The sequence below is a fragment of the Rhineura floridana genome, chromosome 3 (assembly GCF_030035675.1).
Source record: "Rhineura floridana isolate rRhiFlo1 chromosome 3, rRhiFlo1.hap2, whole genome shotgun sequence".
In the NCBI taxonomy this organism is placed as follows: Eukaryota; Metazoa; Chordata; class Lepidosauria; order Squamata; family Rhineuridae; genus Rhineura; species Rhineura floridana.
In genome coordinates this window covers 29,594,458-29,655,405 of record NC_084482.1, presented here as the reverse complement: position 1 = coordinate 29,655,405, position 60,948 = coordinate 29,594,458, and the positions used below count along the sequence as shown (strand labels likewise).

The 60,948-nt window shown below is 44.1% G+C and overlaps 1 protein-coding gene and 1 pseudogene across 2 annotated transcripts; both read right to left on the bottom strand.

The window, feature by feature from the left end:
* Positions 1-812: 812 nt before the first annotated feature.
* MYL6 (myosin light chain 6) lies at positions 813-14,684 on the bottom strand. 2 transcript variants are annotated; one of them, XM_061615153.1, is made up of 7 exons: positions 14,371-14,684; positions 14,032-14,059; positions 7,520-7,663; positions 6,388-6,561; positions 5,365-5,442; positions 4,536-4,575; positions 813-1,128 (listed from the first exon to the last, which is right to left on the bottom strand). In XM_061615153.1, the coding sequence occupies exons 1-6, from the start codon at positions 14,371-14,373 to the stop codon at positions 4,547-4,549; spliced, it is 456 nt and encodes a 151-aa protein (XP_061471137.1). In that variant the 5' UTR covers positions 14,374-14,684; the 3' UTR covers positions 813-1,128; positions 4,536-4,546. The 2 variants fall into 2 exon arrangements, with proteins under 2 accessions (XP_061471137.1, XP_061471136.1); XM_061615152.1 differs by lacking the exon at positions 4,536-4,575 and having other exon boundaries at positions 14,371-14,681.
* A 5,045-nt stretch (positions 14,685-19,729) lies between these two features.
* Positions 19,730-38,546, bottom strand: LOC133382461 (inactive dipeptidyl peptidase 10-like; annotated as a pseudogene).
* Positions 38,547-60,948: the final 22,402 nt, after the last annotated feature.

The window sequence follows — 60,948 nt, the reverse complement described above, 5'->3', positions numbered from 1 at the left end:
AGACAGACAATGGCACTCTTTCAAAGCATGGTGAAGGAGGGACGGCTCTTGGACCACTCCATGGCAGGGCATGGTCCCCAAATGGGATAAGCACTGGTAGAACTGAAGCTATTTTCAAAGATTATTGGGCTTTCTTTAGCAATACCAAGATGTTAATGCAAGTTCAAATATGGTATGGCTGCTTTCAAAGAACCGGGAACAGCAAACTTGACAACAATTATATAGTTTCTCTAACTTAGAGACCACAGGATATAAGAAAAGACCATGGGCATTTTCCTAAGACAACTATTTCTCACTTATTTTGACACTTCAAGAAAAAACCCACAGCCATTAATCTCAGATTCCCTTCACTTTATAGCTAGTTATTCTATTCAAGTGATCCCACTAAGGTATGCTTCTATTCCTCCCAAATGAGCCCTATTAATCTTGGCACATTAATGTAAAAACACCAAGATTCCATCACTGAACAGTTAGTGTTAGATCAGGATTTACCTAGAGGTCATTTGTTTACATTCCCCTCCCACACCAAAATCCATTCCTACTTAACTCTCACCTACATAATTTTCCCACATCAGAGGACTCGTTTTGATCTCACCAAGTGTGGATTCTCATAGTCTTCTAGGAGGTTATGAAAATACTGTAATCAGAGCTATAGCTAAACCTTACTTCAGTGCCTGTAAAAGCGAGTCTTCTGGGAACACAATTCAAAATGGACCAGCTGATTACTGGTACTGGGATCACAATAAAGAGCCTGCTTGCAGCTATCTGAACGCCAGCAATTTCAGAAATAAAACTATGTGCTGCTAGTAAAAAACGTTTGGGAACAGTTTATTAAAGCAATCGAGAGGAAGAATAAGCTGAAAGCTTCTGGACATAAAGTGATGCAAGACAAGCCAGCAACACATTAACTTCCTTGCATTTCAGGAGCACCCCTCTTTAGACAATAGTTTTTTTCCTTCCTTAGTCCCTACCCCAAGGACTAAATCAAGAGGTCGGAGAAGAGGAAACCAAAAGTAGTTTCAGACACAGATAAAAAAGGCACAAACATTTTAAGGATAAATTGGAGAAGGAGGTTCACAGGAGAAGCTAGAGATGATCTTCAGCCGCTCAGAACCATCCGCACCAACTCTGTGGAAAGAAAATAAAAGCGTGTGTGAAACAGCCACATTCAGGAACAAAACACTTAGGGCCAGGCTAATCCTACTGGGGGAAAATGGGATGTGTCAGAACATGGGGATTCATGGTTAGCAATGAAAACTTTTGTCTGAATAGCTGGCAACATTTTTCCACTGGGTTAAGACTATTACCCAGAAGCAGCTTCCCTGTGTAAAGAGTCTCTACATAGCCACCTTTGCCAACCTGGTGCCCCCCATCCGTTTGAGGTCTACCACTCCTAGCAGCCCTGCTATATGATGGTGGGGGCTGATGGGAGTTGTAGTCCAGCACATTAGGAGGGCACCATGTTGACAAAGGCTGATCTACGGTTATACACTACACAGTACATGGGTGTTATGGAGGAATAGCACAAAAGCTAATGTCAGCTGACAAACACTATACAAGCTCTTGCTGTGTAGCTTCTTTGAATGCGGAGATGGCCTTTGGTCACATAATGAAAAGGGCAGCAAAAAAAACCCTAACAGGCACAGCTTCATTTCCTCCCTATTCCCTCCCAACAGAGTTCTGGTTAAAGCCATGTCCCGCCAGTGCTACAGGATCACCTAAGAAGTCCCCTCCCTCCTGCCCTAGTGTACTGGGGCTCTTGCCTATTACCCACCACAGCCCCACCCATATCTATTAACAAACAAAAAACCCTTCTAAGCAAAGAATTAAATTTAAAAAACTAAAAAGACAAGGAAACGAGAAGGCAATAAGGTCAGAAGGGATTACGGCTATTTCTACAACTATTTGCCAGGCATCAGAATTCTGGAGCTGAACCTATAAAGATGCTCTGCTTTCTGCAGAGAGGAAAAATGTAGATGGAGAGAGAGAGACTCAGCTACAGCAGAGAAGGGATTCAGCTCTCCGACTGAGCCTACCTAGGCAGAGAAAAGGGAGGGGAGGTAGGCAGGCAGCAGCCACAGCACAGGCCCTTAAAGGAAGACTGTCCTATTAACCTTCAGTTCAGGTGGAAATTCTTCCAGTGGATGGCAGTATGAGGGCTACAAGAGCCAGAGGGGGTGCCGCGAGAGCAGCTATGTGAAAGATTTTGCAGAGGAACTACTAGATCCTCCCCTTCAATTAAAATTTCACTGCAACTATTTGTGACATGCCAGAGAACCAATTCTACGTTCACATTTAACACAGAATAAGAGCGCACTTCTTCTCATTCAAGGTTGTGTGCATTCCGTACAGACTCAGCATCCTGAAAATCCCTGGAGTTTGTACATTTTTTAAAAAAGCAAAATTAGATTTTGCTGTTGCAAAAAAGGGGTGGGGGGAAGGTGGCATATGAAAGGTATTTTTTTAAAATGAGGTGCACAACAGCATCTTATCCACCCCCTCTGCTGCTCACCTGTAATTATCTCCCTTCCTCCAGTCCCTCTCCTTCTCCCCCTCTGGAATCTCAATCCTTGCAGATATATTGCCAAGTACTTTAAATGCACATGCTGAGGAAAGAGCTATACCACTGGATTGATATCAAGCAAATATCCTTGCCCCATTTGAGTTTTTAATAGAGGAATTTAGAGTTTTATAAATCATTTTTGTTGCTTTTTTATGCTGTATGCCATTTGGTGGGGTCCTAAAGATTTAGAAATAAACCTTCATTCAGTCTTGTATAGCTCTGCTATCTCAGAAAGGCAACTCCAACCACCACCTTCTCTTACAAACATACTGTAAACAAACACCAGATTAAATTGGGAGGGAGAGAAAAGTATCACAGTCTCTACTATCTGTAGCAGTGAATATAGCCAACTCTAGCAAAACGCTTCTGCAATTGAGACTACAGGTCAGTGCCCACACAGAGAACTGCAGTCAAAGAACCATCCCAGACTTACCTAGTGGCAAACCAACACAAATTTGATCTCTAGAAGTCCTAGACATGTTCATATTATATTCTGCGTCTATGCATAGGCAGTTCTTCCTGGGATCCCACATACACGGGGGGAGAGGGGAACCCTGCATCAATACAATGCAGCTGTGGTTCTAGCAACTGGATCTACAATGCCAATGCAGTCATGAGATTGGCCCAGTTTTTTTCTGTGGTTTGTCCAACGTCAAGAATACACACTTAAGGCTGCAGTTCTATTAATAATTTGCTTTGTTTTAGAAACACAGGCATCTACTGATGTCCGTGACGCAGCAGCCTCTCCACCCCGATTCTAGATCTCCCACATCAAGCAAGGGTGCTGGATAAACCAGGTGTGGGGAACCTTTGGCCCTCCAGATGTTGCTGAAGTACAACTCCCATCAGCCTAGGCAAGCATGGTCACTGACCAGGGATGATGGGAGTTGTAGTTCAATAACATCTGGAGGGCCAAAGGTTCCCCATACCTGGACAAGAATGTGGTTTACGAGGCCCCACCAACTCTTTTGTGCTCCACATTTTGAGTTGAAACCTGGAAGTCCTTGTACTTCCAATAAGTATTTGAACTGTGGAGATGATGGAGAAAGTGGTAATGTTTTTTTCTCCAACAGATGCCAATCTAGTACACCTTTCCATTTCTTAATGCAATTTTGGGCTGAGGAGGCCTTGGGAGTGACTGCATGGAGAACAGCTGACAGGAAAGTGCAAGTAGGGGCTGTTGCATTCACTAAATGAGGCAGGTGGTACTAAGAGTCTCCCTTCTCATCTTCAGCAGCATATAAAGCAATGGTGGGAAAGCTCTGGTCCACCAGGTCTCCCCAGTTGGCCACGCTCACCTGCCCTATACCTTATTGGTTGTGGGGCAGGTGAAAACGTGGCTGGCCCAGGAAGTGGTGGCTGGCACCTGAAAAGCCCTTGAGAAACTCCGCCAGTTGATTGACAGGACTTGGAAAGCATGTTGCCTTCACTTGTGTGGTTTGATTTTGACCTGCCTGAGGGAAAACTGGTTGCCTGATGCCATTGTGACATCAGGCAACAGAGGGTGGGCGGCCCCACGGTGGGCAAGGGAGATGAAGATCTGGCCCACCGGCTGAATCTAGTTCTCCACACCCAATGGAAAGGTATGCCCCAGTACACAACTGAAAAACACAGAGATCCAGGTTCTTAGCCCTCACCACTTCAGCTATCAAGCTGCTTCCCACCCTCCCCTCGTCACGTGGCCACCATCATCCCTCCCTGAACCACTGCGAGGTTGCAAAAGGCACAGTCTTGCTTTAACCAGTCAGAGCTGCCTCATTTCCCCAGCCACCCTTGCTTGGATTACATATAGAAGTCAGCGACATGCAGAGACATGCTGGAAGATGGGGAGATATGGAAGAAGATGCTGAACAAGGAGGATGGAAAAATAATAATACAGAGTGCCAACAAAAATCTTCCTTTTTTTTTTTTTAGATCAAGAAAAAAAAAAGGAGGCTGTTAAAAAAATAAGGTAGGTTTGGAGGAGGCGTACCCCATTCGAATTCACCCTGATAAGATGTGTCTCACAAATGCTGCAAAAAGGAAGAAACATCAAAATTGATCAAACAAATGGACAAAACAAAACCAGACACTTGGAACATAAGACAGCACACCAGCCCACATGAGTCTCATGTACATGTTACATTAGGATATCTTGCAGTCTTTGTAACACTTTAGCTGCACAACCTGCCTGAGTCAGCTGTGCTACCACACTTGCTCAGGGAGCCTTTGCTACAAAATAGGAAAACCACCCCCTCCCGCCCCCAAGAAGTTAAATGCCACACAATGCTCTTTCAGACTTGGCAAGTTATCTGTGGACTCCCCATGACAACACAAAGAAATGGAATGCAGGCATGGCAGAAGTGAATCCTCCCAAACTACAGCGCTGGTGCATATGTGTATCCCTGTATAGGCTTATAGAGAAATGAGTGACAAGAATGGATCACTAGAAGAATGAAAGGACAGACAGCAGTGCCTGCACAGGATGTCAGATCTTCAGCTCAGCACACCCAAGCCAACTGGCCTCTTCAACCACAAATCCACATACTGCTAGAGAGGGCAGTTTGGCACAGAACATGACGTTGCTTATAGCCAGGAGTTCTGTAGCGAGGCTCTCTTCATTTAGACACAAGAGTGAAATGCATATAACTCCTCTGTAAAGAAATACAAAAGCACCTCCAGTCCTGAGGCTATCTAGCTATTCCAACACTAGAGCTTTGCCTCCTCTATGTAGCACAAAGAAGGATGGCAGAGCCTTCACTGCAAGAACATTGTATTTAAAGCCCAGCAAACAAGAAGATACCAACATCCCTGGCCCTCACCTTCATAGTTAATGCAGCCATTGCTGTCTTCGTGGCCAGCCACAAGCATCTCTACTTCTTCCTCCGTCATCTTCTCCCCTGCAAGAAACAGACAGATTTAAGGTGGCTTTGAACAAGAGTAAAGATCCGGGCCATACTGCAAATACATGGCAGAAGCAGCAACACGCTTACAAAGTGGATCATGAGCACAAGATATTGCAATGAATGGGCAATGTTCAATGCACAACACATGTTCATGGAAGCTCCAGGATGACAGCTACCTCTGGAGTGGGATAAGAAATTAATCTATGAGACAGGCAGACCTCTTTGTTCACCAATCCCACTAAGAGAGCTGACATTAAGTGATAAGCTTATGATCAATTCTGACCAGACAGAACATTCATGGGCCAAGCAAGTACACTCAGGGACTGATGCATCTCAATACCCTGGCCTAAACAAGCAAGAGAGGCCCACATGATGATGTTCTGTTACTAATATGCTAAGAGTTTCCATTCCGAAACCAAAGGATACGGCAATTAAAATGGGAGGAAGATTAATTTAAAAAACAAAATCTTGTATCCTGCTCTCACATGAGGATCCCAACATTTCCCATCCAAGGGTCTGACCACCTCCATATATGCTTTGCCACAGCAATGCTGTAGCATCATATTCTCCCAGACCGCTCACTGGATGTGTACACACAGAAAAAAGGGGGAAGAGTTGACTGCAATCTGATACACACTTATTTGGAACTCAGATGGGACCTACTTCCAAGTAGGCATACATAGGATTGCCCTGTTAAGAATTCCAGTTACTCTATCCTATGTTCCGCAAAGAGAGTGACATCTAGCAATTAGAGAGGCAGGCCTTTTTTAAGGTTCTGTCACTGTTAAGAGTTGGAAAACCCCCCCCCATTTTGCATCACAGTACCCTTTTAAAAAACACCCGGGGACCAAAACAAGCAAAAAATTAATTACATCAGTTGCCAAGCTTAGAAACAGTCAGGAAGTCTCCTGAACGTCAGCAAACATTATCCAACCATACCTAGGGTGACAAGCACATGACGTATCTCTGCTCCCATGACAGTGCCATTCCCCTCCTTGTCAAAGACCCTCAGTCCCTCTACGTAATCCTCGAAGCAGCCCTGATCCTTGTTCTTAGCAATGGTTTGCATCATGGGTAAGAACTGCTCAAAGCTCAGCGTCTTCATATTCATTTCTGTGAAAAGGGCACAAGGACGCATGTGTGTGAGGAGACAAGGCATTACATACAGACTGATGATCGTCCCAGAAAACCAGGATTTAAGCAGCTTCCCTCTCTCAACAATTCCCGCTTCTGGGCTGGCCTCTGGCATTCAGAACACGTTCCGAGGTTCAGATTAATTGTATGAGATTATGCATGGTGTGCAGAAAGTGGATAAGGAGACTTCTTTTCTCTTTCTCTCTCTCATAATACTAAAACTTGGGGCCATCCAAATGAAGCTTAATACTGAAAGGTTCTGGATAAACAAAGTACTTCTTCACACAGCCCATAGTTAAACTCTAGAATTTGCTGCCACAAGAGGCAGTGGGCAATGTTAGAGCTGGTATATTTATGTATACCAGTTGCTGGGAATCACAAGTGTCTGGTTCGGCGGGAGCACTGTTGCATCCAGGGTCTGCTTGGGGGCATATATGGTTGGTCAATGCAACAAGATGCTGGACTAGGTGGCCTTTTGCCCCGATCCAGAAGGGCTCTTTTTGTATTCTTACTTTATTTGAGACCCTGCACCAAAGTAATTACACTATGGACAAAGAAAAGCTCCGTTTTGCACCCTGTAGAAGCTCATGAAGTTCTCTCATTTTGTTAGTGACGGGCAAAAGCCAAGAGCGGAGGGCACCAATGCCTCACTCCTTGAGCACTGAAAGACGTGCTCAGCACTTCCACTGGCTTTGTGGAGAAAGGCAAGTTTTTGCCTACACACTTGCAAGCCTAACAGATGGGGAATCTTTTTAAAATGGAAGCTGGGGTTTGTCAAGTTTGGCAGCCAAATGTGCATGGTTTTACTATAAATTCCAAAAAGCCCTGATTAAAACTGCTCTTCTTTGTTGCATAGTGGTCAGGAGCCTTCTCACTCAGAAGAAATGTTTAGCACCTTTATCCCCACTGCAACTGCTCCTGTGCAGGGGACACTCACCATCACTCTTGGGGTTCCCCAGAACTTTCATGACTTCAGCATTGGTAGGGTTCTGGCCCAGGGCTCTCATCACATCGCCACACTGGCTGTAGAGGATCTTGCCATCTCCAGTTCTGTCAAAGAGCTGGAAAGCCTCCTTGAACTCTGCAAGGAGTTATAGCAGGCAAAGACGTAAGACGCAAAGTAACAGGAGGAAAAAAACAAGACACTGACTCACATATTTCTTTCATTCCCTTTCCAAAGACCTTATGGAATGTATTTCCCTGTTTCGTAGAGCACAGGCCCAGTCCAGCATGGACTCTTTTTTTAAAAAAAACAATGCACTAATATAATTTGACAGCATATTTTAATGCTACAACACTATGCATACTACCCTAGGAGTGAGTGCCACTGAACACAATGAGACTGCTTTCCAAACAATCATGTATTTGATTGGTGCTGTAAATGTATAGAAGCAGGAGTGCATGCTCAGGATCTCTTAACATGAGTCACTGTTGCATAGTGGTTAGAGAGCATCGACATTAGGACTGGGGAAATCTAGGATTAAATTCCCACTTGGTCATGAAGCTCACTGGGCAATATTGTTCTTTAAAAAAAGGCTTTTTTTAAAAAAAGAGAAGCTTATTGCCCACTGGGTGTCCACCTAAGGCCTAGTTTATTTTCGCTTATACTCTCCGGTCCCATTGTGAACGTTAAAGCGGGGTATACCTGTAGTTATTTTTGTGATTGTGGCAAAAAAGCAGAAAACACCTTGCCCTTTTCTAACACCACAAGCAGGAATTAAATTTTTGGGGGGTGGGAGAAAGGGAAAAGCTACTAGCATGAAGAGTTCTTCCCTCCACACACCCTTCTTCTCAGGAGCTTAGATATCAACCTGCCTACTAGACCAGGCAGCTAGATTATCTGATATTTAGGACAAAGCCTATTTTTCCCCTCTCCAAGAAGGATTTAGTTTCTCCAGGGCACAGAGCTGAAGATACTGGAACCTTAAAAAGGAAACAAGATCTGCAAAGACAGACAAAAGCAGCCAAGAATGTCCAAGACATTTCAGAGAATTGCTAAAGGCCAAAGAGTTTCTGCAGGGAGGTCTTTGTACCAACAAGTTTATTGTATTATAGGAACATGAGCTTCCATAGCCTACAGTACACTTTGTCAGATGCTGAAAGAGACTGTACAAAAAGTAGTTTTTGGAAAATCAGAAGCACCTTCACCTTAAAAGCAATTCACTTGATTTCTTCCACTGAGTTGTGTAATTATGAGAGGAACCCATAGCCCCTGTTGAGACCATGCATTAACACAATTAACACCTTAAACAGGATCTCATCCTGCCAGCTTACACTCCATCTGCCCACCTGGACCAGTGTTTTGAGAGCAATGATGGAATAGCCAGGAAAGTTAGAAGTGTTCAGCTGCAAATTTGTTGGAATTACTATTCACCAGGATTGTGCCCATTGACTGCAACTGTTGCCAGGATCTCAAACAGAACATTAAGAATGACATGTATAAAGGCAGGGAAAGTTGAATAAATTTGAGAATATCTGGGTGGGCTTCTGGACCTTTATGAGGTCTCGATGCCATATGGACCATGCTAGATTAGAGCCTTTTAAATGATTTTTCAGTTTTAAGCCAGAAGAAAAGCATATAGAATCATAGAGTTGGAAGGGGCCTATAAGGCCATTGTTTCCAACCCCCTGCACAATGCAGAAATTCCAATTAAAACATACCCAACAGGTGGCTGTCCAGCTGCCTCCTGAATGCATCTGGTGTTGGGGAGCCCACCACCTCCCCAGGTAGCTGGTTCCATTGTTGTACCACTCTAATAGGAAGTTTTCCTTGATATTCAGTCAAAATCTGGCTTCCTACAACTTGAGCCCGTTATTCTGTGTCCTGCACTTTGGGATGATTGAGGAGAGATCCCAGCCCTCCTGTGTCAACCTTTCAAGTACTTGAAGAGTGCTGTCACATCTCCTCTCAGTCTTCCATTCTCCAGGCTAAACATGCCCAGTTCTTTCAGTTTCTCCTCATAGGTCCTTGTTTCCAGCCCCCTGATCACCTTTGTTGCCCTCCTCTGAACGCGTTCCAGATTGTCTGCATTCTTCTTAAAGTGTGGTGTCCAGAACTAGACACAGTACTCAAGATGAGACCTAAACATTGCCAGATAGAGGGAAACTAACACTTCACGCAATTTGGAAACTATACTTGTTAATGCAGCCTAAAATAGCATTTGCTTTTTTTGCAGCTGCATTGCACTGTTGGCTCATATTCAGCCATGATCAACAACATCTGTTATAAGCCCCCGCTTCTTTCTTAATATGCATAAGGGGTGGAGGAGAGAGGAAGAGATACATGTGCAGAGATCTGGACTGCATTCCAGGACTTCATTTCAGACTTCCCCAGCTTTATGCCCTTCAGATGTTTTGGACTGCAATTCTCATCATCCTTCATGACTGACAACGCTGGCCAAGGTTGATGGTAGTGGCAGTCCAAAACATCTGGAGGAAACCACGTTTGGGAAGGCTTTTCTAGTTTTAACACAGAAAATAGCATTTATGCCCTTTCATGGTTACAAGGTCTTGTCCCTTTATGTCTGTGACCCAAGATCATTTTGATATCATTAGTACGTTCCAGCTGAATGCCTGCCTGTAGGCTACTATGCGCCTCGCAGCTACTGCTTCTCTCAGGCTGGTACTACTCTCAAACATGGGGTAGAAGTCATTTACGATTCACTGCAACTGATGGGCAATGCCCCCCCGTCTCTCCAAACACTTGAGTCTTCAAGTGGTCAGCCTGAAGACTTCTCATGCATCCCTGTCACCTTGTACCCCAAAAACTTACCTTGGGGCAGACAGGGGAACTCTAACTTGGGCAGAATGCCTTTTCCCACTAGACTTAAAAGGACTTGTTGCTCCCGACCCAAAGCCATATTTCTGGGCCCTAGGGCAATGGAAGGTAGCAGCAGAGGGATTCAGGCAGAACTGAGAGAGCCGCAGACTCTAGAATTCAAACAGGGGTGTTGGCCTATGTGAGCAGAGGATTTTAACTTGGTACGCGTGTGCATGTGTCTGTACGTAAGATCTAGTTGTACACAGGGGTATACCAGTGGGGTTTCAGTGGCAGCTAATCAAGGGGTGGAGGAAAAAGCCATTTGGCATCAGCAATGAAGATGTCAACATACTGCAGCACCTTGTGTGCCCTTCCCAATGGCATGAATTGAAGGTCTGCTTTAGAAAGAATTATTTCCTTCAGTTTGCAGTGATGCTTTTATGTAGCCACAAATTCCACATCAGCTAATTGCTTTAGATGTCCAGCTAAAGATGCGTGCGTGTTTCATACCTCAAAGCCTCCTACCTAGCAGGAGGCACCAGGATTCATCCCTGCCTTTCAAATGCTGGCACAGCTATCAAGGCCGACCACACACCAATTCCAATTGCGGCAATGCCACCAAAGCCAACAGCAGGATCATATTTGTACCAGACAAAACATTACCCCAAGAGGAAATATGTGATCTAGCAGTTACAAGCATTGCCTTCTCTGACAAACATATCAGAAAATAGACTCTAGATAGGAGGCTGTAGCTCAGTGGCAGAGCATTTGCTTTGCAAGTAGAAAGTCCCAGGTTCAACGCCTAGCATCTGCAGGTACAGTGACAATACTGAGCAAGATGGACCAGTGATCTCCCACTCTGCCCGCGTTAAAGAGTTCCCCTGTCTGCCCCAAGTGTAAGGCAGCTTCCTGTGTTCCATAGACATCAAGAACTCTTTGAACCTCATGCCCTTATGTAGGCCTTATGTTCTGGCTTAATTCTGCTTCTGTAAAATCCCACTTATAACCTTATTTATGTCTCCACCAGTAGAAGATGTGTCAGCAGTACTGTGTTCAGAGGCGAGAGGTGGATGAAGCAGGCAAGATACATCCCCACTGCTGCATCATCTGAAGTAGAGAGGAATAGGGCCAAAATAAATAAAGAGATGGTGGCCAGGCTATATGCTTATTTATTCAGGGAAGCTAGTCTTGATAAGGACCACAAGACCCTATCACATTTCTAGATCGCCACCAACTTTAGCCTTTGCTGGTCTAACAGTTTAGATCTCCATTTCTTATTTTGTGCTGTGTTTTGCCAGATACATTCTTGCATCGGGTCAATTGTTTGGGGGTCAGGTAGGGGGAGAAAATATAAGCCAGATTCATTCACAGCAATCCACAGCCATCTTCCATGATTGATTTTTATTTCCAGGTTTGTTAGCCCCCCTCCCATCTCAGCTAGAAGATATCCATCCTCATGTATTGTGTGTGAGCCAGACTATTAGACCATCCCAGGATAGCCAAGATGACAGGCTGAGATGCTTCCCAGCACTGTTTCTCCAAGATCTAATTAACTGGAGATGTCAAGGACTGATCTGAGGACCTTTATGATGCAGACACCCATCACTGAGTTATGGCCGCTCCAAGATTCGGAATGCCTTTTCCAAGGCTGCAAAGTTACACACGCCTCAAACTAGCTCCAGATTAGACTACTGCAACATGTACCACATATAGCTGCCTTTGAAGGCTGTAGAGAAACATTATAGTAGGCACAAAATTTAACAGCCAGAATACAAACAACCAAAAGCTATATGAGTCACATTCACCAATCCACAGATATGCAATTTGTTTCCTAATCCAACAACTGGAAGTTCTAATTTTTGTCCTCACTGCAGTTAGCTTTGTTTGCTTTAAGAAGGAGTTGCTGGTTATTTCCTGGACTTCTTTGCATGTTTCTGTAATTTTTATATATTGTTGCATTTAGAAATAAACAAGTTGTTCCTGCTCTGTGTTCCACCACAAATGGAGATACAGCTTGTAACAGCACAAGATAGGCCTTCTTAAAGGATTTTAAGTGCATGTTAACCATTAGTTTTTATTTTCTTTAGTTTTACTGTTCTCAATTTATTGTACCAAGATTGTCTTTTTATTGTTGGGAAATGCCTTGAAGACTGCTGCAAAGTAAAATATTAAATGTTTCTATAAATAAAAATCAGTTTGTACAACCAATCCACTAGAATATTAAATATCCCAAAACAATAACCAATATGTAGATGCATCCAGGTCTGATCATTCAGGTATTATATTAAAAAAATAGTATTAAGTTCAAAGTTAAGAAAGCCACAGATCCACTTGACAGCAACACTCTCAAAAACACGCATGCACAAAACATGCAGGGATCTGTTATGACCTTTGGAGGAATCAAACTGACTCAAAAGATGCCACCCGTAAATTCCTCTCGAAATATAGCAGGCTCAGTGCACAACCATTAACACTAATGGGAGTCTCCCCGCTCGCTTACTTCGAACATGGATGTGAACTAAACTGGAGCCACACAGCTGCTGCCCTTAAGACCTTTTGAGCCGCTAGTCTCCCTTGCATCCCTTGCCAAGCAACCTCTTATCATTTGCTTCCAAACGCCAGGCATCCAGGCTGGAATGTACCAATGCGGCAGCTCCCAACCCTGCCTTCTCCGAAAGGAGTTTCTTGCCCATATAAGGAAACCAATAGCACGAAATCCGGAACACCCATCTTTGCTACTTTGCAGTCCACTTTCCTCCAGCGCGGCAGACGCTCGAGACCTCCTTCTGCCGTATCCCAACCGCTGTGACGCGCCGTGAGGAAAAGCCCTCGCCGTCCCCCAAGTCCAACTGAACCCTGGGCCTTTGAGCACCGCTGCTGGGCTAGAAAGAAGCCAAGCAGCCATTCCCATCCTCCCCTCCCGCCGCCGCCTTGTTCAACCATCCGCCCCATCTGGGGCCGGGCCCTTGTTGTGCTTTGTGAGAGACTTGAACAGGCTAATCCGCGCTCCGGTTTCTCTCGCACACACCAGCACTGCCCTGATCCAGCAAACACACAAAAACTGTACAGAGCGTTTGCCTGAGAAACCGCCAATAGCGGGATCTGGGTGGGTCCTTTTCAGGCGGCTTAAACCAGGAAATGCATCATGCATGAGCCACGGGGCGGGGAGAGAAGTCAAACGGCGGATTCCCGTGCAAGAGGAATGAGTCGGGGTGGGGACGACTTCTTTAAGGGGGTTGATAAAATCAGTAACAGCCAACTTAACACACACACATGTAGGCCTAGTTTAACACCACATAGTTAAATACAGAACTCCACGGGAGGGGAAAAAAACACGATGCGCGCATTAGCAGAGGCCGGGAAACGTGTTAGTTAACACGGGGGTAGTTTTTCCACACACTAACTCACCATTGAGGGGCTGTACTCAGGAGATGGGAAAGGGGAGTAGTTAGATAGAAGTGAGGTAGAGAGGCTAGAAAAAAAGGAGGGGAGGAAGAATCATAAACCCCGTCTCAGGCTCCTAAGAGGATTTGGGACTCCGATGATTAAAACCTTACAATCATTTAAAAACAAAACCCAGGAGGAATGACAGCATCGCCATGGTTCTTGGGGCCCCAGCCGGCTGTCATTCCCAGCTCCCCAACCGCTCTCCAAAGCGGGAGCGCGCAGAAAAAGAGACGAGTACCTACCAGCGGTCTGATCTTCCGAGAAGTCACACTGTAAAGCAAGGAGAACCAGAAAGAAGCCGATTACTACTTGCGGAGGAAGAAACAGCATCAACAAATCCAAGCGGCGCACGCACACACCAGCGCTTCTTTGCCCAAAGGACCTGATTCCAAATTCTAATGCATATTCTGTCTGGCTACTACCGCCTCCCCGCCATCCATCAAGGTGACCCAGGATCCTCGCTAACAAGCAACTGTCCCTAAATTCACGTCCTTCTCGCTTACTAGATCCTAGTGCGCCGCCATACAGCCTGAATTCCCCTCCTGGAGTTTGCAGGCCAAGCCGATTACCGAAGTACCCACCATTATTCCGGCTGCTCTAGTTACTTCCTCACAGCTTACGTTCTGACGATTCCCTCCTTCCGCCCTAAACGTGTGCAAGCTCTTTTTGCAGGCTGGACTCTGAGGTCACCACGCAGGCATTCGCCCCCGATTGGCTGATACAAAAAATTGATTGACGTTGTGATAAATATTGGCTGTATCACTCAGGAGGCAGGAGTGGGCGGAGCTTTCCTTACCCTCCGCTTCTGTGTAAAATTAGTCAGGAAATTAGTCGCTCTTTTTTTGCCTATAAATGGACTGCTGAAATGCCAATTCTTGAGGGAGGAGGCCTGCCAGCGTCGAAGCAGCTAAGACGGAGCTGTTCCATTGCATGCTGGGGAATGTAGTGATTTGATTGTTTTTAAAGGAGAAAATTCTGCGCCTGGCTGACTTGTAGTTCTGGGGCAGAGCTTGGAACAGTTACTTTTTTTGAACTACAACTCCCATCAGCCCCAGCCAGCATGGCCACTGGATTGGGCTGATGGGAGTTGTAGTTCAAAAAAGTAACCGTTCCAAGCTCTGTCAGGGGTCATGGTGATTAAAGGAGGCTGGCCAGATGCAAAAAGCTCCTGCAGCTTTGTAGAAAAGGGAATTTCAGCAGGGGTACTTTGCATGACAAGCCACACCCGCTGAAATATTTTCTTCTTGACAGCTATTAAAGGTGCAAGAGCCTTCTCCCCCCCCCCATTTAAGCACCCAAAATGCTTTACAATGTTTAGAATGCTGTGGCATGATTGCTGACATGAGTGAGACCCTATCAGAACATAATACCTCTGCCCTGAAATCTGCACTGGTTGCTGATTTGCTACCAGGCCAAGTTCAAGGTGTGATGCCACAAAGTACTTGTTCTGCTCTTGTAAGAAATCAGTCCTTTACTGTGGCTGCACCTCTGCTTTGGAACTCCCTGCCTATTGACATTAGGCAGCCACCTTCATTGTACTCTTTTCAGCACCTGCTAAAAACTTGTTTGTTTAGCCTACCCAGGCATGTAGAAGCTATTGTGTTTTTTATTTGTTTTTAACTCATTGTTGGTTTTATTATTTTGAACGTTTTTAAATACCTGTCTTTAACTGTTTTTGCTAATAATTTTATTGTTTTAATTCTTTCTGTAAACCACTTTGAGATTTTTTTACAATAAAGCGGTATATAAATCTTGTAAATAAAATACATAAATAAATTTTAGAGTCACTGTGGCCCTTGGGTCTCTCTCCATTTTAGGAACAAAGGAATCTGCCTTATACTGACGCAGGCCATTTGGTGCCATCCAACTGAGCACTGATTACATGGACTAGCATTGGCTTTCCAGGATTCCAAGCAATAATCTTTTCCAGAAATTGAATTTTGGACCTTTACACGCAAAGCATATTCCCTACCACTGAGCTACAACCCTTCCTGTTTAAAAAATATCTTTTAAAATTGTTCTTTTGAATTCACTAATGAATGCATATCATACCTAGTGCAGATCCACAGCATTTATTTAAAGCACATTCAACACATATTTGAAGTACAGAAACATGGGAACTGTAGTTTGTTAAGGGTGATGGGAACTATAACTGTGAGGGGGAAACTATACTTCCCAGGATTATTTAGGGGAAGTGGTGTGCTTAAATGCAAAGTGGATGTGCTTTAAACGTGTGGATCTACTTAATAAACTTTGCCTGCATGTAAATCGTTTTAATTAATTTTTTAAAATGGAAATGAGCTATAAAGTTTACTGGGTGACCATGGGCCACTCACCATCTCTCAGCCTAATCTGCCCCTCAGGATGAAAACATCAGAGGGTAACCATGACCACCCCAAGGAAGAAGGGCATACTTAAAATGTAGAGGAAATTACCATGTACAACCATAGTGTGAAATCAGATACTTATTGGGACATAGTATGAAGAAATATTTATATAAGCATGACTGTCAAAGATGTTTATTATTTACACAACCTGTAAAGATATGTATAATGCAATCCTACGTTTGTTTACTCAGAAGCAAGTCCCAATGTATTCAGTGGGGTTTACTCAAACAGGGATGCATGCACAGAACTGCAACCTCATGTGATAAGGAACTTCATTCACCCAACCCAAAATTGGGGGAGGGGAGAAGGTTTGATCATTTGCATGTTTATTGAATTCAGTGCGATTTACTCCCGTGCAATCATGCTTAGGATAGGTAAAACTGACCGGGGGAAGTGAGGGAGGGCTGGAGTGGGCAGGGGAGGAGGAAGAAGGAAGAGGGGGAGGAGGAAGGGAGAGGAGAGGGGGAGGAGGGGGAAAGCAGGTCTGATTATTTGCCTGCTTATTGAGTTCAATGGGATTTACTCCTATGCAATCAAGGTTAGAATAGGAAAAACTGACCATGGGGAAGGAGGGGGGGAAGGGGAAGGAGCATATTGTAGGGGGTCAAAGGAAGGGGGAGGGGAGGGCAGATTTGATCATTTGCATGCTTATAGAGTTCAATGGTATTTACTTCCTTGCAATCATGCTTAAGATAGGTAAAACTGACCATGGGGAGGAGGAAGGGGAGGGGGGAGGAGGAAAGGGAAGGAGGGGATTGGAAGGGGATGGGGAGGGAGGGGCAAAGGAAGGGGGAAGGAAGGGGCAAGAGGGAGGGGATAGGAGGGAGAAAGGAGGGTGGGTTTAATCTAGGGTTGCCAGGCTCAGGGCCTGAGAATGATTCTGTAATCTTTAAGAAAATTCAGCCAAGTGCAGGTTTTCTTGCAACACTGTAATGGGAAAAACCACGAGGTGAAATTCTCCCTTCCCTCTGCACAACTTTTAAAGTATAGAAGACCTCTTGGAGGCTGGGCCTGGCAACCCTAGTTTGATCATTTGCATACTTTTTGAGTTCAATGGGATTTATTTCTGGGCAATCATGTTTGAAAATGGAAATGGAGACCCTTTGAACTTTTCGTGGTAAATGGTATTCACAGGTGGTTTTACCTTTGCCTTCTTCTGAGGCTGAGAGGCAGTGACTAGCCCAAGGTCACTCAGTCAGCTTCATGGCTGTGTGGGGATTCGAACCCTGGTCTCCCAGGTCCTAGTCCAACACTGACCCGGGGGAGGGGAGAGATTGGGTGGGCGGGCACTGGGCAGAAGGGAAGCCCCTTTCCTTTCCAAAAGGAAAACATTGAGAACAGTATCATTGCTTTTCAGCGTTTCCCTCACCTTTTTATTCTATAGCAAGCACATGTAGCCTCCCACCCAAATTTAAACCAAAGCTGTCCCTGGCCACATCCACACCAGGCCTTTATTTCACTTTGGGCAGTCATGGCTTCTCTCAAAGAATCCTGGGAAGTGTAGTTAGTGAAGGGTGCTGAGAGTTGCTAGGAGACGCTCTGTTCCCCTCACAGACCTTCAATCAGAGTGGCTGACCATTAAACCACTCTGGCCACTGGAACTTTGGCAGTGGAATAGGAGTCTCCTCTCAACACCTTTCACAAACTACACTTCCCAGGATTCTCTGAGAGAAGCCATGACTGTCTCACATGAAATCAAAGTCTGGTGTGGGTGGGGTCCCCTGATTAGCTGTGAGGGTTTTAGAACACTGACAGTTGGTTCTTACTGAGCATGCCCGCCCTGATCATTGGCTTCCAGCCAAAATTTATTAAATTAATTAAAAATCAGCCAGGCTTTTTTTTAACTTTTAAACTACAGAAGATGAAGGTCAGAGTATGGGGCAAGGTCAGTATTAGGAGTACAGGTACTCTGTGAACATGGCTGATTTTTAATGAATTTCAACATTATGAGAACTCTCAGGGGCAAAAGTCCAAAAGGACTCTGGGGGTTTTCTCTCTCTTTTTAGACTTTGAACTCTTGATTTTCTCTGACTGTTTTATGTATTGCCATGAAAATTGAGAGCGTTGTTAAGCAAGCGTTTCTGAGTTCAGGCCTATAAGTTTTATAAGGTTTTGTTTTGAAATGAGCTTATGGGAAGCATCAGAATGGGAAGGGGGTGTATTTTCATTTTAATGTTGCGGAATGTGAAAAATCCACGCTGGCTATAGTATACAGCCACTCTCGTGGCTGTATAATACAGCAGCCACAACAGAAAAGGCGCAACTTCACATCCCAGACATTCTCTTCTCTGAAAGGGAGGGAATATGGAGCGAAACCTCTCCCTCTTATCTAAGATAGCGGAGAGCAATGTATGAGAGGAAATCTTCCCCAAGGAGAGTAGGGATGGGGGAGAAATTTGATTCTGCTCACATTTAAACTTATCAAATTTACATTTTTGGAAACAATATGCAAACCAAAACATAGCAACCCTTTGAAATTCGCACTTATCTGAATTTTGCAGTGCAGTTCTCCAGACAAGTAACGTATACAAAAATGCATCTGTAATGGTAAAGTGTGCTTATAAATGCATACAAATATACATGAATTATATTCTGGACAATTGCTTGCAAAAATGTGTAACATTAGGCAAAAATTGCATATGCAAGTGTATAGTTGGAGAAATTCATTAAAAAACGCTGACAATTTTTTTTAAAAAATTGAAAACTGATGTGGAAATGTGGAGAACTGAACTGAATATTGGAAAAATGAGAAACCAACATTAACATCCTTGATGAAGAATGCTATTGTACTCAGGTCCTGCTTATGGGCTTCCCATAGGCATCTAGTTGGCTACTGTGAGGACTGAAATGGACTAGATAGATCTTAGGTCTGACCCAGAAGGGTTCTTCTAATGTTCTTACACAAGCCATAAGGCTTCACCTGGAACTGGGCCTGAAGAGTGAGCCTTTGGAATTGGTCTCTTTCTTGACTAGAGAAGGTTTCTTGACATGGTTAGTGCATATACCTACCATCTCCTCTTGGAGACTGAAACAACAGAGGCAGAAGGGTACCCTCGTTGAATGCACCATGGCTTACGATAGGACTTTCTTCCAAGCTGTTGGAACAGAGCAGGGCAGGGGATAAGTGGGGAAGTGTGATGGAATTTGCTGTGTTGGTATATTTTATTTGTTAATAATTTGTATTAAGTATGAGTTTATTCGTATTATGGTTTCATTGTGTACTTTTTATAATACTTCTTGTGTTCTTTTTGTCTTGTACACCGCTTAGAGATATTTTTATATATTAAGCGGTATAGAAATAGCCTAAATAAATAAATTACAACCACCTACAAGGAGCTTTTTCAATCCCATTAAAGATTCATTCAACATCAGAAGGGAGCCACCATGGACTGAGTATAAAAAGCAGCAGAGTGGTTAACTGCCTACCCCTCCACTTCTGACAACTGCTGACCCAACGGTAGACATGCACTCAACACCTGGAACCACACCGGGGTGGACTGACATACATGCACCACATAAACAACACCTGAGGACACTCTAGGCTCAAGGGTACTTACTGCATGAGAGCTACATGGTCCTTGAAATCCAAGGAATCGAGCTGGTGGCTGACCTCATGCAACAGCTTGAGCCCTTGATTTCCAGAGCCACGGCCATCAAATTGGATGACCACAGCACCCAAAGAGCTGGAGAGGATGGTATCCCAATCAAGATGGAATTCCTCAGTGGCCAGCTGGCCTCCAGGGGCTTCTGGACTGGAAAAAGAAAAGTTGGGGGTTAGAACTAGGGCTGTGCACAACCCCCCATTCGCCCTGTGGCTCCAATCCAGAGGGGGGGCATTAGGCTGACCCACCCTGGGTTGACACGGGGACCACCCACCCAGGCTTGGAGCCACTCCGAAATAAGATTGGGGGTGGGGCTCATGTTTAATTAGGGTAAAAGCACACACATTACATCTCCTTCCCTCCCCCTCCCAACTGAGTGTGGAGTCAATTTATCCTGTGCAAAGAAAGTTGCAAAACAGCGCCTGAACTCCCAGAGGATCGCTGCCTCTGCTCATCAGGCAGAAAGAGGAGCCATGGATGCTTCTTCTTTCTGCTTGATACCCGGCCCCCTGACAGCCCTGGGTCACTCTGGGTCATCAAATCCAACCCAAAGCAATCCATAGCTGTCCAAAACATCAGAATGGGCTTGATTTGGCTCAGTCCTCACCCGAATCCAACACATACTCATAGTTAGAACAGGGTGAATGTCACATTACTAGCTAGTGGCCTAAGAGTGTGGTGCCACTTCAGGTGGAAAACTATGGCACTATGATACTATGAAACTCCGACTAGGTTGAAGCTCATTCTTAAAGATTTTCACAGAGAAGGCAGGAAAAAAAAGCAGATTTTAATGCCATCCTAAACTTCCCCCCCACCCAGCACATTGAGACTTTTGAATGTGACATTTGGTGAAGAAAATTAAAAGTGAGGCCTCCCAATTCCAGATGTATGAATCTTGTTGAGGTTACTCAGTAGTAGTGAAGGGCTGAGGACTGGCTGAAAATTCACTAAATTTTCAAACGTTGAAGTGTCTGATGAGGTAAAATTGATAGGTTAATGCTACACTCTGGTAGGAATGACATTTTCGTGGAGAGGAAAAAAAGAGTTTGACCTCTGGGACATCTTTTGGATGAGCAATTTGGCCCTATCCCATTTGAGTTTGGTCTTCTCTGACACAGAATCTCTTTTCCAGCTAACTAAAGATCTGTTACTGAGAGGTACCAGTTAAAATCATACCCTGGGCAAAGTAAACATGATGAGAGGTGGGTGGTCTTCCAGGAGATGGTGGTATTCAGATTCAAACCCACAACCCCACATTCACAAACAGAGTGACAATCCCACTGGGGTTATTAAAAAAACGCTCCCTGCAAAATCAATTAAATGATGGGCAGGGGAAGCCACATCCTTTGGTCCAGACCTGAACCACAGGCTATAGATTGTGTGTGCTTAGAGAACAGAGGTAGCCACAGCAGACTGATCTCCCCATGCCAGTTCAAATGTTGAGCCCGGTTCCTTCCTTCCTTCTCATTCCCCTTCTCCATCATAGTTGCGTTAGATGCAACAAACCAGAGATCATCTGGCTTGTTGCTCTCCCTGCTGATCACTTATGAACGCACAGCTGCAGGGATGGAATCAGAGCACAGGGGCAAAGCTAAGGGAGTCAGGGTGTCACTCACAGCATCAGTAGCAAAGGGCAGAAGGTACACCAGTGTGGTGGCGGCAGAGTCACACGCACAGGCAGGTCTGAGTTGTAGGGAAAACAGGAGAGAAATGTGAATACAGGAGAAGGATAACCCCGTGATCTTTTAACAACCATACTTATTCTCCCCACTCTCCTACATCTTTTGCAAACCTCACACATCCATGGTGCTGCAATCTTCAGGCCCTTGAACCCTTTGCCTCACAACTTGGGGACCCTCATAGCTCCCACTGTGTTCTTTCAACCCCAATCCACATGGTGGCGAACCTCCACACTATCCCATTTCCCGTTAAGCTCAATGATTTTTAAGTTACAACTTTGCCTTTCTGTGAATGGTCAACTCTATTCCACCCTTAGCTGGAGGTGCCCTACAACCAGAATTGCTAGCCCACTGCCATGATGCCACATTGCCACTTTCCCCCTATCAGGCAAGGTGGGGGTTTTCTTAGGGGGGGATTTCTATGGCTGCGATAGGAAGGGCACAGCTTTTGCATTCTCACCATAGCTGGCTAGCCGATAGGACTGGAATTCCACCAATGGCATCTCTTTATGCATAAGGCCATCTTGCAAAGGCCGGTTCTCTTCTAGGAGAAGAAAGTCTGGGAGTCCGGATGAGGAATGAGGCAGACACCAACATGGTTAGCAGCAGTTGGGCACCTCTGCATGCAAGTCAGTTGTGACTGGGTGCCAAACCTTTCAAACCAGTAGTTCTCCACAAATATAATAAAGCTGTAACTCATTGTCACGGGATATTGTGATAGCAAGGGGCAACAACTGCTTTTAAAAACATGACTTGAATTCACAGGGGATAGAGCTTAACTGAAGTTATTAGGCACACAAGCCTAAAAGTGCTGTCTCTATGTTATGTAACTTATGCGCACAGTAAAATGATACCCTTCCAGAGAGACCGAGGTGCACAATGTAGCATGTATGTTTTCAGGTAACACAGAACTCTTCCTTAGGGCTGGGATACAGAAGCAGATGAACAACTTCCTTTTGGACATACAAAAATTAGCCACGATCAGCTCATAACAAGACACCAGCCACAAACAGTACACACAGCCCACACTGATTCCACAAACTGGTTCGCATGTGGAATGAAGCACTTGTACACGTGAAGACTGAGGAGCACTGATATGCCAAACCAATGCACCCCCCAGTCACGAAATCAGAGCTCTATGGACATGCCCACAACACAAATATACTGTGTCTCAGGAAAGTACCCAGATAATCTTTATCACCACCCATCCTGACCGATACTGAACATTACCTGGAAAGTTCCTAATAGTTTTGGTTTTAAAGGCAAGCTCCTTCCCCTCAGATCTGATACTCACTGTGGGTAGGGTTGCCATATTCCAGTTATACAAATCCGGGCAGGTTAATTTGCATATTATGTAAAGTATTTGCATATTATACATATTATTTGCATATTATGCAAATATTTGCATATTAATGTTTGGATTGTCCAGTTTTTGTGCCTAGGAATTACCACCAAAAGCTGGGGAAAGATGTGAGAAATCTTTTTTTTAAAAACAACATTTTCAGCCTTAAATGCCTAGGGGAATATTTATTGATTGATGAAGAGAATTTATATCCTGCCCTTTTGCTGTTAAAAACAGAGCTCAGCACAGCTTACAAATATAATAAAAACAATAAAAATACACAATCAATATAAAAACATAATAAAAATACAAAATAGCAACAAACATAAAGTAAGTCAGGGCAGCAGTACGGTTAACCATATACAATATATTTCAAAGATGTGGTGGGTGGAGAAAAACAAGAAGCCAAAATGTTAGGAAAAGGAGTCTTTCACACCACATGCTCAGTTCTAAATACTGCTGCAGCAAGTTTTACAAGTTCCTCCAGTATTCCACTGGTGCAGGCACTCAGACATTCAAAGTATCTGTATGTTTCTTAGGTTTTATAAAAGCAGAGCTTTGCTTAACTCAAAATTTCTTCTCCCTTTGAGCAACCACATATACACAGGTTCCACCTCCATACTCAAAATGAAACTGGGCCTGGAAGTGTGCAACGACCCCACACATACCTTGCTAATTAGATTATCAATGCCAGGATGTCTGTCTTATCGACTACTCTCCTGCTCCCCCTCCCCCCCGGGCATCATGAAAGACCCAGTCCTGGGCTCAGAAACAAAATAAATATCTGGTCCTCTTCAAAGTATTGATAAGCCTCTTGTTTTAATTGAAACAATAATTATAAATTCTTGTTCTTATCACTAATGGGAGTTAATTATCTTGCATATGCTGCTGTTGCTTCTATGGCTGTAACGGAGTGAGGTTAAAGATAAGTGACATGTAAATAGGAAAAAAAAACACAGAAGGCAGTAACACTTTCCTAAACAACCAGTCAGGATTCCTAACCAAAAACCAAAAATATGATAAATGAAGAAATATTTATATAAGCATGACTATCAAATATATTTATTATTTACACAAACTGTAAAGATATTTATAGTGCAATCCTAGGTTTATTTATTCAGAAGCAAGTCCCAGTGTATTCAGTGGGGCTTACTCAAACAGGGACAGAACTGCAACCTCAAGTGATAAGCAACTTCATTCACACAACCCAAAATTCCGAATCATGCCACTTTACGCTGTTTTGCAACTGTTTATACTTGTTTTTATGGTTATTGGATTTTAAATGGCTTTATTTCTTGTTGTGAACTGCCTTGGTTTCCAACCCTACCTCACAGGGGTGTTGGAAAGACTCCATACACACACATGCACACACTGCAGATGTATAAATACATACAGCCCATATAATAGTTTATTGTCAAACCAGTTGGTCATTGCAGAAAAATCAGTATTAGTTTCAAAAAAATCAGTATTACTTTCCTACAGAATAAAAACTGTAATACCTAAGTAAGCCCTGCCTACTTGCTTTAAAATAGGACTGGAGAAGGGGGCAGAAAGAGTTAGAACACAAACACAATTCTTTTTTACATTCACTCCAAAGTCCCATTGATTTTCAGTGCATTCATAACCATGTCTACTCAAAAGTAAGTTCTATTGAATTCAATGGGATTTACTCTGGGCATATGGGATTAGCATTGCTTTTACAAAAAGCAAGCATTGGGAAGGTTTTCAAAACACTGCCCAAGATCTGACTCCTGCACACAAGAGGAAAAAAAACTAAAATGTATATACTTACCCAATTTATGAGATTTTCAGATAAACAGGGGGTGAAACCACCATTTTGTTTTCTAGACACTGCCTCAGGTCAATGAAACTGAAACACAATCCCTGATTGGCTGCAATTCTGAACTGGCGGGGTTAAATGCTCGGAAGTGCTGTAGTACTGTTTAAAGAAAGATTTAACAGTCAGGGGGGCAGCTGACGTTTTTATGCATATCTCGAGAACCGGGCCACCTAGAAACTTAATTTTTTTTTAAAATTAAAGCTGAGAATCCGGGCCACCTAAGGGGCTAGCCGGGCGCCGGGCGGCATGCATAGAATCCAGGTAAAACCCGGCTAACCGGGCAATATGGCAACCCTAACTGTGGGGATTAGTTGTGCAATGAACAGAAACTTGAGGGATTCCAGGCCCTACCGGGTGAAGAAAACTCAGGTCAGTAGTATACAAACCCTAGATCTGTCGCGCTGCGATAGTGCATGTGTGGTCCAATACAACACCAAAAGCAGGTTCAGGTATAGAAAAGATCCAGTCACAGGCAATGATTTCTTTTAAGAGTCTTTACTGAGACATTTAGAGTTACAACCAGCTTCTTCCACATAAACGCTACACCCCCATGTCCTTTCGGTTTCTCTCCAGCCTTATGTAGATAAGAGTGCCCTTGTGATGGCACAGCTGCCATCGACGGCCTTGGCACTCTTCCCAACCGACTTAACCCCATTAGAGCAGGTTTGTCCGTTGCTTTCCTCTCTGTGAGGAACACACACATAACCTGAGAGCCCAACAGCCCCCACCTGTTTCTCACAGACGTTTCAATTCCCTTTTACATAGATTACAGTTTTACATTACATCCTTTGTTTTTACATGTTTACATTTTCAGATTCTAGGCTTACTTTATTCATTACATCTTGGTTTTACACAAGTCATGTACAATGTATCTGCATCCACTTCTTGTTCAGTGTATGCCCCCTGGCCTGTGATAAGGCCTATTGTGAATCTATCAGGCGGCTTCCCTTTGTTCTCTCTCTCAGAGCGTCTTAAGGGCAATTGAGACTCAGTTTCCCTTGTGCCATCGTTGCCTGCACTAGTTCCTGGTAACTCCCACTCATGTAATGACACATCATCAGCTTTTCTTTTCTTAATGTTATGTTTCCCCCAAATGAGCTCATTTAACGCTTCCTTTAATGGCATTTGCAGTACTTCTTCCTTTGCGCTAGGACCTGGCTGTATGTCCTCCTCTTTTACTGCATGTGTATCGTGTGACCCATTTAGGTTTATGGTCTGACTTTGCTTCCATTCCTGATCTGAAACTTTGATGCTTCGACTAAGAACTACTTGTTGCAGCTCAGGAACCCAGACCCTGTAATAAGCGTTCTGAAAGCCCAGCACATGTCCCTCCTGGGCTCTCGGTGCTAACTTACAACGCCTTTTACTCTTGGGCACGTGAACCCAACATTTAGCCCCAAAACGCTCAATGTGCCTTATCCGTGGTTTCTTCCCTGTCAGTTTTTCATAGGGAGACATTCCAAGACTCCTGTGTAACAACCTATTCTGGATATAAACAGCATATAGGATACACTCCCTCCAAAATGTGTTTGCTAGGTTTGAATTTCCCAACGTGGCTCTCATGGATTCCTGAAGAGACCTGTTTTTTCTCTCTGCAACCCCATTAGAAAATGGAGAAAACGGAGCCGTGAAGTTTTGGGCTATTCCCTTGCTTTCCATGAATTCCTGCAAAGCTTGGCTCGTGAATTCACCCCCCTGATCTGAGCGTATGGTTTTATTGTGACCCCATGTTGTGTTTCCACTCTCTTTATGAACAAGCATAATTTTGTATCTGCCTCATCCTTTCTCTTCAGCAAGTACACATGACAATACCTTGTGAAATCATCTACCACAACCATGAAATACTTAGCACCCCCCTTTGAACACTGCAATGGTCCAGATAAGTCGACATGTATAATCTGATATGGTGCAGTGGTTGTGCATTCTGTCTTTTGATTTATGGGTGCCACTGTGGCTTTAGCCCTGTAACACGCATCACATTCATATACTTGCTCACACCCCTGTAATTTCATGTCCTCACTATGAGTAGGGGTTTTCTTAATTGTGTCATAATGAGCATGACCCAATCTTCTGTGCCACTGATGTACACAGTTTTCGTGCAACTGTCTATTGGCACTTAATACAGCACATTCCAGCTCAGCGTGAGTGCTTTGCAATGTGAACAGTGACTCTTGCAGACACCCCTGCATGCATATCTCATTGCCTCGTTTAACAACACATCTCCCTTGCTCAAATGTTACAGAATAACCTATATCTGTTAGTTTCTTTACAGACAAAATATTACTTGCCAATTGCGGGATTAACAATACATCTGTCAAAATGGTCTGGAGCTTACTCAGTTTCAAAGTTCCACGTGCCAGGACGTCACGTTTGGGTCCGTCAGCCAATAAAACAGTTTCCTGCACTGGTTTCGATGAGTGAAATAGGCTTGCATCTTTTATGAGGCAATGAGAAGCTCCAATATCAATTACCCAGTGAGAGTTAATTGTTTTATGCTGCTTTGTACTAACAAAGTTCACGCTAGATTGCTTCCAGCCTCTGTCTCTTTGCTTGGCTGCACAGTTTCGCTGTATATGTCCCCTTGCTCCACAAAAATAACAGGGTTTTAGTCCATGCTGCTCTTTGAAGGTAAACTGCTTAGTTTTGACTGCTTCTTTCGGCTCAGTCCTGTTAATCTCCTGTCTTCTTTGCCATTCTTGATTGAGTTTTTCTTCCACAAAATCCAGACTCAATCTTCCATTGGGCATCGCCTCCATAGACGTCATGAAATTGTTCCATTTCTCGTCAAGGGAAGACAAAATGATGTACACCTTTTGTAGATTGCCATGCTCGACCCCTCTGTCCTCCAACTCTGCAAACAGACGTCGACATTCCGTTAAGTGCTCAATCATGGTGGTCTCCTCAGTTAGATGCATCTGATATAACCTTCTCGCCAAACAAAGTTTGCTCCCTGTGGTCTGTTGCATGTGTACAGTATTCAAAACAGTCCACATATGTTTTGCTGTGGGTTCATCTCTCACATATAGCAGTTGAGAGTCGGACAGTGCTAATGTGATAAAAGCCTTCGCCTTTTCATCCTTACGTGTCCATGCCGCTTGAGGGGCCACCGGTGGGGTGGTGTCAATGACTTCAAACAGATCCTCTTTGATCAGAAAAGCCCTCATCCGTAGCTTCCAGCTGGCATAATTTGTTTCAGTGAGCCGTTCCATAGGCATTCCAGCAGACATATTTATTGCCATTCTCAGCGCTCTGCTTTCCGCTCACCTCTTTCTCACACGGCCTCCGACCAAGCTCGCGTCTCAGCTCCGAGGTTTCGGACCAGAACCGGCTCTAGCACTGTATAGCGGACCAGAATCCTGGGCCCATAACCCTTGTCGCGCTGCGATAGTGCGTGTGTGGTCCAATACAACACCAAAAGCAGGTTCAGGTATAGAAAAGATCCAGTCACAGGCAATGATTTCTTTTAAGAGTCTTTACTGAGACATTTAGAGTTACAACCAGCTTCTTCCACATAAACGCTACATCCCCACATCCTTTCGGTTTCTCTCCAGCCTTATGTAGATAAGAGTGCCCTTGTGATGGCACAGCTGCCATCGACGGCCTTGGCACTCTTCCCAACCGACTTAACCCCATAAGAGCAGGTTTGTCCGTTGCTTTCCTCTCTGTGAGGAACACACACATAACCTGAGAGCCCAACAAGATCATGCTGGACAATTCACAGCATAAGCACTAGACACTGTTACCACATATAGGGCTTGCTTCAGTGAATCAGTTTTGTTGCTTTAAGACCATCTCTCTTTTTTTATTGGACTGTGAGCCCAGTGGTAACGGGCATATTTCCCCCTCCCCCTTTTTTGACCATGAAATTGGCAATATCTTCAAAGCCTGCCTTGATCCATGGAGCAGAATATGAATTTAAATAAAATACATAGGTGTGTATATGTATTCTGGTATATGTATTAGGCAGGGTGTGGGTGTGCATCTAAATACACACATATCGGCACAAACACAGTTTAATAAAGGCAGCTTGTGTTCATATACATTCCTGTGTCCCACTAAAGATTCTATCTGTCCCAAATCTGAGGACTGTTTAAGCAAATAAAGAGTGAGTTCCTGTGCATGTATTATTTGTACCTTTTTGGGACTTTACTAATAATCAGAATGTACATGCATCAGCATTTCAGCTATCTATTTGTTGTAGAAGTACCTTAACCATTTTGATCCTCATGTCAGTGAAGCCCAAACATGGTAATAAAAAGAAATATATGTATTGGAGTGAATCCACAAGCTCTTATGTGCCTGTAAAATACTACTGTGTCTCCTCTTGCAGAAACCCACCTCTGCAGAACAGTATAAAATGCCCATCTTGGGACTGAAACTGACATCTACGAAGGAGCAGCCAGGGCGCAGGCCACAGGTCAAGCAGGTGTGGTTGAAGGAGCCGTCAAGGTCAGAGCTTGGAAGTAACTAGTTACAAGTAAGGAATTACTTGTAATTCATTACTTTTTTGAGTAACGAGTGGGTAATTCCTTCACATTTTTATTGTAATAGGAGTAATTTTACTACTTTTGTGGAGTAATTGTAATGTTTCCAGAATTACTTTGGTGCATTACTGGGGGGGGAGCAGGGGAAGTCTTCCGCTCCTCTGATTTGTGGATGAAAATCATGTGCCTCAAACTGGGCTTCTGTGCAGTGTCGCTCTTTCCTCATGCTCTGTGGATAGGTAGGAGGCGACGAGGGAGGAGGTGGAGAGTGAGACGAGGTGGAGTGGAGAAAACAAATATTAAAAAAAACATAATGGTGGTGAAGAATGGAGTGGAGGGGAAAAGGATTCGGAGGTGAAGAACATGGATAAAGGAGAAGGAGACAGCAGCAGAATGGAGATAAAAGAACTGTGGAGGTGAAAGATGACTCTGTGTGTGTGTGTGTGTGTGTGTGTGTGTGTGTGTGTGTGAATACTGTGTTTGCACTTGGCACACAAAGTGGCCTCCACCACCCTCTCTGGCTACTGTGCTGCACTTGCAGTATTTTAACTTTTTTGCATCTCAGGGGAAAATGTTTGCTTGAGTGAGTGTCCCTTAGCTGGGGGCAGGGCAGGGTCTGGGAGGTGGTTAAGTGAGAGAGATTATGCTGGCTGGCTGAGTGCGGGGGGGTTGCACTTTGTTTGACATGGAAAGATCTGAGTAGTGGCCTCTGCCTCCCTCCCCACCACCCTTACCAGCAGAGAGACCACCATTGCTATCTTATGAATAAAAATAATTACTCTACTACCTCTGTATGTGTTTGTTTATTTTTAATGTTGTTTTAGGCTACTTATATGTGCAGCAGCCAAGGCCAGCACCTTGTAGCCGTTTTTTTAAAGTAACTGAAATGTAATTGTAGTGATTACTCTGGAGGAAATGTAAAGTAATCAGTTACTTTCAGAGCAATTGTAATTGTAATGGTAATTACTACTTTTTTGGGCCATGTAACTGTAACTTATTACTTTTTAAAAGTAATCTTCCAAGCTTTGGTCAAGGTCAAGGCTGCTCGAGAAGAGAAGGATAAGTACATATTGAGAAGCCCTTTCCCTTCCTCAGAGACCCACCAGCCACCCAGACCCCCAAGATGGAGGAGGTGCCAGGGCCTTCCCAGTCCCAATGTCTTCATTACCCACAATAAACCAAAGTGCTGCAGTGCTAAAAAGTAGAGTTAGGATGTTGAAAAATCAGGTCCAAGTATTGCAGCTCACCATCGGTTAATGGAAACTCCATGGAGAACTGAACTAGGATGGTGTACTATATATGGATATACCCTGGACTGAACACTAATAATTTTAATATGCCGATAAAGATCCTCCATGGCTGTGTACACTAGATTCTCTTGTTGCTCTGTTTTCGTTTGATATGTTTATAAGACTAAATCAGTAAATATATATTTGTTTTTAAAAAGAAAGAAAAGAAAATCAGGTTCAAATGAAGCTGAACACCACCTGCATGATGATGGGCTTATCCACATGGAAGCCTAACTTCGTACTAAAGCTGCTTTTACCATTGCAATAGCTTTTCAACGTCCACACTTTTTTTTCAGTGTCATTGTTTCTTGTCAATTCCTGGCAGGGACAGCATTGGGGTGCAATTGACATGCAACTACATGAAACTGATTAGAGGGGGAAGTAAGTGAAAGGAAAAGTAGGCAGTGGCTGCCACAGCTTTTGCAGGTGGCAGAGAGAGAGGGAGCGGGCGATGGGGCATAAGAGAGCCCACCCACTAAAAAAAATCAAAGCAAAGCGCCTACAACAGCCTTTCCCAACTAGTGGGCCACCAGATGTTGTTGGACCACAACTCCCATCAGCCTCAGCCAGCATTGCCAATGGTCAGAAAAGATGGGAATTGTGGTCCAGCAACATCTGGTGCCCCACTAGTTGGGAAATGCTGGCCTACACAGAGGAGCACAGCGAAGCTGGGATGGTTTTTCCTTTCCACATTATAATTGGATTGGGTTGATACGGTTTTAAAGGGGGAAACTGCATTATAGCTTCTGCTTGTCTGCAACGTCATGTGAACCATGCAAATTACAAAGGGATGAAAGTAGCACCACACACTAAATCGCTGTGTGGATGAGCCCCATGTGAGATTAAGAATTTGGGGTGTAATTCTACCTGAATGCCTCTGGGTGACAGCAATTCACTATACACTTGCCCCAGAAGCATGAGGGTAGGCTGCTTTACCACGCAAGGCTCTAGATCAGGTTGAACATACTGCTTTGTCTGGTAACTTCGTGCTGAAATCCTGCAACTTTTATACCACACCAAATATTTTATTTGGGGTATTTTTGGTCCCACTTCTGTTGCACTATAGTGCACTGCAAGAGTGACTCTCCAAGTGGCAGTAATGTGGCTGCAACACTGGGAAAGCACTGCAGAACAACTAATACAGCAGAACAATGTGTGGACACGCCAGTATAAATCCACCACTAATGCACTATTATTGCATCAGTGGCAAGTTGCTGAATACACCTTTTAAAAAATGGTTATAGGGGCCACAGTATTCACATCTCACTTCAGCTCAGTCTAAATTCAGTAAGCAGCCTCAGGCAAGGCACTAGTTTCCACCCTCAACTTCCCATCTACAAAATGGGGATAATAATTCTGACTTATGTTACACACTGCAACATTTTGTTGAAGGTCCTATTTATATGCTATATACACTCCACGCACTATTTGTAGGACATGGGCCAGAATACTCACCTGTACAAATGTTTAGAGTTGGGCCTTTCTTCAGAACTCAGGAAATATCTAGGAAAAAGGGCATTGTCAGCCAGCCAGAGTTTGCTCCTCCTGCTAAAGTTTGGAGGACCAGCTCCAGGATAGGGGGAGGATCATGGCCTCTGATACTCACAGCTGTTTGCTATTCTCATCATATGCCAGGATCCTGGTGACGTCCCAGTTCCCAGAGGTCAGGAGGCACACGCTACTTTCCTTGCGACTGGGCTGATAGGAGAAGGAAAAGGGGAGGATGTGGCTGGCAAGACTCACACGTGTTCCCTAGTAGCATTGTCAGAACTCAGATGTTGCTGCTTGCTATATATACCCTGGTTATTTTTTTTTTTAAAAAAAGGACTCTACTCCTGTAGTCTGACATGCAAAACTCAAAACAATGCACCAGCTCAATTGCTGCTTATCAGGTTGGTTGCTATTCCATGCCTAGTTAAAGGGGGGGAAAGGCAGGGCTCCTTGACGGAAAATGCAGACTGTTCTTGCGGATGGGGTTTCATGGCATATTTAACAATTTGATTCAGATAGGGCTGAACCTCTTTTCCCTGGTTCACCATGAGGGGTACACACACACTGCCAAACAGGCAGCACCGCTTCCTACCATGCTTTTCTCTGGCATGTTTGCTAGGCAGGGTTGCCAGCCGACTAGATAAAAACTGCCTTGGTCTGCTGCTCTGTCTTTATCAGCAGCCTGATGTGCAGAAATCACAAGGTGACACTTTTCAGTGCATGGAGATAAAATCAGAAGTTGCCTTAGGCTGACAACGCATTATACATTTGACATACATGACTTCCCCCAAAGAAGCCTGGGAATTGTAGTATACCCCCCACAGGGCTACAATTCCCAGCACCCTGAACAAACAACAGCTCTGAGGGAAGCCATGTGCTTTAAATGTGCCTTAAATGCATAGTGTGGATGCAGTCTCAGACCGAGTCAGACCCCTGGCTCAGTGTTGTCTACAGTAACTGGCCGTGGCTTCCCAGATTTTCAGGCAGGAGCTTTTCCCACCCATACCTGGAGATGCCAAGGACTGAACCTGGGACCATCTGCATGCAAGACAGATGCTCTACTGCTGAGCTATGGTCCTCTGCTGCAAAAGTCTGCCCATTAAAGGCACACAAGCTGGCCTTTAATCCAGTGCCAGGATGCACCTGCCAAGTTCCCATACTGACCATTCCATCACTTTCCCAGCATCCCATTTCCCACAACAACCAGGAAAAGTTCGTCGCAAAGCTGCTAGCTAGCAAAGGGCCTCGTGAAAAAAAATGGGGGGTTCCTTCCAATGCAACCAACATTCCCCTGAATACCCACTACCAAGTAACCTTTTCCAAACTCTTCTTAAGCTCCCCATGTAAATGCTCTCGTGACACACACACATCTTTCTGCTTTATTATAAACTGCTCCCTTCACCTTTCCTTCTTGCCCCAAATGCTCAGTCTGTGGTTCCTCCCTTTCATGCCGCTCACTAGCATGCTGTGAACTACACAGAGCTACCAAGTTTTGTTTTGTTTGTCTTGCCAGGGCGTCTGTGCCTCAACACAGAGGCAGCCATTGTGGTACCCTCCAGATGTTTTGGGACTCCAACTCCCATCAGCCCGAGCTAGCATGGCCAATGGTCACAGGTGAAGCCTTTTCTAGTTCACATCTGGAGGGCCCCACGTTGACTACCTGAGCTGACACCTGCTTTAACAGTTGCAAGAGCCTTTCTGAAATTCAGCCACATGCAGCCCTAGTGCCACAGGCTGCCCAACCCTGCTTTAAAATGCCTCATGGCCATAGCACGAGATGTGAGGCTTGCAGGTGTATGGCTCATATGGGAGAATGAGCTGCAACATCTGTAGGAAGCAGTTCCTTCACTGAAAGTGGGGGAGTTTAAAATTACGTGCAGCCAGCAAGATGGCTAGATTTACCTGCGTGGAAAGCATGGTGATATGGTGGAATGCTCCTCGTGCACCCTGCTTCACAGGCGCTGGCAGAAAAAGGATCTCTGCATCTTCAGAAAAGATGGGCATTCCCTGCTGGGATACATAACAAAGGAGGACAGTGGCGTCACTAGGGTTGGTGTCACCTGGTGCGGTAACTCATGGTGTCACCCACATGGACCTCCTCCCGCACCAGACCATACAGAATCCTTAGTAATGTTTTTTGTACTAATGTTACTCGTAAATCGTAATTCCCGTATATCACTGAATGTAATGGCAATAGTAGTGACATAAACAACTAGCAAAATTAAAATTACACCTTTAAATTACAATATCATATGAACAGCCCAAATTCTTGCTCTTATCACTAATGGGAGTTAATTATCTTGCATATGCCCATAGTAAATTTTCAGATACTTTCAGACCCTCAGCTATTTTCAAGTGGTCTATGTAGAAGAAAAGTTTGGGAACCCCTGGAATAAGACATCTGCTTATGTCCCTATGCTGCTCTCACCCCTCATTTAGGTGCCTGGGATACATGCGTGTGGACATACCTCCTTACAGTTCTGGAAAGTGATTCTTAATAATAAGTCTCCAGACACAAAGTTACATAGGTATTTATCAGTTGTTTAGTAGAAAATTCAGAAGTGCAGAGTCCCTTCATGACAGTTGCAGCCACATACACCCTTTTTTACTTCTGGATTAAGAATGAGATCTTTGTTAATGCATTCTCTCACAACAACAAACATCTCTAGGAGCCAATCAGCATGTAAGTGGAGAGTGTTAGCAACTGAGAAGAGTCTTCTTAGTGGCTGACTCACCTCCTTTCACTCTGATTGGCTCCAATCAGCAGGAATGGCAAGGAAGCATATTAGAAGACTCTTCTCAGTGACTAACACACTCCCTTTTCATGCTGACTGTAGGATGCTTGGAGACATAGGGACCCTGCTCCCAAAACAGCAGAGGGACTAAGATCCCCTGGGCGACTACCCTCCTGGTGCTTATGGACATGACCGTAATATATTTTGTGATGTGCAAGTTTGATATTATTTATTAAGTGTGTTTAGGATTACACTGATGGCATTCCCAAATATGTACTTTCACACAGACTTTGGTTTTCCATAACACAATGTTTGTCCAAGCCTCCACACTTGGGGGGGCACTACTTGCACACCCCTTCCATAAGCACATCAGAGTTGGATACACACCTGAACCAAGACCCAGATAAAAGGGCACTCAAAACAAAAAGGTAATTACAGTGGCTGAGTAGATCTTGTACAGTGGTTATACTGACTGGGCAGCCACTGTCCTTCACATTTTACAAAATACTTTTTCCTATACCTTATAACATGCCTCAAACATGGTCTCTTGTTCTACCAGCATGCCTTCACACCATCACTTTGCCAAAACAGAAGGATAGGTAAATTGCTTTTAGGGAGGTTCACAATTATGATTTCCTATTTATTTAATCTAAAAATATTTAAAATACATAAAAACAGCCAGGGGAAGATATTGGAGAAATATAAAATAAATACAAATTAAAAAGGGGGGGAGGTGAAGAGACCTTAAATGTGCTACTCACCATCTCTCAGCCTATCCTCCCCTCAGGATGAAAACAATGGAGAACCATGACCACCCCCAGGAAGAAGGGCACACTTAAAATGTAGAGGAAAAAATCATCTACAACCATAGTGTGAAATCAAATACTTATTGGGACACAGTATGAAGAAATATTTATATAAACATGACTCTCAAATATGTTTATGAATTACACAATCTGTAAATATATATTTTAGTGCAATCCGATGTTTGTTTACTCAGAAGCAAGTCCCAATGTATTCAATGGGGCTTACTCAAACTGGGAAGTGTGCAGAGAACTACAGCCTCAAGTGATAAGGAACTTGTTCTTTCAACTTGTTCTTTTAAGTTGAGACCTTATCCCAGTCTGAGTCTGTGTTGGAATTGCTATTTAATATGTTTTTAAGCCTTTTTGTTTTTTTAAAATTTTTTTAAAGCTTTAAAAAAATATTTTCAAAGATATTTTAATATATTTTAAAGTCTGTTTTTATGATGTTTTAAAGTGCTTTTAGTGCTTTTGTTTGCCACCCTGGGCTCCTACTGGGAGGAAGGGCGGGATATAAATCAAATAATAAATAAATAAACTTCATTCACCCAACCCAAAATTCAGAATCATGCCTCTTTAGGCTGTTTTCCAACTGTTTATTCTTGCTTTATGGTTATTGGATTTTAAATGGCTTTATTTCTTGTTGTGAGCTGCCTTGGTTTCCAACCCTACCTCACAGGGTTGTTGGAAAGACTACACACACACTGCAGATGTATAAATACATACAGCCCATATAATAGTTTATTGTCAAACCAGTTGGTCATTGCAGAAAAATCAGTATTAGTTTTAAAAAAATCAGTATTAAGTTTCCTACAGAATAAAAACTGTAATACCTAAGTAAGCCCTGCCTACTTGCTTTAAAATAGGACTGGAGAGGGAGGGGGACAGAAAGAGAACACAAACACAAGTTTTTACATTCACTCCAAAGTCCCATTGATTTTCAGCACATTCATAACCATGTCTACTACTCAAAAGTAAATCCTATTGAATTCAATGGGATTTACTCTGGAGATATGGGATTAGCAATGCTTTTACCCCCACAAAAGCAAGTATTGGGAAGGTTTTCAAAACACTGCCCAGGATCCAGAGCTTGGAAAAGTTACTTTTTAAAACTACAACTCCCATCAGCCCCAGTCAGCATGGCCACTGGAGTGGGCTGATGGGAGTTGTAGTTGAAAAAAGTAACTTTTCCAAGCTCTGCCAGGATCTGACTCCTACACACAAGAGGGGGAAAAACTGAAATGTATATACTTACCCAATTTATGAGATTTTCAGATAAACGGGGGGGGGGAACAACATTTTCTGGCCTTGCAATGAGGTTTACTAGACACTGCCACGGGTCAAACAAACACTTCACTGATTGGCTGCAATCCTAAATGGGCGGGGTTAAAGCTACGAAGTGCTATACAGTAGTTTAAAAAAAGATTTAACGGGTGGGCTGACGTTTTTATGTATATCTCGAGAACCGGACCACCTAGAAACTTAATTTTTCTTTTAAATTAAAGCTGCGAATCGCTCCCCTCTGATGGTGTCACCTGGTGCAGTCCACACACCCTGCACCCCCCTAGTGATGCCACTGACTCCAGCTCCTATCAGACGCGAGTGTGGCACTGGCCATGCTGGCTGGGGCTGATGGGAACTGGAGTCCTGCAGCCCCGCCCCTTTAATCTGCCAATAGTATGAGTTGCCAAACTTAAAATAATTTCTACACATAGCTATTGCTGCCAATACTCAGAGAAAATGTGTGGGAGGATGTCTGACAGTGCGCTTGTCCAAAGTGTGCCGAATAATATCTAGGGCTTGTTCTTGGGGAATGTTGGTGTAGAGAGATCTAACATCCATAGTGACCAGGATATCCAAAGGTTCTATAGAGATGTACTGTATCTTGTTCATGAAATCTGTGGAGTATCTTATAAAGGATGGAATGGTAGGTATAAAAGGTTTCAAGAAATGTTCGACAAACTGCGACAAAAGTTCTGGAATGGAATTGCAACCTGAAAAGATGGGATGACTGGGGGGAGGTATAACAGCTTTATGTAACTTAGGTAGGGTGTAAAAAATTGGAACTCTAGGATTCTTATTAAACAGGAATTTATGCTGATCATTAGTGATGTATCCCAGGTTAACACCTTCCTCCAGAACAATACTGATTTCATGAGCAATACTGGAAGTGGGATTGTCAGAGCATATCTTATATGCTGCTCTGTCTGACAATTGGAAGAGAATCTCTTCCTTATATTGTTGGATATCCTGGATCACTATGGCACCTCCCTTGTCAGCTTGTTTGATTACCATGGAGGGATCCCTTGATAACTCCCTGAGAATACGTTGTTCTTTGATGTTCAAATTATGCCACACCTGCTGAGATGTAGCCTCTATCCTCTCTAAATCTTGAGATACAAGTCTTTCAAATGTTTGTATAGAGGGATCCATAGGTCCAGGAGGCATTGACTTCAATAGGCTGAAACGCATTGGGTTTAAACATACAATAAATTCCTACTTTTCTAGCATCTTGGTTTTTGCCCCCCCTTTGATCTTGGTGGTGGGCCATTTAGTAGTTTTCCTGCTTCTTGTAGCAACTGTAATGCACTGTGATAGACGCTGTATGGTTTTTTATTGTAATTTTATTGCTTCGTTTATTTCTTATATTGTAGTTTATTGTATTACAATTTGCGTTCCCTAGAATTCAAATGGAAACACAATACAAGAAGCAATAAAATACAATTTTAATAAAATACACCCTCTGGAATTCTCTCCCTTATGATCTTCGGCATGCCGCCTCCCTGATGACTTTCCGCCGAGCGTTAAAGACCTGGCTATTCAGGCAGGCCTACAGAGTCTTTGGGGTGGATTAGATTAGTTTTTTGGTTAATTAATTGATGTATTGATGTTATTAATTGATGAGTTTGTTTTGGACTGTATATTGTATTTTATCATGCTGTTGTAAGTCGCCTAGAGTGTCCGTGAATTCGGACAGATAGGCGACTAACAAATAAAATTTTATTATTATTATAATTAAAAAATCAATATGAATATTTAACATAGACTTGCCGTGGACACCTGAGTGACGCTCACAGACCACTGGCGGTCCACGGACCACTGCATGGGAACCTCTGCTCTTCTGGCTCGTAAGGTCACAGAAACGTCCGTATGACCATCTCCCTTCCTTCCACCCCTTGCGTGGGAAAATGGAAGGAAGTGGTAGGACTTAACTTGGGATAGGGATAGTGCTGGCTGGCAGGGTAGTTTCCTCCTAGGAACTGGGGCAGCTCCATCTTGGGCGCCAGAGAATTGTTGATGGTAAGGTAGGCTAGCCACATGCTATCAGGTGAACACCAGTGTGCACTAGCTGTCTGCAGGATTTCCTCTTGGAAGCAAGGGACATTGTCATCATACCAGGTGTAAGTACCAAGTACTAAACCTGTGTCTGCTCAGCCCCAACCACTTTTCCTTGAGACAAGCAGAATGCTCCCAGACTGTAGAAAGGAACCCACCACAGGCTCATTTTCTCTGAAAACATCCATATCTCTCTGAGACGTTGACTTAGATTACAAAGCATGCCCAGAACACTGTCTAGCCCTCCTTCATTTACCCATAACTTTCAGGCCTCTATAGGCAGATGACTCCTAACAGTTCTGCCAATGTCATTCCTGAATCAGAGCACTTATTTTTTTATTTTTGGAAGGTGAAACAAAAAAAAAACAGCCCCACCTGCTGACCATGAAAGACATAACTGACCAATACACTTCAACACAGGCCAGACTTCTTTATTTAACTTTAATTAAACTGAACTAAGCCTAGGTTGATGTGTTGCTGAGTTCTTTAAAGCCTGGAGAAAGTATAGATTGGTCCTAAATGTGCAGTGATAACCACTGCATCAATTCAAAGGGGGATTGAGAGGGACTGAAGTAAGACTGTTTAAATCACAGGTGTGAGAGCATTTCACTGTATTTCTTTACCACAAAGGGGGTGGGTGAGATGATGTCATTCCTTAGAAGGCTACTGCAGTTGCTGCTGACGGCCCTGCCCTCCTCCTACTGGGAGGAAGGGCGGGATATAAATCTAATGAATGAACGAATGAATGAATGAATGAATACTACCCCAGGACCCCTGGCAACATTCCTAGGGCCCTGCCCTGTTCAACTTTCTTCGCCTTCATATAGCCAATCAGCAATCCCGTTGTAGACAACTACTTGGTGTCCGGATGAGGTGATATGCTTGGCCCTGCTGGAGACTCCAGGCTGAACACCTGGGAATGGAAGAAGTCAGTAAGATGAATGGATCAGCTCATCTGGAACTGCTAATTTCCCCCAATGATAATACAATCACCAGGGACGCAATTAGGTAATTTTAGATTCTAGATTAAATGGTGGAAAGGGGGCCTCCCTCTTCAGATAGTAATATGTGGTGCCAAAGTAGCTAAAGTATTGGACTAGGGCCTGGGAGACCAGGGTTCAAATCTCTACTCAGCCATAAAGTTCACTGGGGTGATTTTGGCCAGTCACCATCTCTCAGCCTAACCTACTTCACAGGGTTGTTGTGAGGATAAAATGGGGCAGGGAAGAAGAACCATGCACACCATTTTGAGCTCTTTAGAAGAAAGGTGGGCTATAAATATAATAATACATTCACTAATAGGCAAAAAACCTTGCGGTTTAAGGACGTACCTATAGCCCACAGCTATTTCTATCAAGCTTTTAAAAAACAGGGAAATTGGGCAGCTATAGTGAATGCACCAGGGGAGCAGGAGACCTGAACTCCTCTCTGAGATATTGTACTGCCCTACAAACTGGTCAACATGCAAACACCATTTGGGTTGGTCTTTCACAGTCCAATCCACTGGCTGTGTAGCTTGGAAGAATTTGGTAACATGTGCCTCTGAGCATATGGTGAGTGGTGGCAACACCTGCTATCTCCAAAGATAGAGAATGATATTTTTGTATGTTTGTTGGTGTTCTTCTTACTTTGCTTCTTTTCTGTGTTACTACTGTTTCTACAGAGAATCTAAACTAGAACATTTTATTTTCCTCATTATTCATCCCAGAAATCTGTGTCAAATTTATTTTTATTAATTTCAAAGCCTTTTTATTGGTCAGTGTCATATGATGGTGAAGACAGCCTTTTGTGTTTCAAATTGGAGGTTATGGTCTATTTCTATTTTGGGTGCATTAACAGTTGGACCTGAAACTGCAGTGTAATGTAAAATCAGACGGATTACAATATGCTGCTACTTTAGCAATGACTCTAGCTGTTGGGAGAAAGAGGATGCATGTTTTCATCCTGCTATGTTTAAACCACTTTATTTAAGGCAAGGTGGGCAGTGGCATCACTAGCGTTGGTGTCATCTGGTGTGGTAACTCATGGTGTCACCCCCATGGACCTCCTCCCATACCAGACCATAAAGAGTGCAGCTCAGCATACAAAAAAAGGCAAAAAATGTGACCCAGGGGTCAGGATTTCCAAAAAATATGAAAAGTGTTCAAAGTGTCTCAAACTCCCGTCAAATGATGCCCAAGATCCAAAAGGGCAGAAAAAGTGGGCGGAACCCGTCTCGCTGCTCTAGATTCTGAACAATCTGGAGAAACTTGAGTGCAGCTGAGGAGACAAAAAGAGGCAAAAAAGTGACAAAAAAAGGCAAAAAATGTGACACAAAAAGCAAAAAAAAGTGTCTCAAACTCCCGTCAAATGATGCCCGAGATCCGAAAGGGCAGAAAAAGTGGGTGGAACACATCTCCCTGTGCTTGATTCTGAACAATCTGGAGAAACCTGAGTGCAGCTCAGCAGACAAAAAAAGGCCAAAAATGTGACCCGCGGGTCAGGGTTTCCAAAAAATATGAAAAATGTTCAGTGTCTGAAACTCCTGTGAAATGATGCCTGAGATCCAACAGGGCAAAAATAGTGGGCGGAACCCGTCTCCCTGCTCTAGATTCTCAACAATCTGGAGAAAGCTGAGTGCAGCTGAGGAGACAAAAAAAAGCAAAAAACATGAGAAAAAAAGGCAAAAAATGTTACCCGCGGGTCAGGATTTCCAAAAAATATGAAAAGAGTTCAAAGTGTCTCAAATGCCCATCAAATGATGCATGAGATCTGAAAGGGCAGAAAAAGTGGATGGAACACATCTCCCTGCTCTAGATTCTGAACAATCTTGAGAAACCTAAGTGCAGCTCAGGAGACAGAAAAGGCAAACAACATGACAAAAAAAGGCCAAAAATATAATCCGCCGGACAGGGTTTCAAAAAAAAATGAAAACTGTTCTAAAGTGTCTCAAACTCCCGTCAAATGATGCCCGAGATATGAAAGGGCAGAAAAAGTGGGCGGAACCCATCTCCCTGCTCTAGATTCTGAACAATCTGGAGAAATCTGAGTGGAGCTCAGGAGAGAAAAAAAGGCAAAAATGTGACCCACGCCTCATGATTTCCAAAAAATGTGAATAGTGTTCAGAGTGTTTCAAACTCCCGTCAAATGATGCCCGAGATCCAAAAGGGCAGAAGAAGTGGGCGGAACCCGTTTCCCTGCTCTTGATTCTGAACAGTCTGGAGAAACCTGAGTGCAGCTCAGCATACAAAAAAAGGGAAAAATGTGACCCGTGGGTCAGGATTTAAAAAAATATGAAAAGTGTTCAAAGTGTCTCAAACTCCCGTCAAATGATGCCCGAGATCCGAAAGGGCAGAAAAAGTGGTCAGAACACATCTCCTGCTCTTGATTCTGAACAATCTGGAGAAAACTGAGTGCAGCTCAGCATACAAAAAAAGGGAAAAAATGTGACCCGCGGGTCAGGATTTAAAAAAAAAATGAAAAGTATTCTAAATGTCTCAAACTCCCGTCAAACGATGCCCGAGATCGGAAAGGGCAGAAAAAGTGGGTGGAACGCAGCTCCCTGCTCTAGATTCTGAACAAGCTGCAGAAACCTGAGTGCAGCTCAGGAGAGAAAAAAGGCAAGAAACGTGACAAAAAGATCCCCCAAAAATGTGACCCACGGGTCAGGGTTTCCAAAAAATATGAAGAGTGTTCAAAGTGTCTCAAACTCCCATCAAATGATGCCCAAGATCCGAAAGGGCAGAAGAAGTGGGCGGAACCCATCTTCTTGCTCTAGATTCTGAACAATCTGGAGAAACCTGAGTGCAGCTGAGGAGAAAAAAAAAGGCAAAAACGTGACAAAAAAAGGCATAAAACGTGACAAAAAAGGCAAGAAACGACAAAAAAAGGCAAAAAACATGACAAAAAAACAAAAAAATTTGACTGGCGGGTCAGGATTTTCAAAAAATATGAAAAGTGTTCAAAGTGTTTCAAACTCCTGTCAAACAATCCCCGAGATCTGAAAGGGCAGAAGAAGTGGGTGGAACCCATCTTGCTGCTCTAGGTTCTGAACAATCTGGAGAAAGCTGAGTGCAGCTCAGAAGAGAAAAAAAGGCAAAAAATGTGACCCATGGGTCACGATTTCCAAAAAATATGAAAAGTGTTGAAAGTGTCTCAAACTCCCATCAAATTATGCCCGAGATCCGAAAGGGCAGAAGAAGTTGGCGGAACCCGTCTCCCTGCTCTAGATTCTCAACAATCTGGAGAAAGCTGAGTGCAGCTCACCAGAGAAAAAAGGCAAAAAACATGACAAAAAAGGCAAAAAATGTGACCCGCGGGGCAGGATTTCCAAAAAATATGAAAAGCGTTCAAAGTGTCTCAAACTCACGTCAAATGATGCCTGAGATCCGAAATGGCAGAAGAAGCGGGTGGAACCCATCTCCCTGCTCTAGATTCTGAACAATCTGGAGAAACCTGAGTGCAGCTCAGGCGACAAAACGCCGGCAAAAAATGTGACCTTATCATCAGAATTTCCAAAAAACTTGAAAAGTGTTCAAAGTGTTTCAAAATCCTGACAAATGATGTCCAAGATCTGAAAGGGGAGAAAAAGTGGGCGGAACCCGTCTCTCTGCTCTAGATTCTGAACAATCTGGAGAAACCAAAGGGTAGCTTAGGTGACAAAAAAGGCAAAAAACGTGAAAAAAAGGCCAAAAATGTGACCCGTGGGTCAGGGTTTCCAAAAAATATGAAAAGAGTTCAAACTATCTCAAACTCCCATCAAATGATGCCCGAGATCCGAAAGGGCAGAAAAAGTGGGTGGAACCCATCTCCCTGCTCCAGATTCTGAACAATCTGGAGAAACCTGAGTGCAGCTCAGCAAAGAAACAAAGGCAAAAAACGTGACAAAAAAAGGCAAAAAACGTGACAAAAAAAGGCAAAAAACGTGACAAAAAAGGCAAAAAACGTGACAAAAAAAGTCAAAAAACGTGACAAAAAAGGCAAAAAACGTGAAAAAAATCCCAGAAAATGTGACCCACGGGTCAGGGTTTCAAAAAAATATGAAAAGTGCTTTAAAGTGTCTCAAACTCCCGTCAAATGATGCCTGAGATCTGAAAGGACAGAAAAAGTGGGTGGAACCCGTCTCCCTGCTCTAGATTCTGAACAATCTGGAGAAATCTGAGTGCAGCTCAGGAGAGAAAAAGAAGGCAAAAACTGTGACCCGTGGGTCAGGATTTTTTCAAAAAAATGAAAAGTATCCAAAGCGTCTCAAACTCGCGTCATATGATGCCTGAGATCCGGAAGGGCAGAAAAAGCTTGTGGAACCTGTTTCCCTGCTCTAGATTCTGAACAAGCTGCAGAAACCTGAGTGCAGCTCAGGAGAGAAAAAGAAGGGTAGCTTAGGTGACAAAAAAAGGCAAAAAACGTCACAAACAAAGGCAAAAAACGTGACAAAAAAGGCAAAAAACATGTCAAAAAAGGCAAAAAATGTGACAAAACAAAAAAATGTGACCAGCGGGTCAGGGTTTCCAAAAAATATGAAAGGTGCTTTAAAGTGTCTCAAACTCCCGTCAAATGATGCCTGAGATCTGAAAGGACAGAAAAAGTGGGCGGAACCCATCTCCCTGCTCTAGATTCTGAACAATCTGGGGAAACCTGAGTGCAGCTCAGCAAAGAAACAAAGGGAAAAAAGTGACAAAAAAAGGCAAAAAAGTGACAAAAAAAGGCAAAAAACGTGACAAAAAAAGGCAAAAAACGTGACAAAAAAGGCAAAAAATGTGACAAAACAACAAAAAAATGTGACCGGCAGGTCAGGATTTTCAAAAAATATGAAAAGTGTTCAAAGTGTCTGAAACTCCAGTCAAAAGATGCCCGACATCCAAAAGGGCAGAAGAAGTGGGCGGAACCAGTCTTCCTGCTCTAGATTCTGAACAATCTGGAGAAACCTGAGTGCAGCTCAGGAGAGAAAAAAAGGCAAAGATGTGACCCGTGCGTCAGGATTTCCAAAAAATGTGAAAAGTGTTCAAAGTGTTTCAAACTCCCATCAAATGATGCCCAAGATCCGAAAGGGCAGAAGAAGTGTGCGGAACCCATCTCCCTGCTCTAGGTTCTGAAGAATCTGGAGAAAGCTGAGTGCAGCTCAGCAGAGAAAAAAAGGCAAAAAATAAGTCCTGCGTGTCAGGATTTTCAAAAAATATGAAATATGTTCAAAGTGTCTGAAACTCCCGAGAAATGATGCCCATGATCCGAAAGGGCAGAAAATCTAGGGCAGGGAGACAGGTTCTGCAAACTTTTTCTGCCGTTTCGGATGTCGTGCATCATTTGACGCGAGTTTGAGACACTTTGGACACTTTTCATTTTTTTGAAAAAATCCTGATGCGCGGGTCACAGTTTTTGCCTTCTTTTTCTCTCCTGAGGTGCACTCAGGTTTCTGCAGATTGTTAAGAATCTAATAATAATAATAATAATAAATTTTATTTGTTGGTCGCCTATCTGTCCAGGTTAGTGGACACTCTAGGCGACTTACAATAATAAAAGCAGTACATAATATACAACATAATAAACCAGCAAACATAATCATAAACAATTTAAAAACAATTCCAGTTAAAACCTCATAAAATTAATCCTCCCCAATTCCATAGGCCCGCCTGAATAGCCAGGTTTTTAAGGCTTGGCGAAAACAAATCAGGGAGGGAGCATGTCGGAGATCAAAAGGAAGGGAATTCCAGAGGGTGGGGGCCACAATCGAAAATGCCCTCTCTCTGGTCCGCACCAGTCTAGCTGTTTTAACCGGTGGGACCGAGAGAAGGTTTTGTGAGGCTGATCTTGTCAGGCGGCATAATTGGTGATTCTGGAGGCGCTCCTTCAGATAAACTGGGCCGAAACCGTATAGGATTTTAAAGGTCAACACCAACACCTTGAATTGGGCCCGGTAGACAACTGGTAACCAGTGAAGATCTATTAACACTGGCGTGACATGGTCACGGCGACGGCTGTGCTTGATCAAGCGCGCCGCCGCATTCTGTACCAGCTGTAACTTCCGGACCTTTTTCAGGGGTAACCCCACGTAGAGCGCATTACAGTAGTCTAAGCGAGAGGAGACCAAGGCATGTATCACCTCTGGGAGCAGATGAACAGGAAGGTAGGGTTGCAGCCTTCGTATCAGATGTAATTGATCCCAAGCTGCCTGACTCACTGCGAGACCTGAGCCTCCATGGACAACCTGGAGTCAAGAATGACCCCGAGGCAGCGGACCTGGTCCTGCAGGGGCAATCTCACCCCAGAATCTAGAGCAGGGAGATAGGTTCCGCAAGCTTTTTCTACCCTTTTGGATCTCAGGCATCATTTGATGCAAGTTTGAGACACTCTGGACACTCTTCATTGTTTTGAAAACATCCTGACCCGCGGGTCACAGTTTTTGCCTTCTTTTTCTCTCCTGAGCTGTACTCTGGTTTCTGCAGCTTGTTCAGAATCTAGAGCAGGGAAACAGGTTCCGCAAACTTTTTCTGCCCTTTCGGATCTCAGGCATCATATGATGCGAGTTTCAGACGCTTTGGATACTTTTCATTTTTTGGAAAAAATCCTGACCCGCAGTTCACAGTTTTTGCCTTCTTTTTCTCTCCTGAGCTGCACTCAGGTTTCTGCAGCTTGTTCAGAATCTAGAGCAGGGAAACAGGTTCCGCAAACTTTTTCTGCCCTTTCAGATCTCGGGCATCATATGACGTGAGTTTGAGACGCTTTGGATACTTTTCATTTTTTGGAAAAAATCCTGACCCGCGGATCACAGTTTTTGCCTTCTTTTTCTCTTCTGAGCTGTACTCAGGTTTCTGCAGCTTGTTCAGAATCTAGAGCAGGGAAACAGGTTCTGCAAGCTTTTTCTGCCCTTTCGGATCTCAGGCATCATATGACACGAGTCTGAGACGCTCTGGATACTTTTCATTTTTTTGAAAAAATCCTGACCCGTGGGTCACAGTTTTTCCCTACTTTTTCTCTGCTGAGCTGCACTCAGGTTTCTGCAGCTTGTTCAGAATCTAGAGCAGGGAAACAGGTTCTGCAAGCTTTTTCTGCCTTTTGGATCTCAGGCATCATATGACGCGAGTTTGAGACGCTTTGGATACTTTTCATTTTTTGGAAAAAATCCTGACCCGTGGGTCACAGTTTTTGCCTTCTATTTCTCTCCTGAGCTGCACTCAGGTTTCTGCAGCTTGTTCAGAATCTAGAGCAGGGAAACAGGTTCCGCAAACTTTTTCTGCCCTTTCGGATCTCGGGCATCATATGACGCGAGTTTGAGACGCTTTGGATACTTTTCATTTTTTGGAAATAATCCTGACCCGCGGGTCACAGTTTTTGCCTTCTTTTTCTCTCCTGAGCTGCACTCAGGTTTCTGCAGCTTGTTCAGAATCTAGAGCAGGGAAACAGGTTCCGCAAGCTTTTTCTGCCCTTTCGGATCTCAGGCATCATATGACGCGCTTTTGAGACGCTTTGGATACTTTTCATTTTTTGGAAAAAATCCTGACCCGTGGGTCACAGTTTTTGCCTTCTTTTTCTCTCCTGAGCTGCACTCAGGTTTCTGCAGCTTGTTCAGAATCTAGAGCAGGGAAACAGGTTCCGCAAACTTTTTCTGCCCTTTCGGATCTCAGGCATCATATGACGCGAGTTTGAGACGCTTTGGATACTTTTCATTTTTTGGAAAAAATCCTGACCCGCAGTTCACAGTTGTTGCCTTCTTTTTCTCTCCTGAGCTGCACTCAGGTTTCTGCAGCTTGTTCAGAATCTAGAGCAGGGAAACAGGTTCCGCAAACTTTTTCTGCCCTTTCGGATCTCGGGCATCATATGACGCGAGTTTGAGACGCTTTGGATACTTTTTATTTTTTGGAAAAAATCCTGACCTGCGGGTCACAGTTTTCCCTACTTTTTCTCTGCTGAGCTGCACTCAGGTTTCTGCAGGTTGTTCAGAATCTAGAGCAGGGAAACAGGTTCGGCAAACTTTTTCTGCCCTTTCGGATCTCGGGCATCATATGACGTGAGTTTGAGATGCTTTGGATATTTTTCATTTTTTTGAACAAATCCTGACCCGCGTTTGCCTTCTTTTTCTCTCCTGAGCTGCACTCAGGTTTCTGCAGCTTGTTCAGAATCTAGAGCAGGGAAACAGGTTCGGCAAACTTTTTCTGCCCTTTCGGATCTCGGGCATCATATGACGCGAGTTTGAGACGCTTTGGATACTTTTCATTTTTTTGAAAAAAATCCTGACCCGCGACACCTTTTGCCTTCTTTTTCTCTCCTGAGCTGCACTCAGGTTTCTGCAGCTTGTTCAGAATCTAGAGCAGGGAAACAGGTTCCACAAAGTTTTTCTGCCCTTTTGCATATCGGGCATCATATGACACGCCTTTGAAACGCTTTGGATACTTTTCATTTTTTGGAAAAAATCCTGACCCGCGGGTCACAGTTTTTGCCTTCTTTTTCTCTCCTGAGCTGCACTCAGGTTTCTGTAGCTTTTTCAGAATCTAGAGCAGGGAAACAGGTTCCGCAAACTTTTTCTGCCCTTTCGGATCTCGGGCATCATATGACGCGAGTTTGAGACGCTTTGGATACTTTTCATTTTTTTGAAAAAATCCTGACCCGTGGGTCACAGTTTTTGCCTTCTTTTTCTCTGCTGAGCTGCACTCAGGTTTCTGCAGCTTGTTCAGAATCTAGAGCAGGGAAACAGGTTCCGCAAACTTTTTCTGCCCTTTCGTATCTCGGGCATCATATGACGCGAGTTTGAGACGCTTTGGATACTTTTCATTTTTTGGAAAAAATCCTGACCCGTGGGTCACAGTTTTTGCCTTCTATTTCTCTCCTGAGCTGCACTCAGGTTTCTGCAGCTTGTTCAGAATCTAGAGCAGGGAAACAGGTTCCGCAAACTTTTTCTGCCCTTTCGGATCTCGGGCATCATATGACGCGAGTTTGAGACGCTTTGGATACTTTTCATTTTTTGAAAATAATCCTGACCCGAGGGTCACAGTTCTTGCCTTCTTTTTCTCTCCTGAGCTGCACTCAGGTTTCTGCAGCTTGTTCAGAATCTAGAGCAGGGAAACAGGTTCCGCAAGCTTTTTCTGCCCTTTCGGATCTCAGGCATCATATGACGCGAGTTTGAGACGCTTTGGATAGTTTTCATTTTTTGGAAAAAATCCTGACCCACGGGTCACAGTTTTTGCCTTCTTTTTCTCTCCTGAGCTGCACTCAGGTTTCTGCAGCTTGTTCAGAATCTAGAGCAGGGAAACAGCTTCTGCAAACTTTTTCTTCCCTTTCGGATCTCGGGCATCATATGACACGAGTTTGAGACACTTTGGATACTTTTCATTTTTTTGAAAAAATCCTGACCCGCGGGTCACAGTTTTTGCCTTCTTTTTCTCTCCTGAGCTGCACTCAGGTTTCTGCAGCTTGTTCAGAATCTAGAGCAGGGAAACAGGTTCCGCAAACTTTTTCTGCCCTTTCGGATCTCGGGCATCATATGACGCGAGTTTGAGACGCTTTGGATACTTTTCATTTTTTTGAAAAAATCCTGACCCGTGGGTCACAGTTTTTGCCTTCTTTTTCTCTCCTGAGCTGCACTCAGGTTTCTGCAGCTTGTTCAGAATCTAGAGCAAGGAAACAGGTTCCGCAAAATTTTTCTGCCCTTTCGGATCTCAGGCATCATATGACGCGAGTTTGAGACGCTTTGGATACTTTTCATTTTTTGGAAAAAATCCTGACCCGGGTCACAGTTTTTGCCTTCTTTTTCTCTCCTGAGCTGCACTCAGGTTTCTGCAGCTTGTTCAGAATCTAGAGCAGGGAAACAGGTTCCGCAAACTTTTTCTGGCCTTTCGGATCTCAGGCATCATATGACGCGAGTTTCAGACGCTTTGGATACTTTCCATTTTTTGGAAAAAATCCTGACCCGCGGGTCACAGTTTTTGCCTTCTTTTTCTCTCCTGAGCTGCACTCAGGTTTCTGCAGCTTGTTCAGAATCTAGAGCAGGGAAACAGGTTCGGCAAACTTTTTCTGCCCTTTCGGATCTCGGGCGTCATATGACGCGAGTTTGAGACGCTTTGGATACTTTTCATTTTTTGGAAAAAATCCTGACCCGCGACACCTTTTGCCTTCTTTTTCTCTCCTGAGCTGCACTCAGGTTTCTGCAGCTTGTTCAGAATCTAGAGCAGGGAAACAGGTTCGGCAAACTTTTTCTGCCCTTTCGGATCTCGGGCATCATATGACGCGAGTTTGAGACGCTTTGGATACTTTTCATTTTTTTGAAAAAATCCTGACAAGTGGGTCACAGTTTTTGCCTTCTTTTTCTCTCCTGAGCTGCACTCAGGTTTCTGCAGCTTGTTCAGAATCTAGAGCAAGGAAACAGGTTCCGCAAAATTTTTCTGCCCTTTCGGATCTCAGGCACAATATGACGCGAGTTTGAGACGCTTTGGATACTTTTCATTTTTTGGAAAAAATCCTGACCCGGGTCACAGTTTTTGCCTTCTTTTTCTCTCCTGAGCTGCACTCAGGTTTCTGCAGCTTGTTCAGAATCTAGAGCAGGGAAACAGGTTCCGCAAACTTTTTCTGCCCTTTCGGATCTCGGGCATCATATGACGCGAGTTTCAGACGCTTTGGATACTTTCCATTTTTTTGAAAAAATCCTGACCCGCGGGTCACAGTTTTTGCCTTCTTTTTCTCTCCTGAGCTGCACTCAGGTTTCTGCAGCTTGTTCAGAATCTAGAGCAGGGAAACAGGTTCGGCAAACTTTTTCTGCCCTTTCGGATCTCGGGCATCATATGACGCGAGTTTGAGACGCTTTGGATACTTTTCATTTTTTGGAAAAAATCCTGACCCGCGACACCTTTTGCCTTCTTTTTCTCTCCTGAGCTGCACTCAGGTTTCTGCAGCTTGTTCAGAATCTAGAGCAGGGAAACAGGTTCCGCAAACTTTTTCTGCCCTTTCAGATCTCGGGCATCATATGATGCGCGTTTGAGACACTTTGGATACTTTTCATTTTTTGGAAAAAATCCTGACCCGCGGGTCACAGTTTTTGCCTTCTTTTTCTCTCCTGAGCTGCACTCAGGTTTCTGCAGCTTGTTCAGAATCTAGAGCAGGGAAACAGGTTCGGCAAACTTTTTCTGCCCTTTCGGATCTCGGGCATCATATGACGCGAGTTTGAGACGCTTTGAATACTTTTCATTTTTTTGAAAAAAATCCTGACCCGCGACACCTTTGGCCTTCTTTTTCTCTCCTGAGCTGCACTCAGGTTTCTGCAGCTTGTTCAGAATCTAGAGCAGGGAAACAGGTTCCGCAAACTTTTTCTGCCCTTTCGGATCTCGGGCATCATATGACGCGCGTTTGAGACGCTTTGGATACTTTTCATTTTTTGGAAAAAATCCTGACCCGCGGGTCACAGTTTTTGCCTTCTTTTTCTCTCCTGAGCTGCACTCAGGTTTCTGCAGCTTGTTCAGAATCTAGAGCAAGGAAACAGGTTCCGCAAAATTTTTCTGCCCTTTCGGATCTCAGGCATCATATGACGCGAGTTTGAGACGCTTTGGATACTTTTCATTTTTTGGAAAAAATCCTGACCCGGGTCACAGTTTTTGCCTTCTTTTTCTCTCCTGAGCTGCACTCAGGTTTCTGCAGCTTGTTCAGAATCTAGAGCAGGGAAACAGGTTCCGCAAACTTTTTCTGGCCTTTCGGATCTCAGGCATCATATGACGCGAGTTTCAGACGCTTTGGATACTTTCCATTTTTTGGAAAAAATCCTGACCCGCGGGTCACAGTTTTTGCCTTCTTTTTCTCTCCTGAGCTGCACTCAGGTTTCTGCAGCTTGTTCAGAATCTAGAGCAGGGAAACAGGTTCGGCAAACTTTTTCTGCCCTTTCGGATCTCGGGCGTCATATGACGCGAGTTTGAGACGCTTTGGATACTTTTCATTTTTTGGAAAAAATCCTGACCCGCGACACCTTTTGCCTTCTTTTTCTCTCCTGAGCTGCACTCAGGTTTCTGCAGCTTGTTCAGAATCTAGAGCAGGGAAACAGGTTCGGCAAACTTTTTCTGCCCTTTCGGATCTCGGGCATCATATGACGCGAGTTTGAGACGCTTTGGATACTTTTCATTTTTTTGAAAAAATCCTGACAAGTGGGTCACAGTTTTTGCCTTCTTTTTCTCTCCTGAGCTGCACTCAGGTTTCTGCAGCTTGTTCAGAATCTAGAGCAAGGAAACAGGTTCCGCAAAATTTTTCTGCCCTTTCGGATCTCAGGCACAATATGACGCGAGTTTGAGACGCTTTGGATACTTTTCATTTTTTGGAAAAAATCCTGACCCGGGTCACAGTTTTTGCCTTCTTTTTCTCTCCTGAGCTGCACTCAGGTTTCTGCAGCTTGTTCAGAATCTAGAGCAGGGAAACAGGTTCCGCAAACTTTTTCTGCCCTTTCGGATCTCGGGCATCATATGACGCGAGTTTCAGACGCTTTGGATACTTTCCATTTTTTTGAAAAAATCCTGACCCGCGGGTCACAGTTTTTGCCTTCTTTTTCTCTCCTGAGCTGCACTCAGGTTTCTGCAGCTTGTTCAGAATCTAGAGCAGGGAAACAGGTTCGGCAAACTTTTTCTGCCCTTTCGGATCTCGGGCATCATATGACGCGAGTTTGAGACGCTTTGGATACTTTTCATTTTTTGGAAAAAATCCTGACCCGCGACACCTTTTGCCTTCTTTTTCTCTCCTGAGCTGCACTCAGGTTTCTGCAGCTTGTTCAGAATCTAGAGCAGGGAAACAGGTTCCGCAAACTTTTTCTGCCCTTTCAGATCTCGGGCATCATATGATGCGCGTTTGAGACACTTTGGATACTTTTCATTTTTTGGAAAAAATCCTGACCCGCGGGTCACAGTTTTTGCCTTCTTTTTCTCTCCTGAGCTGCACTCAGGTTTCTGCAGCTTGTTCAGAATCTAGAGCAGGGAAACAGGTTCGGCAAACTTTTTCTGCCCTTTCGGATCTCGGGCATCATATGACGCGAGTTTGAGACGCTTTGAATACTTTTCATTTTTTTGAAAAAAATCCTGACCCGCGACACCTTTGGCCTTCTTTTTCTCTCCTGAGCTGCACTCAGGTTTCTGCAGCTTGTTCAGAATCTAGAGCAGGGAAACAGGTTCCGCAAACTTTTTCTGCCCTTTCGGATCTCGGGCATCATATGACGCGCGTTTGAGACGCTTTGGATACTTTTCATTTTTTGGAAAAAATCCTGACCCGCGGGTCACAGTTTTTGCCTTCTTTTTCTCTCCTGAGCTGCACTCAGGTTTCTGCAGCTTGTTCAGAATCTAGAGCATGGAAACAGGTTCCGCAAACTTTTTCTGCCCTTTCGGATATCGGGCATAATATGACGCGCGTTTGAGACGCTTTGGATACTTTTCATTTTTTGGAAAAAATCCTGACCCGGGTCACAGTTTTTGCCTTCTTTTTCTCTCCTGAGCTGCACTCAGGTTTCTGCAGCTTGTTCAGAATCTAGAGCAGGGAAACAGGTTCGGCAAACTTTTTCTGCCCTTTCGGATCTCGGGCATCATATGACGCGAGTTTCAGACGCTTTGGATACTTTCCATTTTTTTGAAAAAATCCTGACCCGCGGGTCACAGTTTTTGCCTTCTTTTTCTCTCCTGAGCTGCACTCAGGTTTCTGCAGCTTGTTCAGAATCTAGAGCAGGGAAACAGGTTCGGCAAACTTTTTCTGCCCTTTCGGATCTCGGGCATCATATGACGCGAGTTTGAGACGCTTTGGATACTTTTCATTTTTTGGAAAAAATCCTGACCCGCGACACCTTTTGCCTTCTTTTTCTCTGCTGAGCTGCACTCAGGTTTCTGCAGCTTGTTCAGAATCTAGAGCAGGGAAACAGGTTCCGCAAACTTTTTCTGCCCTTTCGGATCTCGGGCATCATATGATGCGAGTTTGAGACACTTTGGATACTTTTCATTTTTTGGAAAAAATCCTGACCCGCGACACCTTTTGCCTTCTTTTTCTCTGCTGAGCTGCACTCAGGTTTCTGCAGCTTGTTCAGAATCTAGAGCATGGAAACAGGTTCCGCAAACTTTTTCTGCCCTTTCGGACATCGGGCATCATATGACGCGCGTTTGAGACGCTTTGGATACTTTTCATTTTTTGGAAAAAATCCTGACCCGCGGGTCACAGTTTTTGCCTTCTTTTTCTCTCCTGAGCTGCACTCAGGTTTCTGCAGCTTGTTCAGAATCTAGAGCAGGGAAACAGGTTCCGCAAACTTTTTCTGCCCGTTCGGATCTCGGGCATCATATGACGCGAGATGCTTTGGATACTTTTCATTTTTTGGAAAAAATCCTGACCCGCGACACCTTTTGCCTTCTTTTTCTCTCCTGAGCTGCACTCAGGTTTCTGCAGCTTGTTCAGAATCTAGAGCAGGGAAACAGGTTCGGCAAACTTTTTCTGCCCTTTCGGATCTCGGGCATCATATGACGCGAGTTTGAGACGCTTTGGATACTTTTCATTTTTTGGAAAAAATCCTGACCCGCGGGTCACAGTTTTTGCCTTCTTTTTCTCTCCTGAGCTGCACTCAGGTTTCTGCAGCTTGTTCAGAATCTAGAGCAGGGAAACAGGTTCCGCAAACTTTCTCTGCCCTTTCGGATCTCGGGCATCATATGACGCGAGTTTCAGACGCTTTGGATACTTTCCATTTTTTTGAAAAAATCCTGACCCACGGGTCACAGTTTTTGCCTTCTTTTTCTCTCCTGAGCTGCACTCAGGTTTCTGCAGCTTGTTCAGAATCTAGAGCAGGGAAACAGGTTCGGCAAACTTTTTCTGCCCTTTCGGATCTCGGGCATCATATGACGCGAGTTTGAGACGCTTTGAATACTTTTCATTTTTTTGAAAAAAATCCTGACCCGCGACACCTTTTGCCTTCTTTTTCTCTCCTGAGCTGCACTCAGGTTTCTGCAGCTTGTTCAGAATCTAGAGCAGGGAAACAGGTTCCGCAAACTTTTTCTGCCCTTTCGGATATCAGGCATCATATGACGCGCGTTTGAGACGCTTTGGATACTTTTCATTTTTTGGAAAAAATCCTGACCCACGGGTCACAGTTTTTGCCTTCTTTTTCTCTCCTGAGCTGCACTCAGGTTTCTGCAGCTTGTTCAGAATCTAGAGCATGGAAACAGGTTCCGCAAACTTTTTCTGCCCTTTCGGATCTCGGGCATCATATGACGCGAGTTTGAGACACTTTGGATACTTTTCATTTTTTGGAAAAAATCCTGACCCGCGGGTCACAGTTTTTGCCTTCTTTTTCTCTCCTGAGCTGCACTCTGGTTTCTGCAGCTTGTTCAGAATCTAGAGCAGGGAAACAGGTTCCGCAAACTTTTTCTGCCCTTTCGGATATCCGGCATCATATGACGCGCATTTGAGACGCTTTGGATACTTTTCATTTTGTTGAAAAAATCTTTTGCCTTCTTTTTCTCTCCTGAGCTGCACTCAGGTTTCTGCAGCTTGTTCAGAATCTAGAGCAGGGAAACAGGTTCGGCAAACTTTTTCTGCCCTTTCGGATCTCGGGCATCATATGACGCGAGTTTGAGACGCTTTGAATACTTTTCATTTTTTTGAAAAAAATCCTGACCCGCGACACCTTTGGCCTTCTTTTTCTCTCCTGAGCTGCACTCAGGTTTCTGCAGCTTGTTCAGAATCTAGAGCAGGGAAACAGGTTCCGCAAACTTTTTCTGCCCTTTCGGATCTCGGGCATCATATGATGCGAGTTTGAGACACTTTGGATACTTTTCATTTTTTGGAAAAAATCCTGACCCGCGACACCTTTTGCCTTCTTTTTCTCTGCTGAGCTGCACTCAGGTTTCTGCAGCTTGTTCAGAATCTAGAGCATGGAAACAGGTTCCGCAAACTTTTTCTGCCCTTTCGGACATCGGGCATCATATGACGCGCGTTTGAGACGCTTTGGATACTTTTCATTTTTTGGAAAAAATCCTGACCCGCGGGTCACAGTTTTTGCCTTCTTTTTCTCTCCTGAGCTGCACTCAGGTTTCTGCAGCTTGTTCAGAATCTAGAGCAGGGAAACAGGTTCCGCAAACTTTTTCTGCCCGTTCGGATCTCGGGCATCATATGACGCGAGATGCTTTGGATACTTTTCATTTTTTGGAAAAAATCCTGACCCGCGACACCTTTTGCCTTCTTTTTCTCTCCTGAGCTGCACTCAGGTTTCTGCAGCTTGTTCAGAATCTAGAGCAGGGAAACAGGTTCGGCAAACTTTTTCTGCCCTTTCGGATCTCGGGCATCATATGACGCGAGTTTGAGACGCTTTGGATACTTTTCATTTTTTGGAAAAAATCCTGACCCGCGGGTCACAGTTTTTGCCTTCTTTTTCTCTCCTGAGCTGCACTCAGGTTTCTGCAGCTTGTTCAGAATCTAGAGCAGGGAAACAGGTTCCGCAAACTTTCTCTGCCCTTTCGGATCTCGGGCATCATATGACGCGAGTTTCAGACGCTTTGGATACTTTCCATTTTTTTGAAAAAATCCTGACCCACGGGTCACAGTTTTTGCCTTCTTTTTCTCTCCTGAGCTGCACTCAGGTTTCTGCAGCTTGTTCAGAATCTAGAGCAGGGAAACAGGTTCGGCAAACTTTTTCTGCCCTTTCGGATCTCGGGCATCATATGACGCGAGTTTGAGACGCTTTGAATACTTTTCATTTTTTTGAAAAAAATCCTGACCCGCGACACCTTTTGCCTTCTTTTTCTCTCCTGAGCTGCACTCAGGTTTCTGCAGCTTGTTCAGAATCTAGAGCAGGGAAACAGGTTCCGCAAACTTTTTCTGCCCTTTCGGATATCAGGCATCATATGACGCGCGTTTGAGACGCTTTGGATACTTTTCATTTTTTGGAAAAAATCCTGACCCACGGGTCACAGTTTTTGCCTTCTTTTTCTCTCCTGAGCTGCACTCAGGTTTCTGCAGCTTGTTCAGAATCTAGAGCATGGAAACAGGTTCCGCAAACTTTTTCTGCCCTTTCGGATCTCGGGCATCATATGACGCGAGTTTGAGACACTTTGGATACTTTTCATTTTTTGGAAAAAATCCTGACCCGCGGGTCACAGTTTTTGCCTTCTTTTTCTCTCCTGAGCTGCACTCTGGTTTCTGCAGCTTGTTCAGAATCTAGAGCAGGGAAACAGGTTCCGCAAACTTTTTCTGCCCTTTCGGATATCCGGCATCATATGACGCGCATTTGAGACGCTTTGGATACTTTTCATTTTGTTGAAAAAATCTTTTGCCTTCTTTTTCTCTCCTGAGCTGCACTCAGGTTTCTGCAGCTTGTTCAGAATCTAGAGCAGGGAAACAGGTTCGGCAAACTTTTTCTGCCCTTTCGGATCTCGGGCATCATATGACGCGAGTTTGAGACGCTTTGAATACTTTTCATTTTTTTGAAAAAAATCCTGACCCGCGACACCTTTGGCCTTCTTTTTCTCTCCTGAGCTGCACTCAGGTTTCTGCAGCTTGTTCAGAATCTAGAGCATGGAAACAGGTTCCGCAAACTTTTTCTGCCCTTTCGGATCTCGGGCATCATATGACGCGAGTTTGAGACGCTTTGGATACTTTTCATTTTTTTGAAAAAATCCTGACCCGTGGGTCACAGTTTTTGCCTTCTTTTTCTCTCCTGAGCTGCACTCAGGTTTCTGCAGCTTGTTCAGAATCTAGAGCAGGGAAACAGGTTCCGCAAACTTTTTCTGCCCGTTTGGATCTCGGGCATCATATGACGCGAGTTTGAGACGCTTTGGATACTTTTCATTTTTTGGAAAAAATCCTGACCCGCGGGTCACAGTTTTTGCCTTCTTTTTCTCTCCTGAGCTGCACTCAGGTTTCTGCAGCTTTTTCAGAATCTAGAGCAGGGAAACAGGTTCCGCAAACTTTTTCTGCCCTTTCGGATCTCGGGCATCATATGACGCGAGTTTGAGACGCTTTGGATACTTTTCATTTTTTTGAAAAAATCCTGACCCGTGGGTCACAGTTTTTGCCTTCTTTTTCTCTCCTGAGCTGCACTCAGGTTTCTGCAGCTTGTTCAGAATCTAGAGCAGGGAAACAGGTTCCGCAAACTTTTTCTGCCTTTTCGGATATCGGGCATCATATGACGCGCGTTTGAGACGCTTTGGATACTTTTCATTTTTTGGAAAAAATCCTGACCCGCGGGTCACAGTTTTTGCCTTCTTTTTCTCTCCTGAGCTGCACTCAGGTTTCTGCAGCTTGTTCAGAATCTAGAGCATGGAAACAGGTTCCGCAAACTTTTTCTGCCCTTTCGGACATCGGGCATCATATGACGCGCGTTTGAGACGCTTTGGATACTTTTCATTTTTTGGAAAAAATCCTGACCCGCGGGTCACAGTTTTTGCCTTCTTTTTCTCTCCTGAGCTGCACTCAGGTTTCTGCAGCTTGTTCAGAATCTAGAGCAGGGAAACAGGTTCCGCAAACTTTTTCTGCCCGTTCGGATCTCGGGCATCATATGACGCGAGATGCTTTGGATACTTTTCATTTTTTGTAAAAAATCCTGACCCGCGACACCTTTTGCCTTCTTTTTCTCTCCTGAGCTGCACTCAGGTTTCTGCAGCTTGTTCAGAATCTAGAGCAGGGAAACAGGTTCGGCAAACTTTTTCTGCCCTTTCGGATCTCGGGCATCATATGACGCGAGTTTGAGACGCTTTGGATACTTTTCATTTTTTGGAAAAAATCCTGACCCGCGGGTCACAGTTTTTGCCTTCTTTTTCTCTCCTGAGCTGCACTCAGGTTTCTGCAGCTTGTTCAGAATCTAGAGCAGGGAAACAGGTTCCGCAAACTTTCTCTGCCCTTTCGGATCTCGGGCATCATATGACGCGAGTTTCAGACGCTTTGGATACTTTCCATTTTTTTGAAAAAATCCTGACCCACGGGTCACAGTTTTTGCCTTCTTTTTCTCTCCTGAGCTGCACTCAGGTTTCTGCAGCTTGTTCAGAATCTAGAGCAGGGAAACAGGTTCGGCAAACTTTTTCTGCCCTTTCGGATCTCGGGCATCATATGACGCGAGTTTGAGACGCTTTGAATACTTTTCATTTTTTTGAAAAAAATCCTGACCCGCGACACCTTTTGCCTTCTTTTTCTCTCCTGAGCTGCACTCAGGTTTCTGCAGCTTGTTCAGAATCTAGAGCAGGGAAACAGGTTCCGCAAACTTTTTCTGCCCTTTCGGATATCAGGCATCATATGACGCGCGTTTGAGACGCTTTGGATACTTTTCATTTTTTGGAAAAAATCCTGACCCACGGGTCACAGTTTTTGCCTTCTTTTTCTCTCCTGAGCTGCACTCAGGTTTCTGCAGCTTGTTCAGAATCTAGAGCATGGAAACAGGTTCCGCAAACTTTTTCTGCCCTTTCGGATCTCGGGCATCATATGACGCGAGTTTGAGACACTTTGGATACTTTTCATTTTTTGGAAAAAATCCTGACCCGCGGGTCACAGTTTTTGCCTTCTTTTTCTCTCCTGAGCTGCACTCTGGTTTCTGCAGCTTGTTCAGAATCTAGAGCAGGGAAACAGGTTCCGCAAACTTTTTCTGCCCTTTCGGATATCCGGCATCATATGACGCGCATTTGAGACGCTTTGGATACTTTTCATTTTGTTGAAAAAATCTTTTGCCTTCTTTTTCTCTCCTGAGCTGCACTCAGGTTTCTGCAGCTTGTTCAGAATCTAGAGCAGGGAAACAGGTTCGGCAAACTTTTTCTGCCCTTTCGGATCTCGGGCATCATATGACGCGAGTTTGAGACGCTTTGAATACTTTTCATTTTTTTGAAAAAAATCCTGACCCGCGACACCTTTGGCCTTCTTTTTCTCTCCTGAGCTGCACTCAGGTTTCTGCAGCTTGTTCAGAATCTAGAGCAGGGAAACAGGTTCCGCAAACTTTTTCTGCCCTTTCGGATATCGGGCATCATATGACGCGCGTTTGAGACGCTTTGGATACTTTTCATTTTTTGGAAAAAATCCTGACCCGCGGGTCACAGTTTTTGCCTTCTTTTTCTCTCCTGAGCTGCACTCAGGTTTCTGCAGCTTGTTCAGAATCTAGAGCATGGAAACAGGTTCCGCAAACTTTTTCTGCCCTTTCGGATCTCGGGCATCATATGACGCGAGTTTGAGACACTTTGGATACTTTTCATTTTTTGGAAAAAATCCTGACCCGCGGGTCACAGTTTTTGCCTTCTTTTTCTCTCCTGAGCTGCACTCAGGTTTCTGCAGCTTGTTCAGAATCTAGAGCAGGGAAACAGGTTCCGCAAACTTTTTCTGCCCTTTCGGATATCGGGCATCATATTACGCGCGTTTGAGACGCTTTGGATACTTTTCATTTTTTTGAAAAAATCTTTTGCCTTCTTTTTCTCTCCTGAGCTGCACTCAGGTTTCTGCAGCTTGTTCAGAATCTAGAGCAGGGAAACAGGTTCGGCAAACTTTTTCTGCCCTTTCGGATCTCGGGCATCATATGACGCGAGTTTGAGACGCTTTGGATACTTTTCATTTTTTTGAAAAAATCCTGACCCGTGGGTCACAGTTTTTGCCTTCTTTTTCTCTCCTGAGCTGCACTCAGGTTTCTGCAGCTTGTTCAGAATCTAGAGCAGGGAAACAGGTTCTGCAAGCTTTTTCTGCCCTTTTGGATATCAGGCATCATATGACGCGAGTTTGAGACACTTTGGATACTTTTCATTTTTTTGAAAAAATCCTGACCCGCGGGTCACAGTTTTTGCCTTCTTTTTCTCTCCTGAGCTGCACTCAGATTTCTGCAGCTTGTTCAGAATCTAGAGCAGGGAAACAGGTTCCGCAAACTTTTTCTGCCCGTTTGGATCTCGGGCATCATATGACGCGAGTTTGAGACGCTTTGGATACTTTTCATTTTTTGGAAAAAATCCTGACCCGCGGGTCACTGTTTTTGCCTTCTTTTTCTCTGCTGAGCTGCACTCAGGTTTCTGCAGCTTGTTCAGAATCTAGAGCAGGGAAACAGGTTCGGCAAACTTTTTCTGCCCTTTCGGATCTCGGGCATCATATGACGCGAGTTTGAGACGCTTTGGATACTTTTCATTTTTTTGAAAAAATCCTGACCCGTGGGTCACAGTTTTTGCCTTCTTTTTCTCTCCTGAGCTGCACTCAGGTTTCTGCAGCTTGTTCAGAATCTAGAGCAGGGAAACAGGTTCCGCAAATTTTTTCTGCCCGTTTG

What these genes read in the sequence shown, in the direction of transcription:
- MYL6 (XM_061615153.1), bottom strand. An exon ending in CTCGGAAGATCAGACCGCTG is followed by an intron (nt 7,664 to 14,031) that starts GTAGGTACTCGT and finishes AACTCCTTGCAG; the next exon opens with AGTTCAAGGAGGCTTTCCAG. An exon ending in GGGGAACCCCAAGAGTGATG is followed by an intron (nt 6,562 to 7,519) that starts GTGAGTGTCCCC and finishes CCCTTTTCACAG; the next exon opens with AAATGAATATGAAGACGCTG.